At 37.1% G+C, this 72,089-nt stretch overlaps 3 protein-coding genes across 5 annotated transcripts; 1 reads left to right on the top strand and 2 right to left on the bottom strand.

Annotated features, from left to right (window-relative positions):
* Positions 1–16,343: 16,343 nt before the first annotated feature.
* LOC149409749 (uncharacterized) lies at positions 16,344–23,135 on the bottom strand. Of its 3 annotated transcripts, none has more exons than XR_016305091.1 (2): positions 17,286–17,420; positions 16,344–16,704 (listed from the first exon to the last, which is right to left on the bottom strand). XR_016305091.1 is itself a non-coding variant. In XM_089649182.1 (2 exons), exons 1-2 carry the CDS (start codon positions 22,297–22,299, stop codon positions 16,398–16,400), a joined length of 366 nt encoding a protein of 121 aa, XP_089505308.1. In that variant the 5' UTR covers positions 22,300–23,135; the 3' UTR covers positions 16,344–16,397. The 3 variants fall into 3 exon arrangements, 1 of the variants encoding a protein (XP_089505308.1); XM_089649182.1 differs by lacking the exon at positions 17,286–17,420 and adding an exon at positions 22,241–23,135; XR_016305090.1 differs by lacking the exons at positions 16,344–16,704; positions 17,286–17,420 and adding exons at positions 19,353–20,010; positions 22,241–23,135.
* An 8,979-nt stretch (positions 23,136–32,114) lies between these two features.
* Positions 32,115–68,126, top strand: LOC149409747 (insulin-degrading enzyme-like). The gene is made up of 22 exons (XM_089649396.1): positions 32,115–32,317; positions 33,190–33,366; positions 36,272–36,360; positions 42,519–42,604; positions 43,424–43,545; positions 44,400–44,569; positions 46,345–46,467; positions 47,077–47,279; positions 48,112–48,197; positions 49,053–49,167; positions 49,584–49,721; positions 49,951–50,157; positions 50,585–50,790; positions 60,383–60,527; positions 60,792–61,023; positions 61,255–61,381; positions 61,947–62,017; positions 62,330–62,487; positions 63,212–63,346; positions 64,668–64,877; positions 64,984–65,133; positions 67,315–68,126. The coding sequence occupies exons 1-22, from the start codon at positions 32,238–32,240 to the stop codon at positions 67,420–67,422; spliced, it is 3,138 nt and encodes a 1,045-aa protein (XP_089505522.1). The 5' UTR covers positions 32,115–32,237; the 3' UTR covers positions 67,423–68,126.
* On the bottom strand, positions 53,093–58,688 carry LOC149409748 (uncharacterized). Its single transcript, XM_089649266.1, has 2 exons — positions 56,508–58,688; positions 53,093–53,363 (listed from the first exon to the last, which is right to left on the bottom strand). The coding sequence occupies exons 1-2, from the start codon at positions 58,172–58,174 to the stop codon at positions 53,093–53,095; spliced, it is 1,938 nt and encodes a 645-aa protein (XP_089505392.1). The 5' UTR covers positions 58,175–58,688.
* Positions 68,127–72,089: the final 3,963 nt, after the last annotated feature.

Here is a 72,089-nt window from a genome sequence, read left to right as displayed (position 1 = left end):
CAAGTGTGGGGTTTAAGTCGCACATACTAGCAGCTAGTGCCTCTAAATAGGTTTGTAGGGATTAGTTTACAAGTATGGGATTTAAGTCGCACATGCCAGCAGCTAGTGCCACTAAATATGTTTTTTTTTTTTACATTAGATGCATTTAAAGGAGACATAACAGTAATAATATAGCATAATGAGAGCATTTATTTAAAATGAGTAGGTACAAGTCATTACAACAATACTATTTGACAGTGCAAACGTCAACAATTCCTCTCCAGTCTAAATAATAAAAATAACGTTCTTACAGTAAATCTGAACACTAAAACAACACATAATATTAATAATAAGTGCTAACTTTATTAAAATAAAGTGTTAAAACTGCAGTTTTTTTAGTGTCCCAGTGCCAAAAGTTCAAAAACGGAAATTAAATACGCCTGTACTAAATACATATCACTCTACCTTGCGTCAGTGTAGTTAAACCAGTGGTCCTGAAACGGAGTTCAATTATTTATATAATAAAAAATAATAATATACAATGGATGTCCAATCATATATCTCAAATGCAGAAAGGGCAGTCAACGCCATAAACAAAGTGCTTCTTGACCCTGGAAATAAGTTCAACAAGGACCAAATCGCTAAAATTACACCCATAGCATGCGAAATCTTAGCAGCAATTGGCAGCATGTCGGCAGCGGTAGCTGCCAAAACTGGTGCCTTGGAAGGAGAACTGCGGGCATACAAAGATATTCAAAAAATTATTCCATCTCAAAACAATATTAATATCTGTGAGGTAATCCACGAAATGAACGAAATTACGGAGAGGTCGAAAAATATAATTTTGTGCAATGTACCTGAAAGTGCAAAGGTAACAGCTACTGACAAAATCTTGGATGACCAAACTGCAGTAACGGAAATAATTTCCAATATAGATATACCTGCAAAAAATAAAATTATTAAAGTTTACCGATTTGGTAATAATAATAATAACAAGCCAAGACCAATTAAAATCCAGTTTGAAGACTCCCAGACAGCTAGAATACTACAAGGAAAAAAACATCTCTTAAAGAATAATGTACGCATTTACTCTGACTCGACCCCAGCACAGCAAAAGCACCTAATGGACTTACGGACAGAACTTGAAAAACGTAAAGCCAATGGAGAAACGGACATAACTATAAAGTATATAAATTCGTCACCTAAAATAGTCAACATCCATCCAAAAAACCGAGTATAACTAAACTGAAAATATACTACCAAAACATCCGTGGACTACGAACAAAACTAGACGATCTACACGCAGCTCTTCCGTCCCATCATCATGACGTATATGCACTTACGGAAACCTGGCTTGACTCTGCAATAAAATCATCTGAACTTGGACTTGCTAACTACAAAATTTTTCGTTGTGACAGAAATGCCAGATCAAGTTCAAAGTCAAGAGGTGGAGGTGTTTTAATAGCAATTAAACGAAAGTACTCATCTAGGAAGTTACCGACGAAAAACAACAACATTGAACATTTATTTGTGCAAATCTCTACTGGAATGGAAAAAATTATTATTGGAACCACCTACCTACCACCACTCTCCGATATTCAAACATACAGAAACCATTGTGAAGACGTTGAACATCTGTTGTCAAAATATCCAAACTCAAAACTTGTTATTCTTGGAGACTACAACCTTCCAAATCTAAAATGGGAATCCAACGACAGCGGCTACATCACAAACGAAAGCGAAAATGACAGGGCACGAGAAATCTTGGACACAGCAAATTTTTTAAACCTGTACCAGCACAATTTCATCTATAATAATAACGATCGCTTACTAGACTTGGTACTATCAAACATCCCTAAAATATCTGTAGAACTGTCTAATGATCCGCTCCTACCTGCCGACAATCACCATCCTCCCCTATACACGAAATTAAACATACCCCGTGATAACGATGCCAAACCTGAACAAAAAACTCTGAACTTTAAACGAGCAGACTTTGACTCAATTAACTGCCATCTCTCAAATATAGACTGGTCTTTTTTGTGTGATGAAAATATTGATAAATCTTTAGACATACTTTATTTTACATTTTCTAACACTATTAAATCCTATGTACCTTTTTACACGCCGAAAAAGTATACTTACCCAGTTTGGTTCTCATCGGAGCTAACTGCCTCTCTTCAGCAAAAAAAAAGACAACACAAAAAATTCAAACAAAGCAAATCCATAGCTGATTATATAAACTTTAGGGAAACTAGGAAAAAATGTAAAGATCTTTCTAAACATTGCTACAAAATGTACATAACTACCATCGAGAATAATGTTTTTAAATCCAAAAATCTCTGGAAATTTCTAAAAAAAATAAACAATGAAAACACGGATTACCCACCAATAATGCAAATGAATGGAATCAGTGCAAACAATACACAAGACATTGTAAACCTTTTTTCAGATTTCTTCAAAAACGTATACGATGACGAAACCCCCGATGATAAAATACCCGAATACAAATTTAGTAATACTACACACTTAACAAATTGCCATATCACACAAAAATCTTGCGAACAGAAATTACTTTCCTTAGACACTGAAAAATCTGCTGGCCCAGACAACATTCCACCAATATTCCTTAAAAAATGCTCCAATGCATTATCTAAACCGCTTACAGTACTATTCAACCGCCTCTTGTTCCTTGGATATTTTCCAAGCCGCTGGAAATCGAGCTTCATTACACCTATCCTCAAAAAAGGAGACGACACTGACATAACCAATTATCGCCCCATTTGTATACAGTCAGTACTTTCTAAGCTTTTTGAATCAATGGTCCTTGATGAAATCTATCCCAAATTAATAAAACTAATCGACCAAAAACAACACGGTTTTATCAAAGGTAGATCAACCGCAACTAACGTAACAATATTTCAAAACTTTATATTAGAATCTTTTGCAAAAAATAAACAAGTCGACTGCATATATACAGACTTTTCAAAAGCATTCGACAAAGTATCCCATAAACTACTAACCCGAAAACTATTTGCCCTAGGAGTAAGAGACAACATGCTAAAATGGTTCACTAGCTATTTAACTAATCGTAAACTATTTGTTAAAATAAAATCTTTGCTATCGAAAGCTTTCTGTGCGACCAGTGGCCTACCGCAAGGTAGTCACCTTGGTCCCGTTTTGTTTATCATTTTCATTAACGATATAACAAATTGCTTCGACGATGTCGAGGTATTGCTCTTTGCTGATGACATCAAGCTATACAAAAAAATAACTGATGTAAATCATTGCCAAATACTACAATCAAATATTGATAAGTTTAAAGATTGGTGCGTACAAAATAATCTGTTTTTAAATGTAGACAAATGCAAAACCCTGACTTTCTGCAGAAATAAAAATCCTGTTTTATTTGAATATTCCATTAACAATACAGCTTTAGAAAGAGTCACGGAAATGAGAGATCTCGGAATTATTTTGGATGAAAAACTAAGTTTCGCCAATCATATCCACCAAATTGTAAACAAAGGCATGAAAACACTAGGCTTCGTATTAAGAACAACTAAAAACTTTAACTCCATACAAGCCATTAAACTGTTATACATATCTCTAGTTAGAAGCATAATTGAATACAACTCAGTAGTTTGGTCTCCCTCTTACAAAATTCAAATTAATAACATTGAGCGAATACAAAAAAAATTTCTGCGTTTTATAAATTTTAAATTAAATATCCCACTAGAAGACTTACAATATCATTTCTTATTAAACACTCTAAAAATACACACACTGGAAGACAGGCGTAAAATAAACGATTTAACTTTTTTATTCAAGATTCTAAACTCTAAATTCGACTGTTGCGAACTTCTGCAACTTATAAACTTACGAATACCTACAATAACAACACGACAAAATACACTATTCTACTGCAACACACATAAGCGAAATTACATTGCGAACTCCCCAATACAACGGTTTCACACTATGGGAAACCAATACTTAGGTGATGTCGATATATTTAACATTAACTTTGCGAATTTTGTGGATTATGTAAAAGACCTATTTCAATACTATTCCTAAATGGAAGTTATATTTTTGTAAACCAGTCAAATCGCTGTATTTTTTAATTTATGTTCTTGATATTTTTAATTTTGTTTCTCGCATATACTTATGTAATTTTATTTTTATTATTTCTTTCTTTTCTTTCTTATGTTTCAATACTGTCATTAAATTTGTACCACCCACATGTAAAAGCCCTCTGGGCGTTAAATAAATAAATAAATAAAATAATAAATAAATAAAAGTGTTATTACGTTTTGTTGTAAGGTTTAGTTTACGTTTTTAGTTAAGTATAGTGTTTAAGTGGCACATGCTAGCAGCTAGTGCCAATAAATATGTTTGTAAGGTTTAGATAACAAGTAATGCTAGCAGCTAGTGCCACAAAATATGTTTGGAGGGTTTAGTTTGGGTTATTTTAATATTTTATGCGTATTTCCCAACCTACAAACTTAACTTTGATTGAGAAAAATTGAAATCTAATGCATCTTTTACCATCTCCCACCACATTAATAGAGTTATTTCTTGTAGTAATTAAGTTGAAACCGAGTGCTATTTATATATTTTTACGTATTAAGTGTGCAGCGGAATTCGACAAGTTTTTCCAAAGTTGTAAAATAATTTGAGACATCAATTCTTTCACAGTTGTTTCGCACGACATGCGACAGTTGTGATGTGCACGACATGCGACAGTTGTGATGTGCACGACATGCGACAGTTGTGATGTGCACGACATGCGACAGTTGTGATGTGCACGACATGCGACAGTTGTGATGTGCACGACATGCGACAGTTGTGATGTGCACGACATGCGACAGTTGTGATGTGCACGACATGCGACAGTTGTGATGTGCACGACATGCGACAGTTGTGATGTGCACGACATGCGACAGTTGTGATGTGCACGACATGCGACAGTTGTGATGTGCACGACATGCGACAGTTGTGATGTGCACGACATGCGACAGTTGTGATGTGCACGACATGCGACAGTTGTGATGTGCACGACATGCGACAGTTGTGATGTGCACGACATGCGACAGTTGTGATGTGCACGACATGCGACAGTTGTGATGTGCACGACATGCGACAGTTGTGATGTGCACGACATGCGACAGTTGTGATGTGCACGACATGCGACAGTTGTGATGTGCACGACATGCGACAGTTGTGATGTGCACGACATGCGACAGTTGTGATGTGCACGACATGCGACAGTTGTGATGTGCACGACATGCGACAGTTGTGATGTGCACGACATGCGACAGTTGTGATGTGCACGACATGCGACAGTTGTGATGTGCACGACATGCGACAGTTGTGATGTGCACGACATGCGACAGTTGTGATGTGCACGACATGCGACAGTTGTGATGTATTGTTGTATTGGTTGGACAAAAGCGTTCAGTTCGAGCCCCTCGTTTCTTATAAGCCTCCATGGTCGAGAGTTAAGGCTCTTGACTAGGAATCCGAAGGTCGCGGCTTCAAATCGCAAGTAATTTTAATTTGATGAATTCTGGTGCCACTGAGACTATGGAAATTTGTGTATTTTGCGAGTCTGAAGGCAGCGGGGAGGGGAAAGAGATGGGCAAGTAGAAGGTGGGAAAATACCAGGCTATTCAATCTGGTCACCAAACACGGCCAAAGCCATTTCAAACAACGTTTATATTCTGAATGGTGGTCTTGCGCCAGGGCGTTACTGAGAGTATTTTCCACTATGGAACGGGCCGCAAATACCCGTTTACTATATATTATATTGAGTTAACTGTGAAATAATACAAATTAATCAAATAAATTAACTTGCGCTCGCCAGGATTTGAACCCGCTTCCTCTGGCTTGCTAGTCGAACGCTGTACCCCTAGACCAATGTGAATTGGCTAAGAGTATTGGCGCCAACATGTACTAGGGCTATGAGTTATTTAGCAAAGTGATAACTACTCATAGCTCCATTATGTATTACTTATCCATTACATACTTTTCAATTTATTTGCAGGAGGTGATTAAATCCTGGCTCCGTTTATATCTGATATTTAAAAAAAATAATTTATTATCTGCTAAAGCACCAAAACTCTTTTGAGGTTTTACTGACTCTACCACAGACATAGGAATTAATAGACGAGAAGATAAAGGCGAGGGGTAAAATCAACTGTTGAAGAACGAAGGGAGTGAAGATGACTGTGATTCGTCAATAAATCAATCTGACAGTAAATAGGCATCTCGCATTATAATATCACCATTTACTTCTTAAAAGTAAAATCTGCTTTGAATGAATAGACATTTTTACATGGGAGCGCAAATTACTCGCCACGTTATGAACAAATTTGCGAAGTCCAAATTCGGCAAAGTAAGGCAGCTTCTATATTCAGAGTCGTAGTTAGTTTCAGAGTATTTAGTTAAGACACTTTTATAAATGTTCATAATTTACTTCCCAGCAACCAACCAGCTCTGTGTTTCGCGTCCAGACGTTTCTCGATGTGATAGTAACAACTGATTCATATTATACGATGTGAATATGCTTAAAATAAAATAAAATAATGCTTATATATGGAATGTAATACGACAATTGGGTTTATTCTCTTTTTTCGCATCTATTTTTACCAGTTTTCATAGTACAAGTAAACATTTTGCCGTGTTATTTCGTAAAATGAACCGATGATGCCTCGACCATAGTTCACACAAGAATGATGACGTCACGTTTTCAAATATCACTTGAGGCCGTACGCGAGCCCAGCCGGCTCAATGGAACCGGTATGGGGAGTGGGGATAATACGCTTTTAATCACTTAGGGCAGGTCTACTAATATTCATATGTCTATGGACTCTACACATCAGGCAGAGCAGTCTAAGTACCGTACCAGGATAACATGCACGAGGAGCAGGAGAGACTTGAGATATTGACTAGAAGTTTAAAGAAGACTCAGATGAAGACGTTCATGTAAACGAGTGAATTCATCTGCCCGACCAGTCGAACATGGTCCGGGAGAAGAATATGGGCCACGGAGTCCCTGGAAGCAGGCCAGGAGAGGCTGAACGCGGCTTGTCGCATGAGCCAGGCCCGCGCCATGCTAGGGGCTACCAGGCCATCTGCCCCACCAGAGGACATGGTCCGGGAAATGAGTTTGGGCCGCGGAGTCCCTGGAAGCAGGCCAGGAGAGGCTGAACGCGGCTTGTCGCATGAGCCAGGCCCGCGCCATGCTAGGGGCTACCAGGCCATCTGCCCCACCAGAGGACATGGTCCGGGAAATGAGTTTGGGCCGCGGAGTCCCTGGAAGCAGGCCAGGAGAGGCTGAACGCGGCTTGTCGCATGAGCCAGGCCCGCGCCATGCTAGGGGCTACCAGGCCATCTGCCCAACCAGAGGAACATGGTCCGGGAAATGAGTTTGGGCCGCGGAGTCCCTATTTTCATTTTCTAATTTTTTCACAAAATAAAACTCTCTTTCGCATTTAAAAATTTCAAATCAATTTTGCATATTTTAATACGACTGCTTCTTTTCACATAAAATTTTATTTTGAAATGTTACAGATTTCTTATTACCTAAATATTTATTTAAAAAAGTACATTTCAGTAAGTACTTACCCTAATTTTATTTTAATGTATAAAATCAAAAATCATTTCTGTTTTATGGATGTTATCTTTGACGATTTTTAATGAATTTCTACATTTTTGCTTTTATATTTTATATTTATTTTTCCAAAATATCTTATTTTTTAATAATTACTGTTCGTAAAAGAAGCTTATCTATTATCATTTGAAAATCAATTTTGTTTATGTCAAAACAACTTCTTCAAATCACAGTTTTGTCACTTTTCTACTTGTATTTCACCTTCTCCGTATATCAGGGTACCTTCTCTAATTATTCTACTTGCATTCCACCTTATCCACATATCTGGTATCTGCTCTATTTTTTCTACTTGTATTTTACGTTCTCTGTATATCAGGTACCTACTCTAATTTTAAAAGTATGATTTAATGTCTTATGAATTGTATTAACAATTCAATATATTCATTTTACACAATAAAATGTTTCTACTTATCTAAATCTTGAATTTTACTTCTTGTAACTTATAGCTCATAGGATAAAGCATGTGATTTTTAAGATTCCAAGGAAGTGAATGAATAACGTGGTAAGGTTCATTCCTACAATGTATTTAAGTAAAAAGTGACTTTGCAAGAAGTTCCTGGTTCGATTCCCGATCCGCAAAAAACTGAATGATAGTGAATTTGTCCTTTCAATAAAATATATTATTATTGTGGGCGTTTCTACAGAAGGGGCCTTACTAATAAATGTGATTTAAATTTTACACAACTGATGAACAACCATTAATGTATGATACATGATCGAGGGGTAAGACTCTCGACTAGCAATTCGACGGTCGCGGATTCAAATCCCAATTCTCAAGTAAATTTTGATTAGTGAATTAGTGTTATTTTACAATTTATTAATTAAAATTAATAATAATACTTACGGCATGTTCCAGAGTGGAAGATACTCTCAGTTTCGCCATAATGTAAGACCACTATTCAGAATTGAAACGGTGCTTGGAATGGCTTAGGTTGTATTTGGTGACCGGATCTGAATAGACAGGTACACCCTTACCTTCATCTTCCCCACCTTCTTTCCCTCCACACTACCTTCAGCCTCACAATACCCTAATAAAAAATCACGAAATCTTACTCTACTTGTCAAGATTAACCCTAATAAAAAATAACGAAATCTTACTGTACTTGTCAAGATTAACCCTAATAAAAAAAAGAAATCTTACTCTACTTGTCAAGATTAACCCTAATAAAAAATCACGAAATCTTACTCTACTTGTCAAGATTAACCCTAATAAAAAACAAAGAAATCTTACTCTACTTGTCAAGATTAACCCTAATAAAAAATAACGAAATCTTACTGTAGATACTTGTCAAGATTAACCCTAATAAAAAAAAGAAATCTTACTCTACTTGTCAAGATTAACCCTAATAAAAAATCACGAAATCTTACTCTACTTGTCAAGATTAACCCTAATAAAAAACAAAGAAATCTTACTCTACTTGTCAAGATTAACCCTAATAAAAAATAAAGAAATCTTACTCTACTTGTCAAGATTAACCCTAATAAAAATAACGAAATCTTACTCTACTTGTCAAGATTAACCTTAATAAAAAATCACGAAATCTTACTCTACCTACTTGTCAAGATTAAACCTAATAAAAAATGCACAATTCAAATATAGAATAGAAAATTAAAATAAGATTCTTGTAGAGTAGTCACCGAACCTCGGTAGTGTGCAGTCGTGTTTACTTCCAGTGCTCTGTGTTTGACGGCTTACTGACGGCGGCGCGGCGTACAGATAAGATTTATTTATTGTTACCTTTTCGTATTCATTATTTTTGTTTCTATTATTGGTTTGCGACGCAGTTGCGTGTATTATTTCTATCATTTATTATTTCTTAAATAGTATTTATTGTTTAATTTTTTTTTTAATTTGTTGAAATGGAGGAGGATGAAAATCGACCTCCTGACCCTGAGTCCATTTCTAATATTGCAGACGTCTACGATTCTGATGATTCCCAAGCTTCTGTAACCATTCCTTCCTGAAAACGACGACCTCCGCTTTGCCTTAATGTACCTCCTAAAATTAAATCACTTTCACAAACAAACGAATCCCCAATCTCTCATAGAAGTTATAATGATACCATTCCTACAGAAGCAAAAGCCATTGAGCTTATGTATTCTATTTCATCTTCAGCTCCATTTATTGTTAATGTCCAAAGGACTGAACAGGGGAAAATAATTCATCCCCTGGATTTCGGTAAATTTATTTTTAGCTCAAAACTCAATAACCTCGGTATTATAAATAGATCAATAAAACCGGAAGGTCGATACAAACTATCCATAAAATTTAAATCCGCCACATTAGCTTATGATTTTGTTAAAAAATAGGTTCTCTTTCAAATAATAAATTTAAATCTTTCATACCTACTTTCAATTTAACCAGAATGGGCAGAGTAAGAGGTATCCCAACCGATCTATCAGAAACAGAAATAGTAGACGCTCTTAATGACTCTCAATTAACTCCAAAAGTTTTAAAAGCACGTCGTTTGAATTTCAAGGATACTTCCACCGGCACCACTATATGGAAACCTTCCCAATCCGTTGTTATCACTTTTGAAGGTCAAACATTACCATCCCGTGTATTTATTTATTACAACGCTCTTCCCGTTGAAATATACAGATTCCCGACGATCCAATGTTTCAACTGTTGCCGTTTTGGCCATTCAAAACCTATTTGTCGTTCCCCTCCTCGTTGCTTCCATTGCGGAGAGGATCATCTCTTTGAACAGTGTCAAAATACAACGAATAACCCTATTTGTATTAATTGTAAGGGCAACCATACTGCTGTTAGTGTGGCCTGTCCAGAGTTATCTAGACAGAGAAATATCAAACAGTCAATGGCTGCAGACAACATTTCCTACTTTCAGGCTTCTAAATTATTCTCTCCTACGAAAAAATCTTTTGCAGAGATAACGTCTAACGATTCTATCTTTCATTTTTCTACCCCTAAATCCCCTCTATCATCTTCCCACAAAGAAACAATTTTCAAACCGATAAAATCTAACCTAAAATTTATTCCTTCTTTCGATAAAAAACTACATAATGATCTTTTACTTAACCCGAATGGGAATAATAAATCCCAGGCTCCCAATGGGACTGCCTTAAAAAACTGTTCCACTTCCGATATCTTACCTAAAGTCATGATTGAAAATTCTTCTTTTATTCAAACTTTAATTACCCTATTAATTACGATCCTTTCAAATAACAATAAAGTACCGTCCAACGCTGCCGATTATATGAAATCTTTACTCTCTAGCCTTCCCGATGTATCCGCAACTGAACAAAATACTTCAATGGAATAGTAGAAGTCTATTCGCCAACAAAATTGATCTTGTACAGTTACTTGATGAACATAATATTTCAGTTGCTGCCATCTACGAAACGTGGTTAAAACCCTCATACCAATTTAAGATTCCTGGATATCATTGTCTAAGACATGATAGACTGGATGGCAAAGGTGGCACTGCTCTTATTATACATAATTCTATCCCTTTTAAACAAATTATTTTCAACACTCTCCCCAATAATTTTCAGATAGTAGCAGCTGTTGTATCTGATTTTACATTACTATCAATATATATCCCTCCCTCTACAATTTTTGTTGAAAACGAATGGTCAACATTTATATCCCAGATTCGTCCCCCGTATATGATACTTGGGGACTTCAATGCTCATTCTCCTTCTTGGGGCAGTAAGTTAACAAACCGTTCTGGCCATAATCTATTAGAATTTATGGATACCTATAATTTATGTATTCTAAATGATGGATCTCCAACTCGTTTCACTGCCCCTCAACATCGGAAAAGTACAGTCGATTTATCTCTTTGCTCATCTTCGGTGATTCCCATATGTTCTTGGAACATTCTTAAAGATCCACTTTCCAGTGACCATTTTCCTATAATAATTACCTTCCACCATCTATCTTCCACGCATTCCTTTTCGATAAACAATAGTTTTAAATTTTAAACGAAAGACGCGAATTGGATAAATTTTTCTTCAGAATTAGACTCCATTGTTCAAGCATCTAAGTCTTCCCTTGTCAACACTAGTTTACTATTTAATAAATAATAATACTATTTAATAATTTAATAAATATTCATATTCCAACAAGATCAACACGGCAATCCCATTTGTTTCATTTACCTACATGTAGAACTAACTTTAGAAAAAATTCACCAATTCCACGTATATGTGCCCAATATAATACTAAATTTCAAAACATAGATATTTTTAGCAATACACTTCACAAATGTCGATTAGAAGTAACTCGTACGATCGAAAATTAATACTATAGTATGGAATGTATCCAGAGCATCTCCTATCCTCATCCTAAATTCCTATTCCTCCCCTCCTCACCTAAAATATATATATATATTTTTTTTTTATGCAATAAAACTCCATCTCCAATCAATATTAATATAGGAGACTTTTTTGGCTTGACTGTTTTTAACATGTATATATTTATATTTATATTTTATGTATAAGCTGTTTGTCTCTTACCTTTACCAATAAATAAATAAACAATGTGAATTATTTCCTAACATGATAATAAAAGCTGCAGAAAAAACACTTAAAAAACGTAATGTAAACATTAAGATAAAACATTCCACCCCATGGTGGGATGAAGAATGCACAAGTGTCGTTAAATCCAGAAGAGAAGCAATTTCCATTTTCCGTAAATGTATGTCTTTCGAAAATTACCTTTCTGTGAAACGCGCCCAGGCAGAAGCGAAACGCGTTTTGAAAAACAAAAAGCGGTCTGGATGGCGAAAATTCTGTGAACGCTTGTCTCCTGAATCTCCCCAGTCATCCGTATGGTCCAATTTAAAAAAATTCGGTTCGTCATATACTCCCCAGCGTTCCAAACATATTCCAGAAGAAATTATTATAGGATTTGCTGATAAGATAGCTCCTCCGTCAGTTGCCAGATGTGAGGAAATGCCTTCCTTTATTTCTTATCCATCTCACTCTAGCTGGCTGGACTCTCCTTTCTCAGTAAGTGAATTAAATCGAGTAATCAATTCCCTTCCAGACTCTTCTCCTGGCCCTGATGGAATCTTATATAGTTTTATTAAAGCATTCTCAGATATGTCGGTTGAATATTTTTTATCCCTAATTAACTACATGTTCGAAACAGGATTTATACCGGAAGTCTGGAAAGTTCAAAAAATCCTTCCGATTTTAAAACCAGGCAAAAATCCATCTGAAATCTCATCCTATCGTCATGTTTATTGAAAGTAGCAGAACACTTGATAAAGAACAGATTGGAATGGTTTGTTGAAAATCACAGAATTATCTCTCCTAATCAATATGGCTTCCGGAAAAAGAAATCAACCATAGATAATTTAAGTGTGTTAACAACAGACATCCGTATATCTCAGTCCCTTAATTATTGCACTCTGGCCACATTTCTTGATCTTTCGTCAGCTTACGACGATGTATTAATTAACATTTTGAAAGAAAAATTAATCAAAATAAAAATTCCCTTAAAACTAGTTCAATTTATTATTAATTTACTAACAGACAGATCCATTATTATCCACTTTTCCTCAAAAACGATAAATCGCAAACTATGGAAGGGGTTACCTCAGGGGTCCGTAATCAGTCCATTATTATTTAATATATATAAGTGATTTAGACAATGTAATTCCTTCATCTATCAAGCGACTTTATTTTGCTGATGATTTCCTTATATATTTATCACACAAAAATCTATCGCGCGCTGCGAAGGAATTGAATTTCGCTTTATATAATATTAAAGCTTTGGTTGTTGACTAATGGGATGAATTTAACTACGTCTAAAACCAAAGTAGTGGCTTGTAAAAGCCACTACTTTCCGCGTAAGCGCAAAATAAAAAAAAACCCTTTTCTGTCTGCTTTGATAATGTCCCTCATCAAATCGTTAAGCAAATTAAATTTCTTGGACTACTTTTGGATCATAAACTTTCCTGGCTCCCGCATATTCAGAACATTTCGGCTAAGTGTGAAAAGGGGCTAAATATTATGCGAGCTGTTTCCAGAGTGTGGTGGGGATCTCATCCTAGTACTCTTAAATTAATGTATGGTGCTCTAGTGCGAAGCCATTTGGATTATGGAACATTTCTTTTCGATCCTCTTCCTAAATATTTGGACAAAAAACTTGAAAGAATTCAGTCGAAAGCGCTCAGAATAATTATTGGAGCGATGAAATCTTCTCCAATTAATTCTCTCCAGGTAGAATGTGTTGATCCCCCCTTAATTTTGAGGAGACAATTCCTGGCTGATAAATATATTTTTAAATCTTTTTCTGTATCGCGTCACCCTTTAGAACAAAGCCTTGATTATTTGTTCAATAACTTAAATAACGAAAAAAGATCGACAGATAAAAATCGACTTCCTCTCCTTCTAAAAAGTTTTCTTTCATTCAAATCTCTGTCCTCTTCCCTCCAAAATCTACAAGAAGATCCTATCCTTCCTATTTTTACTATTCCATTTGATTCTATCAATTATATCCCCAACGTTATAACTTCAGACTTCCGAACTGATATTTTAACCTCATCTAATCAAAATGTTGAGGAAAAATTTAAAAACATTACTTCTTCTAAGTTTCCAGAATTTTCACTCATTTACACAGATGGTTCTAAGTCGGATAACAAAGATTGTGGAGCTGCGGTACACATTCCCGAATTCGATTTAGATTTGTCTTATAAATTGCCTAAAGAAATTTCTATATTTACTGCAGAATGCTTCGCAATTGAACAAGCTTTGAGTCAAATCCAGCTTTTCAATATTCAACGAGCCTTACTGTGCACTGACTCACTAAGCGCAGTGTTGAAAATTTCCTCAAATATCCATAAACCAGAAGACTATATTATTTATAATATCAGAAACACCCTTAAATCTTTAAATGAATTAAATTTCGAGACAATATTGGTTTGGGTCCCTGGCCATTTGGGAATTGAGGGTAACGAGAAAGCCGATTCTCTAGCTAAACTTGGAACAATTTCTGGCTCTAATCCTTTAGATTTTAGAATTCCTATCTCTGACGTCATCCCAATTCTTAAATCCAACATGATTCGCTCCTGGGAAGAAAATTGGACTAATACGAAAACCCGAACTGGTGCTTTTTATGCTGGAATACAAAATCATATTCCAAGTAAACCTTGGTTCCACGGCAAGAAAAAATCCAAAAGATTTATTTCCTGTATCTCGAGAATGAGAATTGGTCATTGCTCCATTGCATCCCATTTGTTTAAAATCCGGGTCCTAGATAGTCCACTCTGCCAGTGCGGCATGGAAAATGAGACTCTTGATCATGTTTTCTTTAACTGTAAAAATCATTCATCTTTCAAAGGCATTTATCGTTTACTTATAAAAATCACCCACCAATCTCCCCTTAGTATTCCTTATTTACTTTCTCTCAACAATTCTCGCATTTTCTCAGTTCTATACAAGTTCATAGACTTGAATGACTTCAATATTTGAGATTTCCTATTCCCGTATAGATTTCCCATAAAATTATAACCATCTCCCCCAACTTTAACGGCACATAGCACTCTTTTTAGGGTGAATTGCCTAATAGAAAAAAAAAAAGATTCTTGTAATTTTTTTTTTTTTTTTTTTTTTTTAATTCCTTTATTTTTCCCAATTTTTACATTAATTACATACAATATTATATAAATCAATAAGAATAATGGGAACCCACTAAGGCGCAGCCTGTGCGTGGGTAATATATTTAAGTTATTATTTTATTGTACCTAGAAATAAACAAATTGTGGGCATATAAAATAAAAACAAGATTACATTTTGTATAATCTTTTTGTATAAAAAGTGTTTATAATAGTGTATAGTGAAGTTATAAGTGTTTATTGTAATATATGTAATATATGGTGAATATTTTATGAGAAACATAAATTGATACAAATTAAATAAAAAAGTTTCAACTGCTGTGTCGAAAAGCCATAATTTTAATTCTTTTAAATATTGAGGAAGTTTAGTTATCACTTGAATATTTTTCGGTAAAAGATTGAAAGTACGAGGTCCAATGAAACTGCAGTGTGTTTGCATTTGTTTTGTGTTCGTTTGGGGAGTATAAAATACATTATTATTTCTAATGTTGGTTCTGTTTTCATTTATGTCGAATTTATTTTTGTTTTTAAAGATGTTGTTACAGTAATGGCCTCGTTAAATTAATGATACCAAGAAATATAATTGATAAGTTTTATTCTTTAGAAACACACATCACTGGTAACAAAAAACAACGACCCTCGAATTCCTTAATTATTTCATGGTTGTTATTGATCCGTTATTTAGAGAGAGAAGAGAAAGAAAATGGGCTTGCAAGCCTATTTATAACCTAATTCATTTTGAATGTATTGGTATATATAATCAGAATTATTGCCCTTAGGGGAGCATTTTCGTTTGGTTTGATTCTTGGCTAAAGTCTGAACATGCTGCCAGGGGACGGAAGAATTTATTTTTTTTACACATAAACAAAAAATAACTTTTTAAAAATAACCATAATATAAACAAAAAATAATTTGAAAAATAAACATAATATAAATATGGACAAATTAATTTGAAAAACAATCATGAGATGAATATGAACAAAAAGTTCTAAAATAAGAGAATCATAATATGAACAAGTTAATTCGATGTTCCTAGGTCATCCTTCGGGTAGGTTGCTAATTCTTCTCCTTTTTATGACTGCTAGCAAAAATTTGATGGTCCAAGGTCATCCTTCAGGTGGTTTGTTGATTTTTCTCTTGTTTATGACTGCAGGAACTTATTTATTCAGTCCGGGGGGTATATCGGGCGTCCCTGTAGCAATGCTTGAATCCCTTTCCATGGGTAATAAACATATTTTGCTGATAGGTCTCTTAAATGTTCCTTGTGCGGTTTTGAGGGTAACCACCCGCACTTTCCCGTCAGCTCCAGGGTGAGTAGCTAGGATCCTGGCTAGTTTCCACATATTAGGCGGCAGGTTGTCCTCCTTTAGTATGACCATGTCGTCCCTTTCAACAGTCCTGAGGCCCTTGTCTTCCTTCCATTTGGTACGTCTTTGTAATTCTGCAAGATATTCCAGTTTCCACCTGCACCAAAATGTTTGAATCAGTGCATTTAATTTTTGATATTGATTCAATCGATTATATTGTATCTCCCGAACATCCTTCTCAGAGATAGAAGCTATCCCTCCGCCAATCAGGAAATGATTTGGATTCAGGTCAGTCGGATCGTTGGACAGAGGAGTGAGCGGACGTGAATTTAAACAGCATTCTACCTGACACAATAAAGTATATAATTGTTCAAAGGTTAAACTTGAATTATCGGTTATTCTTTTTAAATGATATTTGGCGGATTTCACTGCTGCTTCCCAGAGTCCAGCGAAATTCGGTGACCGTGGTGGAATAAATCCCCACAATATTGACAAATCAGCTAAATATTTTTGAATCTTGTCATCAGATTTCTTTAACTTATCATACAATTCTCTCAGTTGATTATATGCTCCCTTAAAATTGGTCGCATTATCTGAATATATTTTAAAGGGTTTGCCCCTCCGCGCAATGAAACGTTTTAAACAATTTAAAAAGTTGTCAGTGGTGAAGTCTGTTACCAGTTCCAAATGCACAGCTTTCGTTGAGAAACAATCAAAAATGCATAAATAAGATTTCACCAATGGAGCCTTCCTGGTGATACCGCTTTTCATCATGATAGGACCTGCGTAATCAATCCCGGTAACCTCGAACGGCCTGCTAGGTGTTATTCTGTTTTCCGGCAAGTCACCCATGATAACTTGACTGGTTACTGGATTTTTTCTGAAACATACTATACATTTATGTAATATTTGCTTAACAGTGGTTTTTCCGGCAATCGGCCAGAACTGTAATCTCACTAGAGATAACAAAGTTTGTGTCCCTGCATGTAAATGTACATAATGAAGATGTCGAATAATTAATTCTGTTAACTTATTATTTTTTGGTAAAATTATTGGGTGTCGTTGCTGGTATGATAAATGTTTCGCCTTTGTTAGCCTGCCCCCGACACAAATTAATCCATTATTTATAAATGGATTAAGCGACAAAATAACGCTACGTTTATCCAGTGAACATTTATTACTCAAAGCCTTGAACTCATCCTTAAAATGGTAGCGTTGAATTATTGCTATTAGACGATGCAATGTATTGTCCAGCTCCGGCACGCTTAACCTCCCGGTTAATTTACAGTTTTTTGTGTTACAATTATTAAAGAAACGCAATATATATGCAGTTACTCTCTTTAGCTTGTTGAGAGAGGAAAATTTTGAAAAGATGTCCCACTCCGTGACATTAGTAGACACGCATACCGCCTTGGTTATCTCTGGAGGATTTATACAGGAATTTTCTGGCTTCGGCCAGTGATCGGCCTCTCTTATTAGCCAATCCGGACCCTTCCACCAAATATCTGCTTGTAATAGTTTGTTTGCTGTAACTCCTCTTGATAAAATATCAGCGGCGTTTTCCTGCGATGAAACATGTCGCCAATGGGCGGGATCGCCGGCCTCTTGTATCTCGGCAACCCTGTTGGCCACAAAGGTATTCCATCTAGCTGGCTGTCCTCTTATCCAGCATAGTGCGATGGTAGAGTCACACCAGTAGTATGTATCCACCTCAACCATGTTGAGCGCTTCTTTGATGTTTTTTAATAATTTCGTTAACAGCACCGCACCACAAAGTTCCAATTTTGGCAGGGATATGTTTTTTAATGGCGCTATCCTGGACCTGGAAGATATTAACTGAGAGTGCATCTTACCCTCGGCGTCCCTGGATACTAGATACGCACAGGCTCCGTAGGCCTTTTCTGATGCGTCGTAAAAACCATGGATTTGTAGGCTGTTTTGACCCCACAAGATTCTTCTCTTTATTTTCAACAGGTTTATTTGAGATAAATTTTTCATGTAATTTTCCCAATCTTTTAATATTCCCTCGGGTATTTCTTCGTCCCAGGAAGTCTTAGATTTCCATAATCTCTGCATAATTAGTTTTGCTACAACCGTTACTGGTCCTAGCAGTCCTAAAGGATCGAACGTTGAGGCGATACTTGACAATATCCGCCGTTTGCTTTGTACGGTACATACTGGTTTTTTCACTACATATGAAAAGTAATCAAACTCACTGTTCCAGATTAATCCTAGTATTTTTTCTTCTTGGGGTTCTTTAGATATCAATCCTTGCATATCTCGACCTGGTTCGGAAGATAATTCTGCACGTTCGATCTCCATTTTCTTAGATTCATCCCTGCAGATTTTAGTAAACTGATTACCTGTTGTTTTAGAAGGTGGCACGATTCAACGTCATTTCCTCCCGTTAATAGGTCGTCCATGTAAAAGTCATTTTCAATGACATTGCTTGCTATAGGAAATGAAAGTCTATTTTCAATACCTATTTGCTTCAGGCATCTTGTCGCCAGGAAAGATGACGGTCCTAATCCATAAGTCACTGTCCTTAGCTTTTAATGCTTCAAATCCTCATCCTGTGAAAAGCGCCAAACAATTTTCTGTAGATTGCGGTCGCTTTCCTGCACGTTTATCTGACGGTACATTTTCTCTATGTCCGCAGTTATGACTACAGGATGTTTTCTGAAATGTAAAATTTGCATATTTAAATCCTTTTGTATGTTAGGTCCGACCATCAGAGCATCATAAAGGGAAATACCAGAAGATGTTTTTGCCGATCCATCGAACACCACGCGAACTTTAGTAGTGGTGCTTGACTCCTTCATCACCGCATGATGTGGTAAAAAATATGATCTCGCATCGCATTCGGATTTTCGGCACTCTTCCATATGACCCAATTGTAAATATTCTCTCATAAACATGCTATATTGACATTTCAATTCTTTATTGGTGGAAAATTTTCTTTCCAATGTATGAAACCTTTTTTCAGCCATTGACAAAGAACTCCCTAGTTGGTCTATACAAGGGCGGGTTGGCAAGGCTACCGTAAATCTGCCCTCCGTGTCTCTACTATGACACTCTGTAAAGTTGACTTCGCAAGCCTTTTCTTCAAAATTCTGAGGTTTCATGGCATCCACCTCTTCTAGTTTCCAGAATCTTTCCATCTGGTTACCTATTTTATTAATGGCTAGATTACAATTAATTGATACTGGCCTTGTTTTAGTGATGATGTCGATCGCTCCGGAAACAATCCAACCGAGTTCAGTCCTTTGAATAGTTGGCCCGCCCTCCGTTAAGCGTATTCGATCATTATTCATTATTTCCCAAAAAACTTCCGCACCCAACAGGATGTCAATTGGAGACGTGACATTGAAATCCTTATCCGCTAGTTGCAAGCCAGATGGGATCTTCAACTCTTGTTTCCTGAAGGTCATTTGGGGTAGGTCGGTTGTTATAGCCTGCAATACTAAACAAGAAATTTTCTTATTATAATCACTATTCACTGCTAACATGTCAATTGTAACTCTTTGATTGATATGTGTGATGCGATTTTGTATTCCAGACACCGGCATATTTATTTTTTCTGTTTTTAATTTTAATTTTTTTGCAAAACTCTCTCTTATGAAATTCGATTGGGCGCCTGAATCCAATAATACCCTCGCTTTGTGTAAACGGTTGTCGCTACCTACGATATTCACGATCGCTGTAGATAATAAAATTATCTTTTCATTTTTATTTAACACCGTATGATTTGCCACTGATGTCGAGCTGTGTGCCTCTTCATTTGTGTTTTCACTATTTAATTCATTAACATGTATCAAAGTATTATGTTGATCACTTGCACAGGTTTTACATTTGAATTTATTTTTGCAATCTTGTGTAAAATGTCCTACCCTCAAACATTTGAAACAGGCTCGGGCCTTTCTTAAAAATTCTAATCTTCCCTGGATATTTAATTTGAGAAATTTTTTACAATAATACACTGGATGATTTTTTTTACATAGGATGCATCCGTGTTTGGTTGCTATCAATGAGACAGACAAATCTTTCTTGCGATCATCACATGTTGTAACATTCTTGTAGGTAGGCCTTTTTTCTTGCAAATTTGTGAACTCCAGTACCTCAACACGTTTGGTTAGACATGTAATAAATTCTTTCAACGTTGGGAGTGCACCATCTATTGGCTGCTCTTCCCAAAATCTACGAGTTGATCCATCCAATTTATTAGATATTAAATATATCATAATCGCGTCCCAGGAATCAACATGTAATCCTAGATTTTTTAACGCTTCTAAATTTATATTAGCCTGATCAATAATATGCCTTAACGCGACTGGACATTCTTGTTTCATATCTTTTAACTGAAATAAAGATGCAACATGCCTATGAACTATTATTTTTTTATTCGCGTAACGTTCCTGCAGTATCTGCCACGCAGATTCGTAATTGTCGTGCGATATGGTCAAGGAGGCAATCAATTTAGCTGCGTCTTTTTTAAGGCACGATTGTAAATAAAAGAATTTTTGAGAATTGATTAATTTTCTCCTATTCCGCTTCACTCTTAATACGCAATATTTCACTTTCAAATAAATGGATTTAGCTTTATTAATTCAAAACATGATTTATTATGTCGGGGGAGACGGTAATGTACGCACTTTTAATTTTAATTTCGTTTATTAAGTCACTTACGCGATATGTCAATTAGTATGCGGCGCCGCCGAAAGCGACTATGTTCATATCAAGAGTTGGATTATATTCATAATATCGTAATTCATACCTACAAAATATTTCATAGATATTGCTGCCAACCAAAAAAATTAGTATTGCCATATTAAATAAATAATATCATCGTGCATAATTAATCCATATTAATATGTAAGTCAATGTATTATTTATAACAAATAATCAACAGATAATTAAATAAAATAACCCGAATAACAAACAAATAGAATAAAATGTGATTAAACGTATTCCGTTTAGGTTAGGTTAGGTTAGAACATGGAAAATAGGTATTAGAATTAAATCACAAACCAGTCTATACAAACCTAGCGTAGCCCACATACTATTTTTAAACTGGGATGTAACTCTAAAGGGGACGCGAGCAGGCGTTATTAAAGGGGCATTTTTTGCTATAGAAAATCACAGTTAGATTAGGTTAGGTTATATATATATATTAATTTAATATTTTCAAGATTTTATTTTCTTTAACTGAATTAGTTAGTAGGTAGGTACTGTACCTAACCCGCGCACTGGCTAGGTAAATAACTAGTTGTGGTATTTCCGGCAAATGTCACATTATTTTGTTTCTTTGAAATCTCGTGTGACATATCGCGTAAGTGACTTAATAAACGAAATTAAAATTAAAAGTGCTTATTTTTCCGTCTCCCCCGACATAATAAATCATGTTTTGAATTAATAAAGCTAAATCCATTTATTTGAAAGTGAAATATTGCGTATTAAGAGTGAAGCGGAATTCGTAACCTTTACCGAGAATTGTTTAACATATTATTTTGATGAACCAATGCTTTAAAGGTCTCAGCGAATTTAGCATACTCAGTAATTTCACCATGAAATTCAATAAGTTTCAAAGTTGGTAATTTAATTTCACATTTTTCATGATTTACTGAATTCAATAAACCTTTTGCTAATGCAAGTACAGAGAAATATTGATTTTCAAAGGATTCACGTTGACTTACGTGTTCTGCCTCGTCATCCGAAAGTTCTTCGATTTGAGATTGAATTTTTTCAAAGTCATCTAACAATTTTTCGACCTTTTGATAACGTAATTCTAGTTCCGTTTTATCGAGTGTCTTTAAAATATCATTAAACCTTGTCAATTTCGCTTTCAAAATTCCACGCTTGTTGATTAACGGCTTTAACTTTTCCATCTTTAATGGTAAATAATAAACAATTTAACTTTTAACCTCAAACAACTGACAGTTTACGAATGAAAACACGGCGGTGTTAGCAAAAATGCTTGTTAGTGCCAGGGCTGACAACCTTTTAAATCAGAACAACCACTGAACCACTCACCACTGACAACTTTTTAAATCAGAAATTCGCTGAAATTATTTTGTAGCGAGATTTTACCCGGTAATTTTGAATATTCGCGTGAATTATTTTTAATTAAATAAATCCAATGACAAAACTCTTACAATTGAGATGCTCATTTAACAATAATCGTATCAATTTGCAATGTAGGTAGCTATTAAAATTTTATGCAACTGAAAAATCAGAAACAACAATAATTTTTTTTAATCTTTGTTGCATATTTAAATATTTCATTTGGGATAATTTGAAATAGGAAGGATTCGGGATTCGGTCACAGTTTTGATAGGATGGCGTTGGGATACTTATCTGATGATGATCTGCATCTTCTTGGTTTTTTGCTGGTTCATATTTCGGCTTTCTGGTGCACGATGCGGCTCGATTGGACCATATGTTACAGTAATGGCCTCGTTAAATTAATGATACCAAGAAATATAATTGATAAGTTTTATTCTTTAGAAACACACATCACTGGTAACAAAAAACAACGACCCTCGAATTCCTTAATTATTTCATGGTTGTTATTGATCCGTTATTTAGAGAGAGAAGAGAAAGAAAATGGGCTTGCAAGCCTATTTATAACCTAATTCATTTTGAATGTATTGGTATATATAATCAGAATTATTGCCCTTAGGGGAGACATCTGTCGGATATTTCAATTACTCAATACAGATACAGGTGGCATTTTCGTTTGGTTTGATTCTTGGCTAAAGTCTGAACAGATGTATTTCATAGTTTGCAAAATAAATAGTTTACGGAGACAGAATAGTTTAGATTCTTTGTATAACTCATCCGTTGAAAATGTTCTTTTCCGACTATACATAACTTTGATGATATAATTTTGAATTATTTGTAAAGGTTTGATATGTGCATTAAGCGCACCGCCCCATCCTATTATTCCGTATATGAGTGAATAATTGCACCAAAGAAAAATAAATAATTTTCAGTTTTTCAACATTGAGCACTTCTTTTAGTCTGTAAAATGTGTATGTAAGATATCTTAATTTACAGACGGTATTATTAATTTGTGACTGCCAATTTAATTTTGTATCAATAACAATACCTAAATATTTAATCTTTTCAACTTTTCCGAGTTCAAAGCAAGATGAGCATATTTCTTGATTACAGTTAACGTTATGTATTCGAATTTTAAGGTTATTAGGGGGTTTATTTTTACTATTTTTAGAAAAGGTTAGGTAAAATGTTTTATTATAGTTTAAGAAGAGTCTATTACTTTCTAGCCATGATGAGACATATGTAATACATTTTGTTGCCTTCAAAAAAGTTTCAGGCCAGGATTTTCCATTCACTATTATTACTGTATCATCTGCGTAAGATACAATTTATAAATTAATATTTTACAGGTCGGTTACGTGTGTGAATTCTTCACATAATCATTTTCAATTTTGTGTACATTGAACCAAATTACACACAGGACTAACACATTGACAAGTGGAATTATTAAGTTTGGTAACAGATCATAGATTACATGTTTTCATTAACAGAATACAAAATAAATATGTTATTATTGGGCTTTGGCAAAAATAAGTAAAATAAGATTACTGATGGCAAAAGGGCATTCCTCATTTTTTCCTACTTTATGTCCAGATTAAATATTCCCCACAGGAAAAACTAAACCCTTCCACACACTTTTCCACAAATGATCATCTATTCAATCCACATTATGCAAGTGCATTATTTAAGCATAATAAATACAAAATAATACAAAAACAATACGTCAAATCACCAGAGATCAAACGGGAAAATAATTCACCGACTCCAGATATTTTCATTTCAGAGGGATCGGCTCGGTAGAACTTCTAATTGGACTTATAAATCCTACTGATCATTTTGGTTATCAGTTCATATATTATTATTTCTAATGAATAATACAATATATTGTGTTATTGCTTGAGCGTAGTAAAGTCCTGTTTTAACTCGACCATTTGGAATTTCATGAATTGCACTTGTCAGTCAATTTGTTCGTTAACATTCCGATCCAATTTATTTAAGGTGGTAGCCGTGTTGGATACTTCATTTTGGCTTATGTTTAACTGCTTACCAAATGGAGTAAGGTCCATCAAAAAACAAATAAACATCCTATTTTATAACAAATAATTATAAGCAATAATTAGTCTCTTGAAATACCAATACAAATTTAAAATATCTCCCGAGTAAAAATAAATGCCGCCAACCGGAATTGAACCCGTGCCTTCTGATGTCCGGTCAGGTGCGCTGAAACCACTGAGCTATGTCGGCTAATTCCCAACCCGCCAAATGATTTAATATGTACTAGTACCTCAATCAACAATTACTCCTTATTATATTTTTTCCACCTGTAAACAACCAACTTTCTGTTTCAGGAGACTAATTATTGCTTATAATTATTTGTTATCCTTTGTGCTATGCATAAAACCTTGTCTTATAAGCATTAGTTTATCATTAAAAAACAATAATATTTGACAAGTCAAAAATATTTCACCAATAAATGAAGATAACATATGTCTCGACGCCATCTAGTGAAAAATTTAGCACTAACAATGCCTTTCCTACAAAAATAAAGTTGGTTGTTTATAGGTGTTGGTATTTCGGGAGACTAATTATTGCTTATAATTATTTGTTATCCTTTATGCTATGCATAAAACCTTGTTTTGAATACATTAGTTTATCATTTAAAAATAATCCCATTTTATACTAAAGCGTACACTTGAAATTGTATATTTTGACATACAGTCAAAGTTGGTTATAACGAGCACGAGGGGACGGACTAAATTTTTTACAGCCGTTAATCGTTTTATCCAAAACGGTTTTTTAAAAGTAAATATGTACTTATTGTACTCTACTATCAATATATTCGCAAATGTGCAGTATATTTTCAAAATACGAGTAGGTATTACCTATTAACAAAATAAATTTGAAAAATACACTTATATAACTCAAATTTACTAATGATTTTTTTAAAGATTTTGCTTTCATGCTTCTCAATTTCCCCTTCAAAACAATCAACGCATTATAACTAACAACACCTGGTTCAAGGCTTCCAAGAAAAATATCACTAAATTGTGTCTTTTTATCACCAGCTTGTGCGTACTATATCTACTACCTATCGCTTGTAAAATCGCACTTGTCATAAATGTCGAAAAAAATTGTCAAAATTGTCGAAAATTTTGGTTTTCGGCTGTAAAAAAATATTTTTCAGAAACCTGTGATGCACAACCCGCGGCCCCATTCTTGCGGCCCGCATCTCAACTTCATACGGCCCACTTGGCCATAGCGAAAAATTGAAATGTTTGTGGTAATTCTTGAAAACCCTGGCTGAGAACATTTTTTTAATGAGTTTTGGTTAATTTAAATTGCATTCCCTAAATAGAGTCAAATTTGAAGAACCGGTTCAAATAACACAAAATTCAACCGAAACCTTAACTCTTGAATTTCGCTGTCAACCCTCTCCCCCTCAAAAAAAAAACAAATTAAATGCTTACAACAATGCTTTTGATTTATATTTTTCGGAAAATCAGAAACCCAGCAATACGTAGATGCAAACTTTATAGTACAGGGCTTCCCTAACTGTGAGTCGCGACGCCCCGGGGCGCCGCGGGATCATCCCAGGGGCGTCGTGAGCAGAGGCGGATTTGCAGTCTTGGCCGCCCTAGGCCCCAGATCATGTAGCCGCCCCTTTCTCAGTACCCATCATATTGACCACGAGTATCCAAACTATTCAGTAAGTTCCTAGGGTCAAAACCGTTTTAATTTTCCTGCCATTATCATTCACGGTTCATGGGGTGAGATTTGTCCAGGTCTTGGCGGCGGATACGTCTGCCCAACTGCTGCGTGGCGGGCCGGATCGAGAGAGACTGGGTGAGGGAGACCGTTTGACCTTTCCAGCCGGACTATCTTGACCCATCGCCTTGCACCGCAGTTGGAGGGATGTATTCATACGTATGTCACTCCTGGACACACTAATCCCCAGATTCCTACCCACCCCTCATACATTTTCCTTTTCAGAACTTACTATCCTTCCCTTCCTTAAAAAGACCCTCCACACAGCATCACCTAAGATGACATAGGTCGTGAAGGAAAATATTTTTCTCAAAGCCTCCTGTGTGGAATTAATGTAAAAAAATACGCTTGCTAAATTCGCTAGTTCAATTACTGTATAATTGTCGATTGTCGCAGGCCGGATTGATGACATTGGCGGGCCGTTGTTTGGAGACCCCTGATATAGACTATAGACTACATAATGAATTTACTTTATTGACAACTTTTATTGAAATCGATTCAAAAATTTAGTTAACTATAATAGCTGCTAGTTTGTAATACTTTCTAAGGTTTCAAGAATTTGAATAAAACATTTAAAACAGTTTGTACTGTACGCATACTGACCACTGCCGGTACTGACTGCTGTCGCTTGTCGCGAGCGGGTGCGTATTTCCAATCCCTACGCGGGTTTGTTCCTCTGGAACGATTTCGGTCGAAAAATGGACAACGGACCACTTTTATTTTTCTGCGATTGATTTCGGTCCAAAAATGGACCACATTTCCTACCATTCGTAAAACATTTATTGTAATTATTTAAAACATTTTCTTGGCCAGCCGTTTATTTTAACACGGAGCAATTGCAAATTGCAATGCTTTATCTATTTTGACCATAGATGTCACAAATCCGAACTCCGTAGGCTACTTTAGAACAATGCTAAAAAGAAATAAAAATCTTTTGCCTCTTAATCCTATTCCTACGTTCCTCCACCCCCCCCCCCTTTTTCATAGATTTTAACTAAATATATATATATATTTATTTTTTAAAGAAAATACCTTTATAATGTCACACTTTATTTTTCACTGTCATCAGTGGAAAGTTCATAATTGGCATAAATAACATCTTATTGTTGTATTATTTTATAATCTCTGATTTATTTATTTATTATAGCTTTTGTAAGGTGATTAAGAGCGTGTTCACACAGAGCTATAATATGCGTGGGATGGCGTATTTCGGCATATCGCTCGCCGTACATTCCAAATTGGAAAGTATGGCGAGCGATATGCTGAAATACGCCATCCCACGCATATTATAGCTCTGTGTGTGAACACGCTATTATGCATAACAATACCTAACGCGGTTCAGTCACTAGCGCAACTGAATGGATTGGAAATACGCGAGCGACGGAGCATGATAGGTGTGGCGAGGGCGGCTGCGGGGCGTGGGGGCGCGCTGTGTGCTGTGTGTGAACACGCTCTTGCATATCGCTATTTCGTACGTAAATATTTAGGTACTTAGGAAGTAATTTCTTGTTATCATCTGTGACTTTTATGTCACGATTGGCCGCCCCTAATATCTGGCCGCCCTAGGCCCGGGCCTACATAGGCCTAAGGGCAAATCCGCCTCTGGTCGTGAGGCAATCTTTATAGCGTCTTCCACACGCACACTTCGGAGTGACTGAGTCCCGCGCCAGTCCTGAGTTCATCAGCATTACCGTTTGCGACATCATACTTGTGTGAGACAGGTTTCTCTGCAGTTGCAGTAATTAAGAAAAAAGTGGGTGTGTCAAGCCTACGCAAGACAGAAGTGAAACTTCTTTTGTTAAACCGTATGAACCACAATCAATTACGTATTTCACTCGTATTACACTCACGACGCAGTATACTAACCAAGCAGCTGATGCTTGGCGTGGCGCAGTTCGCTGGTGTCTGAGAGAGAGGAAAGAAGAGAAGAGAGAGAACGTTCGTGAGCGGCTCCCCCACCTCAACAAGCGCATATGGTGAGAGAGGGACAGTGAACGGTGAGCGGTGGTGGGGGTACCCGCATTTTCGTGTCGATCCTGACTCGGTTTTACTCCGTCCATCGAAAATCCATTACGCGCCTAAAGAAGTTTCACTTCAATAAGTACAGATCAAAAAATAAATTTAGAGGCAGAGACGAGAGTGGCGATTTCGAAACTTCAACCTCGTTTTGAGAAACTATGCTCAGAAAAGCAAGCACATCCTTCTCATTAATATCAAAGAAAAAAATTGCTTTTTTATCTTCTTTGTTTTCTTCCATTTTTGTTTTTATGTTGCTCCCCCCCCCCTGAACGTGACCCGTTCAGACAAATGAGCGGCGGGGGCTTAGTAGCCAAGTGGACAAATTAGGATTAGAAAATAATAATATATTATTACAAATTTGGTTAGGATAACCACTCAGGCGTCGCGAGTTTAATCCAATACTAACTAGTCCTCCATCATTGCACACACAACGTTTTACAATCATTATGTATAATATTTAGTCCTGTGTCCTCAATGTATATCACTTTGTTATCCAGCCAGGGCCCCCACCGAGGTTAGGGCCCTATAGAAGAAATGATGTAATATTAAGTCATGTGACTCTCGGTGGCTGTCTATAGGCATGAGCATAAATAAAGCACTCTCGGAATGAGTTCCGGGCTCTCGCGTGCCCATAGGGTAGAGTAAAGACCGAATAATAATACTGGACTAGAATTCCATTAGGTATTGTGTTCTGAATGATCGTTATGAAAATCGTACGATGGAAAATTTTAAGTTGAGTTTTCCTGTCACCAAATTATCCAATTATTATTACTATCAAGTCTAGCAATGGAATACGTAAGGTAAAATAGTATTATTTATCTAGTTCATTAAAAATACACCTTTCCGCCTATAAAATTAATTTATGTACGTTCACTATGATTTGAGTAAGCGAGTCCGTTGTGACTCGCATAGCAGACATACAGGAGGAGTGATGATTCTCTTAAGTAATAAAGTTCCATATGAAGTGATATCAAATCACCAACATGAAAAACAATGTTGGATTTTAGCCATCAGCATTAAATCAGGAATCAAGAAAGGTGTATATACTGTTTGTTATAGATCACCAAACACAAGTAAATGCGACTTCTTAACATATTTTCAAAGATGGAGCATGGAAAATTTGCAAGATAAAAATATTAACATTATTGTTGGAGATTTCAATATAAATGTTAAAGCAAATGCAGACATATACACAAAAAAACTGAAATCTATTATTCAAACTGCAGGGATGAAACAATTAGTTAAAGATTTCACACGAATTACTAATACCTCTAAAACATTGATTGATCTGGTTATCTCAAATAAATTTAACCTATGTGTTAATGTATTAGATAAACCTAAAATTACCGACCATAATATGATTCAAATTCTAATAAATGACAGAGAAAACTACAACTCCAGTAAAGAAACACAAGTAATAACATTTAAAAATTACAAAAGATACAATAAAGAACTCTTCATTCATACCTTAGAGACTATTGATTGGAATGAAATAAATCAAATGGAATATAACAAAAAAGCTGACCAGATGATATTAAACATTAAAAAATCCATTGATGAAGTAGTTCCAGAACAGAAGATACGTAAAGGAAACAATAATAAATGGTTCACAAAAGAACTACGCACAATGCAGCACGATAGAGATACATTTTACAAGAGAGCACTCCTTACTAATAGTACTATAGATTGGAATAACTACAAAAAAATGAGAAATAAATACTCTAAAGACATAAAAAGAACGCATAATGAGTACATAAAAAATAAAATAAACTCGGAAGAAGGGGATCCCAAAAAAATTTGGAAAAGCATTAAAGAATTAGTACATGGCGATAACAAAAACGACATAAAAATAGTAAACTTCCCAAAAGATATAAACGAAGAAAACATGGCTAATAGCTTTAATAAATATTTTATAGAAAGCATCGCTCAAATTAACAAATTAACATTGTTTTCAACCCCACAAATGATAATAACAACTCAAACAAAGAATTATTGGTCTTCAGAAAAATAACTGCAGAATATTTATTTAACATGTTAAACAAAATTAAATCAAAAAATAGTTCAGATGGATTAACTAATAGTCTGATAAAAGATGCTTTTCCAGTAATTGGATCTACTCTATTAAATATTATTAATCAGACAATTGAAGAGGGAACATTTCCACAGTCATGGAAACTATCTACCATTATACCGGTCCCAAAAGTTAAAAATACCAGAAAATGTGAAGAATTTCGACCAATAAACACCTTACCGAAATATGAACAGATACTTGAAGTGATAATAAAAGAACAAATATTGCAATACTTAGATGAACACAATATTTTATACCAAGAACAATCGGGATTCAGATGTAATAATTCTTGTGAAACAGCGTTAAATGTAATCGTTGAAGAATGGAAAGAAGGAATGAATAGTAATAAATTTATCTTAGCAATATTCTTGGATTTTCAAAGGGCATTCGAAACCATAGATCGAGAAATATTGATAAGAAAGCTTAAAGAAATTGGTTTCTCAACTCTAGCCATTAAATTAATAAAAGAGTATTTGAAAGACCGAATACAGGTAACAAAAATTAATAATCAATTTTCAAAACCAATGGAAAATAAATTAGGAGTACCACAGGGATCAGTCCTTGGACCTCTATTGTTCATACTCTATATTAATGACATGGTGAAAATGTTTTCAAAATGCAAAGTACGACTATTTGCCGATGATACACTTATATATATAATTGGAGAAAACTATGAAGAACTAATACATATTTTAAATAATGAACTAGATAATGTATCAAGATGGCTAAAAATAAATAAGCTTAAATTAAATAGAAAAAAAAAACAAAATGTATGGTAATTGGTTATAAGAAGACATCCAGTGAAAGCAAAATCAAAATTGATGGTGAAATTATTGAAAATGTTACCGATATAAAATACTTAGGAGTTATAATAGATTCCAAACTCAACTTTAACAAACATGCTGAATATACCCAAAAGAAAATTGGAAAAAAGATATCTTTTTTGGGAAGAATTCGCCAAAAACTGTCCGAAAAAACTGCAATCACCATTTATAACTCCATTATTGCTCCACATTTTAATTACTGCTCAACTATCCTTTTCCTGTGTAACGACCGAGAGCAAAATAAATTTCAAATTCTCCAAAATAGGGCAATGAGAACAATACTCAGACGAAATAGATATTCAAAAGTAAATAAAATGTTAAACGAACTAAATTGGCTAACGGTGAAACAGATGTTGACCTTGAACACGATGATATTTTTGCACAAAATAGTAAACAACCTGTTACCCAAATATTTTTCGAATAAAATTGTATACAACAAAGACATTCACAAACATAAAACTAGGAAGTGCAATGAAATCAGGCTACCAAAGAAGGACAAAGCGAATACCCAGAATAGTATATTATATAAAGCGATGAAATACTATAACGCGCTGCCGGAAAATCTTAAGTCTGCCCCAATTGAAAAGTTCAAGATGTTGTGTAGGAGCCACATCAAGCAAGAAAAAAAATAAAACATAGTATATTTATATGTAACAATTAATTAGTCATTTGTAAACTTAAATGTACAAATTACTAAAATAAAATCAATAAATAAAAAAAAAATAAAGTAAGTAGGCTCCTATTTGCGAGCTTCCAGAGAGAAAAAAATATTTTTTATAAAAGTTGTCTATGACCAAAATGTCAAACTGCGGCTGCGCTTCTGGAAAACGCTGGAAAAAATCTCAAAAGTCGAAACGTCGGAAAGTCGTATTTCGATAAATTCAGCGGTGTTGCACAAAATTTTGACTAGCTTTGTCTAGCCAGGTACATAGATATTATTTGTGCAGTTGAATGCATTGTTTACGTTCCCGATCTCTGATTGTGTTTGGAGCATTTGGATTTACACCCGGTTTTCGCAGAGTCACTTTCCCGTGAGTACACTTTAAGGTTATATTGATCTCAAAGTATAATATTATTTCATATCACTCAACGTTACATGTAATAATTTAACGACCATTTCTAAGTTATGTTTAACGGAGCGATGAAATAACATCGATAAACCATCCGTTACAGGCGTATAATTTTCCAGACGTTGTCATAATTATTTCGCGGCTGCCAAATCTTATTGTGTTTCTCCTTTGTAAAGATTTTCACGCACTAGAATAGTGGTTTCGCTTGCCGGAGTAGTTACCGAACTCGGTAACTTACTATTATTTGTTTTTGAAATTCTATAATACTGAAATTGATATTGTTACGTCAGAGTTACCGGTTACTGTAACTCTCAGTAACGCCCTGGTGAAAGACCACCGTTCAAAAGTTGCTTGAAGTGGCTTTGGAATATATTTTACATCATTTAGTAAATATTTCACTAACCACTGCACTTTTAATTGGCACATATTATGGAAAATATACTTCCTTTCAACTGAATTACTACAAGAAACATATGTCGGGATAGATAGATATTCAATTAAAGTTCAAAATTCACCCTAAAACGATCCATTTGCCATTCTTTTGTATGGAATGACGCTTGCGGTATTTTCGTGGCAATCTAAATATGCTTAAATTTTAACCCAAACTAAGAATTTAATAACCTATTTTGTGCAAGTAAATAGTTGTTTCTTGTAGTAATTTCCATAATCTGTGCTTAAATGTGCGGCGGTTGGGAAAATAATTACCCAATATTTATGCATATGCCTACCATGCAACCCCTCTTCTATCTCAGGTCATGATATTGAGCTAGGTTTGACTCACAGGCAGACTTTATTGCAAATATTATGTTAATTGCTGTATTTTATTTGTGCAGAAACAAAATAACCTCCGTATCCCTGTCGCGGTACATCCACAGCAAGATGGTTGCAGCTCCCCCTGCTACGGTCGCCCCCGCGGCCCCCAAGGCGCCCCCTGCGGCAGCCCTGGAGGGACAGGTGGCACGTCGTTGGGACGGCATTGCCAAAAGTCAGGAAGATAAGCGGGACTATCGGTGAGCGAATCCTAATCATTATTTCCTTTATTTGTATTTAATCAGAGTGAATTTTTAAAACTTGTAACTAATTGATGTGTTGGAATTATCCAAGAATTTTTATCAAGATAAATGATTAAGTAGAAACCTACCAACACCGAGGGTGTTAAATGTTTCATAAAAAAAATTTTACTGGAATTCTTTACTGTGGTGGAGAGTCATATTATATATATATATTTTTTTAATATAGGAGACGGTTTACATATAGTTTCCGTGAGCACTTAGGCCATAGCCCATTGTGCTATCTCCCATTTTACCTCAATCCTTTAACTACAACCCAGTCCCTTTTATAAAGTTCAGCAGGGTTGTCATTGGATATGTGGCTATGTCTTATGGTTCCACAATGTGTCTCGTGAGCGGGACATTGGCACCAAAGGTGAATCGGAGTCTCTTCATCCTCTTCACATTTCCTGCATCTGTTGGTGTTGGTTTCCACTCCCAACAACTGCATCTGCCTCCTGAGATGGCAGTGTCTCGTTAGTAGTCCTACCAGTTCCCTCAGTGAGTTTCTGTCCATATCGAGTAGTTGTCTGGTTCGCCTTGGGGCTGGTCCGTTTACGAGTACTTTGGATTGCCTCATGCCCTTTCCCATTCCTCCCAGTGCCGGGATTTGTCCCACCTTTCAATATATATTTTAGTGTGGCAAGCTGCTACTCGTACGGCCGGCTTGGATCCCGCAAGTGGTGCTTTCGCCCCCTTTCCTTGCTAGTCCTGGTACCCATATCAGAGTTATTTTATTGATGGTAGCAAGTTCTTCAAGAATGGTTTTGCATTCCATCACCAGTCTGGAGTCACATTGGTTACTTTGCAGTGCCATTGGCTGCCTGGCTATCAGAGCATATGCCATGTTCTTATTCCTGTACCCGATACGTATGTTATCCCTTGCACAACCTAAGATGGCCTCCATCTCAGCTTGAAATACAGTGTTCCTAGAGGTATACTAAGTTCCCTCTTGGAACCCTGCAAACAGACCCCGGCTCCTGTTCCCTCTTCCATCTTGGACCCATCTGTGAACCAGATTAGGTCCTGTTTGTTGGTAGGACCTGGACCATGTCCCATTCCTCCCTTGTGTGGTACGTTACTCTAAACTGCTGTCTGAAGAAGTATTCAGCTTGTTTCCCGTTCTGCCTCATTCCAGCTGTTGGACTGATCGCCCTCATATTATATTTATCTATTTATTTAAATGCCATAAAATGGCTTTTACAATAGAGTGATTACAGAACAAGTAATGTGTACACAAAAATACTATTGCAAGTGATACAGTTGTTAATAGAATAGTGTAGTAATAGTTGAATGAATACTAGGTTTGTATAAGACCTGACAAAACTCGAGGTATGAGGTGTTTATGATAATGAATAGTAATTAATATAAAGTAAATTCTATTAAGGCCTAGAATGTTATAATAACAGAGAATGTTTTATTTGAAAAAAGTGACTTTTTAACATGTATAATCTAGCAAAATATGTATTATAATAGAGTAATTAGTAGTGAGTTTATTGTTGCCTTCAAAATTAATTCTACTTGGAATAGCTGGGCAAGTATCGAAATTTGGCTTTAGTAAAACAGGGCTGTCAACGATTTTATGATACTTTTGGATAAGAAATAATTTTTTTAATAAAATTGTTTTGTTTCCCAACTATGCACCGGTGCCGAAGGGATTAATGACGCTAATTTCTTACCAGTAGAACAAGTATGGCTTTTCCACATGACGCCTGTAATCTCAAATGTAGTCTTCCAAAGGACCACCCATTTCTGCACAGCATTGTGGGCACATCTCGGGCCCCAGATCATAGGTGACTACTAATGCAAGTGACTTGCGATTAGTACAGGGTCAGCAGTTGTACACTACATATTACAGTTGTGTATTATCATGTATTTCATATATATATATATATAAGTGTGATTCGTTTTTTAGATTTTTTTTGATTGGCGTGTCATTGTAATAAGTTTATAAATGGTATGTAGAAGTCACCCCTCTCCGAAAGGTGATTTTGACCACTATTTTTTTGATCCCCCAACAAATTGTGTACATCTATATCTCAATGGTTTAAACATGTGCAATAAAATCTTCAAAAACAAATGAATTTAGAAAAAAAAGTTATTTAGTTTGAAAGTGTTAAATTCGGATATGCAGTCGATCGAAGTCGAACGAAATCGAATTGATTTTTTAAATTTTTATTTATATTACACTCCCATAGTGGCTTTTACAAACACAGAGTATAATTATAATAATTTAGCACTAATATAACAAAAGCTAACATTAATATTTATTTATGAGGTATGTTATTATAGCCTTGTAACTTCATTCCATGAAATTGAACACATCTACTACTTCTGAGAAAACATTGCCAACTGCATGCAATTTAGGTACAAGCGAGTATCTAAATGACTCAGTCCTGATATTTTTGTTGCAATAAAAAATAATTTTAGATCGACTAGCTCTTGTAGGTATATGAAAGGTAATTAGACTCAATAAATCAGGGCTGTCTATAATACCATTAACAATTTTATAAATAAAAATACAGTCTGAAACAAGTCTTCTATCGAGAGTTTTATAAGTTTAGTTCTTTCATCAAGTGATTGTAGTTTTTTGTTTCAATTGGTAGACCGAGTTTATAGGTAATGAATCTTAGGAATTTATGCTGAATTTTTTCAATGGAGTCAGAGTGGATTTTGAAGTGAGGGGACCAGATAGAAGAATTGTATTTTATTATATATTGATAGGGCCTTTTCATCTGTTGGCGAGGCCTCTGTTGTTCGAGGCCTCTATTGGGCCTGAAACCGTCACCGTAGATCAGTGGCCGTTTCATGTCAGGACTATACCACTCTGCCAAGACAAACTTAGCCAAGACTAACTTCTTTACAGTGGCCTGGAGTTGAAGAACCGCATGAAGATCTTACTGGTCAGCGATCCCACTACAGATAAATCAGCCGCTGCCATGGACGTCAACATTGGTAACTAAATAATCATATTAATTTATTTATTTGACGGTATAAATATACCATAAACTCTAGAAAGATGTTCGCAGTGCACCAAATCAAAAACATGATGCATTGTATCTATTTACAATCACTCGCTTTTGATAAGTGGATATTAAAAAAAAAAAAAAAAATACTTTGACTTAGTTAACTAGAATTATAATTCTATTACATTGTGCTACAGTACGATGTTATTCACTTTCAATGTGTGTTATCGTAAATGTCTAATTTTTGAATGTGTGTTATCTGTGTAACTTGTGTAAAATTGTACTTTTGAATGTACGTTATCGTATTGTCATTCAAAGTGTTAGTGTACTTGGGACGCTTTAGTGAGTTCTATGATTGTATGTAAGAGTCTGTTATTTATTTCATCTAACGGGAGACTTATACTGTATTATAATTGTATATTGAGATAGAACCTGCAGACAAGCAGCCATGTGGCAGCTTCGTGGGACTATCTATATATTGTCTAAAAAAAAAAAAAAAAATGTAAAAATTTTCAGTCAATAAAGAATTATTAAAAAAAAAAAAAAAAAAATTATATCAAAAATAGCGATAACGGAATAATTTTATAATTTAATAACACATAATAAACATTTTACTTTTAGATTTTCAAATTAGAAACGCACACAAAAGATCACAATTCACTGTAAAAATAGCTAATTATAACAATGTCAAAATAGGTTTGCTAAATATAAAATGTGTATGATAATATGGCATGCCATGAGATGTTTGCATCTCGTTCAAACCCTTAGTAAGAAATACTTGGCTCGTGCCCTTTCTCCGGAATGGTTTTAATGATTCCCACGATGTTGGTATGTCCAATGGTGTCGCACTGTGGCCTCCATTTGTCGCGCGATTCGCTCTAACGCGCGCAAAACAGATTGTAAAATAAAAATGTTCCCTTAACACATTGTAGTCGGGCGCTTCAAACAATAGACTCTAGCCCAAGGCTGCCCAACCCCAGGCCCGCGGGCCACAATGTGGCCCGCGAACGAATTATAAGTGGCCCGCGTGAAACATTTTCAAAAAACCCGCCAATCCGCCAATTTGAAAAAGTGTCGCGGGCCCGCGGTAAAACAAACAATGCAGCTTGCGCGCGGTCACCAGTGTTGCCAACGACGGCGATTTATCGCTATTTAGGCTACTCAGAACTAGAATCAGCGACGAAAAAAATCTAACCTGTTGAACTTACTTTTGAAACAAAAATACACCGGTTTTCGACATAATATTTTTTGCGTCGAAATGGAATCCTGTAGCCACCCCCCCCCCCATGGAATTCGAAAAATTGCTGTGGGGTATCACATATGACGTTCGGGTGTGCGGAATTTTTTTCTCAGCGAAGTTCCGTAACAACCCCCCCCCCATGGATTTCAAATATATTTTGTGCGGAGCACTTATTTAGTTTTTTTTTTTGTGGGGAATTACGTTTTATAGAAATTCTCTAACAACCCCCCCCCCCCATGGAAATAGGAACCGTCAGGTATTCAGTGGCCCGCCAGTGATTCAAAATCGTCAATTTCGCCCAACTGCTAAAAAGGTTGGGCAGCCTTGCTCTAGCCTATAGCGGGTGTTTTTCGCGATTAGCGCAAAAATATATCCTCATCCCTTTCGTTAGTATCTGAAGACATTTTTGAAGGGTAAAAGAAAATATCAAATAAATTCCACTAAAAACACGTCTGTTTTGTAACTCTGTATATCATAACTAGGATCCGGAATCGCGGTGGCTTTACCAGTGCTGTACTCAAGGGAAAATAATTACCTACTTATGAAACACTTATTTATAGACCGCTTTTCAGTTTTAGTATGCCAGGAGTCAAGTATGTTGTCGACATTGAAAAGTTTTCTCGGAGAAGCCTATTAGAAATAACTTTCACACCTCTTAATAATATCTTTATTTAATGCTTACCTGTTGTGAATTCGAACAAAATGTACATTGTACATGATGCAGGATCAATTCATTTTGACGTCAACATTATTTTTATAATACAGTATAAGAATCCGTTCCATATTTTCTGGTGATAAATTATACCTATTTTCAAAAATCCACTTATATATAGAAAATGATCGTTCAACATCGACAGATGTCAGCGGAGCAAATTTATAGAGTTGTGTTGAATCGATGGTAACATTTAAATTTTCACTAATGCTCCGTAATTAATCGTAGCCAGGGTTTCTATTTAATATGGCATCGAATCTTTTTTCTTCCCACTCTTCATTGCTCCACGATAAAAGAGTCCTTATTTCATCTATAATTTCGAACGATTCGACGATAGTAAGCTTAGGATCCTCGAGTTTTTTAATAGCATTTGGAATTGTTCCGAAATATTCCATTATAAAAATTAGGTCACCCTTAATACTCGCATCTTCAAACAATAATTTAGCTTTCGCTATTGCCACAGCGTCCTTTTCATTTAAAATTGAAACGACACTTTTTATTTTTTCGAAATGTTGACCATAGTAAACAGCAGCTTTGAGCCAAGTTCCCCAACGCGTTAATATCGGCTCTGGTGGTAGTGCAATATCTGGAATCATGGTTTTAAATATGTCTACTCTTGTTGGTGCTTTCAAAAATATTTTTTTAACACAGGAAATAAGATCATCCACTTTCTTATATTTATCCCGCACAGTTGAAGCGACTAGATTTAGTGAATGAGCCAAACAGGTAAAGTGTATCATATTGGGAAACACATCTTTAAGTTCGCGTCCGGCTTTTAGCATATAAGGGGCAGAGTCTGTTGTTAAAATTAAAAGTTTTTCGAAGTTATTAACTGCAGATTCCTGCCACAAAAAAATTAAACTGTTTTTTACAAAATCCTTTATGGTTTCGGCATTGGTTTTTGGTAAAACCTTGCTAGCAATCAAATATGACCGAGTTACAATGTCTCCTAGTGGTTTTACGACCAGATTAGCTATATTGCGTCCAAACTTATCGGTCGTTTCATCAACTGTCGCCCATATATATGAATGTCCTAATTTTTTTCTGATATCGTTAATTTCACTACAAAACACTTTATTTAAATACACTTTTCGGAGAGTAGATTCACTCGGAAGATCCATAGTCGAACATTTACAACACAAATATTTCGAAAAAAAAAGACGGAAATTAAAATTGTCTAGTTTTGTCCATGGAATATTAGAACATATTAAAAACATAGCTAAATCAAAATAGAAATCTGTTTTACACTTATCATTTGTCTTCATTATCAAATGATTTCTGCTTGAAACGTGCTTAGTTATTGTATATTTTTTTAATTGTTTTAAAGAAATATCACACACGTCACAATAAATCACCCCACGATCAAATTTTAGCTCAGGATGAGGTTTTATCCACTTATTTATTAGATTAATTGAAGGTACTATAAACGCGGCCATGGTGATGATTGATGAATACTAATTCGTAACTAACTTCTAAAAAATGAAATATTTCCTATCGGCTTGTCGTTTAAAAATATTTGTTTTACAGTAAAACATACCGATTTACCATTACCTATTGTCTCTTTTCTTTCTCATATTTTGTTCATTGAATAGAAAAAGACGAAATTATTATTATCGATTGCCAACGTGGTACGATAAACAAAAGTATCGGATTTCATATTTCCTGTATGAAATCCGATACTTTTGTTTATCGTACCACGTTGGCAATCGATAATAATAATTTCGTCTTTTTCTATTCAATGAACAAAATATGAGAAAGAAAAGAGACAATAGGTAATGGTAAATCGGTATGTTTTACTGTAAAACAAATATTTTTAAACGACAAGCCGATAGGAAATATTTCATTTTTTAGAAGTTAGTTACGAATTAGTTGATGGATTGCCAACGTGGTACGATAAACACCATAAACAAAAGTATCGGATTTCATATTTCCTGGGCCGAGCTTCAGTTAACAAGTCAAGTAAAGTCATTTTTACCACAAAAAGGACAAAGAGCAGTACGTCACATAATATTATTTTAGTGTGATTGATATAAACCTTTCCACATAAATTCAAATTTTGTATACCGTAGTTGAATCACAGTACTGGCTTACATAGTGATACCAACAAAGAAACTGTATTGTCTTTTATTAATATTGTTTAAATTTAATTTTAACCTTGATTTCATATTTTCAATATATATAAAAATCAATGTATGTTTGGATGTCTGAACTTTGGCAATTTGTTGTTCACACACCTGGAAAGGTTTCTATGTACCTAAAAGTGAGTTCTGGCAACACAAAATTTGTGCATAAAATCCATTGTTTCCTATCCGATTGCAAAGAAACTTTGGTGAGTTATTGTGTGGATGCAAGAGAAGGTTTCTATATATAATTTTCTTTTATTATATAAAATTGTTCACTCAAGGTTAGACTGCCCTGACACTATAAACTTGCTATCTTTACATATACCTCCAAAATATACTAGACGGAATATTTTATTCTACAACAATAACTTTGCTACGAATTCTGTGTTAGAAAGAATACATAGGTTGGGCAATGAACTAAGTGATGTCGCTGACATATTTAATTTAAACTTCAATACATTTAAAGCCAAATTAGTCCACCACATTTTAAATGTAAATAATGTATGAGAAATCATTATATTTTATTTCGATTTTGTATTGTTTGTTTTATACTGTTGCTAAAAATGAATAATGGTGAGCTCTGGTGTTTTGAAATTTGTATAAAATTCCCTTATTTCGTATACTATTCATCTGATTGCGATAAAACTTTGGCGAGTTGTTGTGCAAGTTGTTGTGCACACGCCTGGGAAGGTTTCTATACATAAAAGTGAGCTCTGGCGTTATTAAGTGTGTATAATTTTTTTTCCTATACCATTCTTCCTATATCAATGAAACGTTGGCCAGTTGTGTGGATGCTAGGAAAGGTTTCTGTAAATAATGGTGAGCTCTGCGTTATGAAATTTTGATCAAAATTCTCTCTTTTCTATATCATTCATCCTATTGTGATGAAACTTTGTTAAATTTTAGTGTTGCGCGCGATTAGTGTCGAAACAAGCAGGGCCGGAAGGGAAGGGAAAGGGAATAAGAATAATAACATGACATTTATATAGCGCACTTCTGTGTTATTTCACTTCAAGTGGAATGTTTCAGTTTCTTCACCGCCTAGGATTCTTGCTGCAGAGTCTGCATCGTCTATTTTCGTGTCACCTGTTCCTATACTTCATTTTACTTAACTTAACTTCACTCTATTTTTGTAATATTTATATTTTCTGTAATACCTGCATCAACTGTAAAGCGCCCCTCTCACAAAAGCGGCGCTATACAAATTATCCAATAAATAATAATATTCCCCGTATGAAAATTAATTTCTTTAAAAAAATAATGTAAAATTGAGAATTTGTTCAGACCAAGCCTCTAGTATGTATACTACATGCAGCTGCAAAAGGACAGTATGTTTAAAACGAATTTAACCCGTTGAATAACGATAATTTAATTGTTTTGCCTTTAATAATGAGCGTCCCTGGAATTCTTCAAAAAGCCACCGCGATTCCGGATCCTAATCATAACTAAAGCATGTGTATATTAGCACCACTCTATCTTCACAAGTAACGAGTGCCGGGAATACATCCAATTGCTAAACTATTTTTGTGTTATCTCTCATTCAGGAAATGATTATTGTAATAACATCATCAGGATTATCTCATAAAAGTAAAGGTCCAATGAATTTATAACACGTCATAAAAATATAATAGGTACTCATATTCCCAGTACAACTAACAAACAATCTTTGAAATTTAACACGATAAAATTGCCTAATTATTGCAAGAGTATGTGTGTACATAAAAGAAACAACGGCTTATCTTTTTTTGTTATATGTGTGTGTAGTTTGTAATGTCTTCAAGCGTTTAGATTAAATAGTCACGGGAAACAATAATAATAATTTTCCTTCCTCGCCTTTGAAGTGGAGCCGGTGTAAAGGGTATTTTTACCCGTCCCGCCGATAAGCACCAGTCGGCCGCGCGGGTAAAAATACCATTCCCGCTCATAGTGTGTTAACAGTGCCCTCCTTGGCACCGAATCAAGTAAATTTAAGTATTAAGTATTGTGGCTCCCAAATTAAATTGTTGAGATTCGTACAGGGTTAACAACTGGTCACTGAAGAATCTGCCCTAATGAAGTATTATTTTGTGCAGGTGTAATGAGTGACCCCGACGAACTCCCCGGCTTGGCGCACTTCTGCGAGCACATGCTCTTCCTGGGGACCGACAAGTATCCGGAGGTGAGAGTTCATTGTCTAGTTCAACCACTAACCACTGAGTTCACCACCCAAGCAGACACTTACCACGGACCGCTAAACATCACACACTCCTTGCCTCATTTTGTACTCTTCAATACTCTGTCTCATACATAATCTTCTGTTATATTCCGACTCTTGACATGGCCCGACTCAAGTATTTGCTTCTGTTGATTGTGCTATGTCTTTCTCGGACGTCCCCGACTTTACAATTCGCATTCGCTTCATATATTCACCTCACACTCCTAAAGTGCTCCTTTCTTCCTCCTTTCTTCCTTCATTCGCTCTACAACTTTCTTGATCTTAATCATTACGCTTACATCGGCCTTGCATTCTTTGTGAATCACCGCATTTGTCACACAATCACATATGGTTTTACCACAGACACGCCTCAGGGTTCTCATTTCCACAGCGTGATAAATCTTGAATTTTTCCTGTTATTATTTTTTATAATATTTTGTTAACCTATGATTTTATTATTTGATCATGAATTTCCTCACCAAACTCAATAGCTTTTAGCACAGCTAAACACGCCTCTTCCGCTGTGTAAGCAATGTTTTACTGTATGCCTGTTAAATTTCACTTTAGTCTATGTAACGTTTATTAGTAAGGTTTTTACTTGAAGGCTTGTTTATCAGGGTGTAAAATTTAAAACAATGGACGTGCGTGCATGCATAACCGGAGCTTAAAGCCCTTGAGGTGATTTCTCACGAAAACGGCGCTATATAAATTAGCCAAATATTATTAAACTGCTCCATAAAATATATTTATATTATAGTAAAAAAAACGTGTTTGTTGTTGCAGGAAAACCAGTATTCGAAGTTCTTGGCTGAAAACAGTGGGAATAGTAATGCCTCCACCTCCATGGACCACACTTGCTACTACTTCGACGTTGTTCCCGACAAGTTCTCTGAAGCTTTGGACATGTGAGTCTAGGCTCCATACATGCTTTGGATACTCCCCATCCCTTGTGTTCTAGATTCTAGCGTCAAAAGCTTTGACTTATATGGTTCTAGTCGTAAACAGCAATACAACAATTTACTAACAACCTACCGTATGACGCACGGAGCAACCTGAAATACACGCATTCTCAATGCTCAAACGCACACGGCCACGGTGCGTGTCGTATTATATAAATACATTCTCAATAACACGCACAGCGCATTAACACACAAATACCAGCAACAGCATCTTCGGAAACATACAACGACTCGACACGGCCACGGTGCGTGTCGTATTATATAAATACATTCTCAATACACGCACAGCGCATTAACACACAAATACCAGCAACAGCGTCTTTGGAAAAACACAACGACTCGACACGGCCACGGTGCGTGTCGAATTACATAAATACATTCTCAATAACACGCACAGCGCATTAACACACAAATACCAGCAACAGCATCTTCGGAAAAACACAACGACTCGACACAGCCACGGTGCGTGTCGTATTATATAAATACATTTTCAATAACACGCACAGCGCATTAACACACAAATACCAGCAACAGTGTCCTCGGAAACACACAACGACTCGACACGGCCACGGTGCGTGTCGTATTATATAAATACATTCTCAATGCTCAAACGCAAAACACACAAACATACAAATACCAGCTACAGCGTCCTCGGAGACCTGCCGTGTTCAACACACAATTGTTAAACGCAGATTTTATTACAAAGCAGAAATAGACACAAATTCTCCGACCTTCTGATATTCCTGAGGGGTTGACAGGCACATTGGACAGTGAATAAACAGTGTTTCTTTGCTCTGCAGTTTTGCCCAGTTCTTCATCTCGCCCAAGTTCACGAGCACCGCCACGGATCGCGAGCTGAATGCCGTCAACTCGGAGCATGATAAGAACATCTGCAACGACTACTGGAGACTGGACCAGCTCAACCGGTCTACTTCCGATCCCACCCATCCTTTCAGCAGATTCGGTTCTGGTAAGTCTCCCAGAAGGTTTCCCTAACTACTTGTGAGCCAGCCTACCAGACTAAATCAACTCGTATTACATTTGATTAGCAATCAAATTATAAATATAGTCTTTGAAGACAATATTAGCGATTTTCAAACTAAAATATCAAACAGAAAAAGTTACTAGTAGGAATTGAACCCAGGAACTTAGCCTTGCCGGGACGCTGCTCTACCACTTAGTCTGGGTTCAATTCCTAGGCCTCTAGATGCCACTGCATCTTTTTCTTTCAAATTCAAATTTTAGTTTGAGAATCGCTAATATTGTCTTCAATGAATAAATATTACAATTCGAGGTTTTACTCATAAAGTTATAACAAAAAGAAAATTTAAAAAAATAATAAATCAGATAAGAGCAGCCATTTTAAAATAATAACATAGTTACTCATTCGCACGTCATTCTCCATTCTTCAATTGTTTGCCTAACGTTCAGCAGGTTCCTGTTGTTTGTTGTGTGTTTTCTTTATATTTTATTGTGAAGTACCCTTATTTAGATTTATGGAAAATATATTAAACTTTTTTTAACATGAGAGAGAAAAAATCTTTTGTTAATTTTTATAAATATATAAACACATTATCTGGTAAGACTAATAATATGATTATCATGATGGATTTTTGGATTATATTTATGAAGACTGTATGATCTCTAAAAAATAAAATAGAGTTGCTATCCGCTTTTGTGAGCTTAGTTCTTCTAAACTATGCAACGGATTTTGATAATGTTTTCACTATCATTTAGAGAATTTCTTCCGGAAGGTTTATATATATGTTAACGGAAATGTATGTAATCCGTCATTGTATTCAATTCCTAGGAAATGTATGTAGTTCCTAAAATCGCCCGGAAACGTGTGAAATAAATTATTATTACACATTTCCCAAATGGCAATCGGAAATGTAAAACATTTAAGATATCAATGGGTACGCGGGGATAGCGGCGCAAGGAAGGTTATTGCATCGTCTGATCAGGCGATCGCGCTAGTGCCGCGCAAACAGTCAGTACGCACGTACAACCTTACCTAAACTAACCCAACCTATCCTAACCTAACCTAACCTAACCCAACCTATCCTAACCTAACCTATCCTAACCTAACCCAACCTAACCTAACCCAACCTAACCTAACCTAACCTAACCTAACCCAACCCAACCCAAAAGACTTTTACTTTAATATTGTGACATTTATAATTACTTAAATAACAAACTGATAACTGACCAAATGAAAGTTTAACTTTATAAGAATATAACAAATAAAACAACGTGTTGTATTACAGAAAGCATTCTTTTTATACATTTCATAATACCAAATTGGAATTATATACATTTCCTAGGAAATGTATAGATTTCCCAGGATATGTATGTATTAAATAATTTAAAATTTTTTTTTTATACATTTCCTAAATAGCTTCAGAATTGAATACATTCCCTAGGAGTTGTACACAATTCCTAGATATCATACATCTCCGGTAACAATACATGCATATTATATTTGTAGAAAGTAGAGAAAAGTCGATGTTTCGTAATTAAGTCGTAAAAATATATATTTTCGAGCGCTACATTGCTAACGCTGGCTAAATCTTATGAGATACATCAAAATAATGTACTACGGAATTGTATATCTTATAAAGGTCTACAGAAAAGTCCTCGATGGTATATGTCTATCTGCTAAGGATAACCTCCAGCAACGCTGGTTACACGTCAGCTAGTATATTATAAGCTGCATTCAATTAATCTCAGAAATGTGATTTTCAGGTAACAAAGAGACATTGGAGACGATTCCCAAGCAGAAGGGAATTGATGTCCGCGAGGAGCTCCTGAAGTTCCACAAGAAGTGGTACTCTTCCAACATCATGACGCTGTGTGTCCTGGGGAAAGGTACGTGACATGCACCCATCGCAGCTACTAAAGTAGAATCCCGTTAATTCCAAAATTTGTGCCAAATTATATATCGCATTATTTTGCAAATTTGAATCTGACTGCTGGCCGGCTGTAGAGGTAAAATGCTGAAAATTTCCATTTTCGCAGTTAAAGATTGTGTTTGATAAATATTTCGATTTACACATAAATATTTTTTCAAATTTACTTTGAATACTAATCTGAATTTGAAGGACAGTCCACGAAATTTTGATTTACACTGAAATATGTTGTATTTTTTACGAATTTATTTAGAATATCTAAATTTGAAGGGCGGCCACGGAAATCGTACTTTAGTAAAAAAAAAACTTAAAATCTGGGTATTTGGAATTAATGGGATTCTATTGTGTCAATTTCCCATATGATCCAATAGTCTTAATCTCTGGTTTGCCCAAAATGCCTATCGGGTATGCACTATTTGTACCCGTCTGGTGCAGGCTCCCAGGCTGAATCAATCAGAAGAGAAGTCATGCATTGGTTGAAGTTGGGCTCCAGTCAGGTGATAAATTATAAACATTCTGCTCAAATGTGTTCTGTATTCACACTGTTCATGTTCACTTATCTGTGCAGAACCTCTGGACGAACTGGAGCGCATAGTGGTGGAAATGTTCTCGCAAGTGGAGGATCGCAATGCGGAAGCCCCCAACTGGGAGGTGCACCCCTTCACTCTGGACAGGCTGGGCACAAAGGCCACGGTGGTGCCCATCAAGGACATCCGCAACCTGAACATCAGCTTCCCGCATCCCGACACCAAGCATCATTACAAGAGTGCCGTAAGATAAACCAATCTTTAATCCTAGTATGTGCATGTTTTCCCAAGTGTATTTGTAGTGTTATTGTGAACACAACTATAAAACTGGCAGGGTCAGGGTTCTCTCTCCCCCTTGCAGAGGCGGAAATACTGTTTTTGAAAGCAGCTGATTCAGTATTACAATTCAGCATTGTCAAGTTAGTCCAGCTGTCGGTGACAACCATTGGAAACATTGAAATGAATGCTTTCCATGATAGCCGTCGGCTGGCTGAATAACCCAAGCATCCCTCTTTAATCACCACCATTCCAAGAAGAATATATATTTTGTACAGCTTCTCTTTTAATCTTTAACCCAGGGACTGTTTTTCGAGCACATGTGCGCGTCAACATGTCGGCACTCATGCACTTGTGCGAGCTCTAATATCATCCACGCTGTAATTTTAACCTTTATGCTTTGAAAACTGTGTAGAGGACAAAATCAAAATGTTTTTGTGGATTCTACTGTTTATTTCATTAATGTAGCCTCTATGACAGCTTAAAATATATTTTGTCTATGAATGTCAAAATTCATTTATGTAAAACGGCATTGCAAAACTGAAAATATTTGAATTTTCAAAATAGTATAAAAGTCGACAGACTACCGTTTGGGCTAATAATAGTAAAAAGGCAGTTAGTCCGATAATGCCTCTTTTCCACGCAATGCTTTAATTGCAAAACACGTAAATCCCACAAATTCTCGCCTGACAGTTGGGGGTATTTTGTCTTTTTCCTACTTTGACTTTCAACAGGGTTAAAATACAAATAAGATGGAAATGAGAGTATTAATAATGTATGTATCTTTTGATGGTGTGCAGCCCGGCCACTACTTGGCGCACCTCCTCGGCCACGAGGGACCGGGCAGTCTGCTGTCGGCGCTCAAGAAGAGAGGCTGGTGCAATAGGTGAGTCCTCCTCCTTCTCCGCACAGCGTCTTCACCAATGTTTTATCTAACTACCACTTGTTACATTTATCATTTTGTTTCAGTCGCCATTGCCAGCTATTTGATGGTACTTCACCTATTCAAATTTATCAACAATTTGACCACGGTGTCTAGCGTCTAGCACGATCAAATCAATAGGCTTAACAGACAACGTTTTTATATCGATTTTCCAAGCATGGACATAGGCGTGTCGATAGCCAAGCCAATATCGAAATAAGAAATCGCCTTATGATGGCAACACTAGCGGTTGTTGTCTATGGATCGTCATTCCTAAATGGCTACATCGAAATACGAATAAATTGGCAATATCGAATTGAAATACTTACTCACTTTTGACAAACATTGGCAGTTGGCATTTACTTTTGACTCTATAAATTGGTCGATGAGGTCTGTGGCCGTAACTCGTGATATTCTGAACAACTTTCTGAATTCCGTTTCCCAAGCACAAACGAATTCATTGATCGATTATATGACCTCTTTCATTTCTACAGGTTTCGTTAGGCTTTTTCCGTTCATTAATAAGCCAGTAATTTTGCATAACGAACGACATTATTCAAAAAGTTATCTATATTGACAGTTAACTGAAGCTCGGTGTAAGCCAAGTTGCCGCGCTTAATTAGGCGACTTTTGACTATCGGCTCTCGGAAATTAATTACTGAGCGCACTCACAAATACCACCTAATGAGAGATTCAGTCTAGATCCTATTGTTATAGTTTTATCAATGGGTGGTACTAGATACCCAGTTGTTTAGACACAAGGGTGCAGCCACCTCTGCCTGCGATACTAAGTTAAGTTAATATTTAGTTTGTTTCCAGTTTGGTGGGAGGAACTCAAGGCGGGGCCCGTGGCTTTTCCTTCTTCAACGTGCAGGTGGACCTAACGGAGGAGGGAATCTTGCACGTGGATGACATCATCAAGTTGACCTTCCAGGTGAGATTACCTCTACAGGACTCCGAAATGGTCACTAGAATGGTGATCTTTCACCGGTTTAACTGAATGTAACTACAGCTATGAAACGCGCCGCAATCTTCCAAGTATAAACACACGGTCACAGAGGTTGTTGGTATTACTAGCCCCTTGCCGGAGTGCCTACCACAGTGTCCCTGACTTCTACATATAACATCCGCATTGCATATTCATATCACTCCCTTTCTTAAACTTATTCATGACACTTACATCAGCCTAGCATTCCAGATCTCTATATTTTTAACACGGTCATTGATGTTTTAAGCACACTCACGCCTCGGGGATCTCATTTCTACAGCATTCACTGTCTTCTTCTTTCATTGTTTCTCTGTCAGTTCCGCGCCCCCGTGAGAATATGTAATGATTTAAGATATTTTCAGTATATTAACCTACTGAAGAAGGATGGTCCTCAGCAATCCATTTTCGACGAGTCCCGAGACATCCTGGCCATGATCTTCCGCTTCAAGGACAAGGAGGAACCCAGGAACTTCGTCGCCGACTATGTTCACGGCTTACAGGTAATTTAGTCCATTTTACAAATTTCAAGTACTTCAACACGATGACATTTTGAAACAATGAGAGTAGTTTGGTTTTACAAAGAAAAAGAAACTCGTTCCTCTATTAAAATCATAGACAAAATGTGTAATATTAACTACTAAAGACTAGAGGATCTTTAATAATCAAAGTAAAGTATGTAGTAAGTTTTACACACCATAACTACATTAATAATTGTTTGTTTGTTATCAGGAGTACCCCATGGAGGACATACTGACAGCGCACCACATCCTGACGGAGTGGCGACCCGACTTGATCACCCACCTGCTGGACATGCTGGAGCCGGAGCGCGTGCGGGTGGCCGTGGTGGGGAAGAAGTTCGAGCCCATGTGCGACCAGACAGAGCCCTGGTACGGAACCAAGTACCACCTCGAGAAGATTCCTCAGGACACCATCGAGGTACCTTTATTATTCTAATTGTATAGCACCTAGCCTCTACAAACCCCAAACCAGTCTTAAATTTGAGAATGTACATAATGTGGAGTGGCAATATTGTATGGAATCTGTTTGTTGTTTTATTGTGGACTGTAATCAATATTTGACTCAACTATTGGGGTAGCTGTGGTTGACAGTTAGAATTGGGAAAGGATTCTGACTAACCATATTATTCTTTTTAACTTTGAAATCGGATTCCGTGGATTTACCAATATAATTCCTCTCCAACTTCAAACAACTCTGGCCGTCGGCTGTCCGACACTATACCATTGTGGATAACTTTCTAAGAGGATAGGTCCCTCAGTTTTGGAATTCATTAGACTCAGTGTATCGGATTTAGTTAATTGAACCCTTCATTTAATTAATGCATTATTTTGTGATATTTGTACAGGAGTGGAAGGCGGCAGGATTGTGCGAGGAACTGGCCCTGCCCAAACCCAACGAATTCATCCCCGACTCCTTCACCCTCTCCCCCCAGGACCCCTCCGCCCCCGACTTCCCCACCATCATCCGAGACACCCCCTACATCAGGGTCTGGCACAAGCAGGATGATGAATTCTTCCTGCCCAAGCTGTACACCGCCATCGAGATTGGCAGGTACATATTATTGCTGTTATTTTCTCATTCATGTATTAAACAGGTTCAGATTGCAAAAATAATCTCTTTCTATATATTCCTTCTACCGCCATATTATATGGACACTTAGGCCATTTGTACACGGAGATAATTAAAGGAACTCGAGTTTTGTGCATCTAGTGTAAGCCCCGCTCATTGGTATCTGGCATACTATTTTGCTAGTTTTGATACGCGACGCATCGACTATGGGTTTGACGTCAACGTGATTTGAATGTTAAATTTGTTCTGTAATAACTATAATTTATCAGAATACGTTAGGATGTTGGAAAGAAAAGCCAATTTGACATTATTCTCATGTAGTTCCTTGGCGGCGACGAGTGCCGCCAAGGAACTACAGTGTATGGTTGAACCCAAAATCTTCTGTTAGATTGTTTTTACGCTTGTAAATAAATATAGAGAAGAAAATATTATTGTCTTCGTCGCTAGTCATTTATAATTGTATTAATTTAAAAATACAATTTCTTATTAAATACTCTAAAAATACATACATTAGAAGATAGACGTAAAATAAACGATTTAACGTTCTTATTCAGAATACTTAACTCTAAATTCGACTGTTGTGAACTCCTGCAACTTATAAACATACATACACCCATAGTAACAACACGACAAAATACAATATTCTACAGCAGCACACATAAGCGTAACTACATTGCCCACTCTCCGATCAATGACTTCACACCATGGGAAATCATTACTTGGGTGATGTTGACATATTCAATACCAACTTGGCAAGTTTTGTGGATCATTTAAAACATTTATTTCAACAATACTCCTAAACACATCATGTAAACCTACAAATAGCTGTAATTTTCTGTTTTTGTTTCTTGCGTTTGTATGACTTGTTGCATAGCTTTTATCAAATGTAATTTTATTCTTATTTTTTATGTTTCAAAGTATCTGTCAAATTAAAATTATACTACCAACCATGTAAAAGCCCTTTAGGCGTTAAATAAATAAATAAAATAAACTTTAACGACAATTCCATGGCTGCACTTGAAAAATGATTCATGATTCATTTAAAATTATGAGTTCAGTATAATTCCGGTATGAGCCATCTACGGAAACAAGATTTAACAGGTTCGCTGCCGGTGACTCCGGTCGGAGCCATTCGGCGTCTGGCACTGGGTGCCGGCGGCCATGAGTAGTATGTCTGCACAAACATCATTTTCCTGCCGGCACTCGCGGCGAATGGTTGTTTCTGTAGCTGGCATTGTTGTTGACAATTGTACCAACATTTTACAGCAATTGGTTTTCAAGAAAAAATTAGGTTATTGTTGTAAAGGGCCATTTAAAAAAGTAAACGATAAGTTTGTGTTTTTCAATTTTTTTGTGTCAAAATCTTCTTATTGTCATAATGAGTGATGATGCTGGACCATCTCGTCCAAAAAAGTCTCTGCAAGTTGAAGACATTGAGAGGGAGTTAGAAAATGAACTTGAGTGCGTCAATGAGTACCACCAAATTTTATAAATACTTTTTCTTCATGAGATGTGTATTACTTTCGTTATCTTATTTGATTTGCTACTTGTATTGTTCAGGATCTTGACTTCACTCTCCTGACAGAGCAATCCGGCGTGGTGAGTCACCAGATTCCAAGGAAGTATGACTGGAGTAACTCTTCAATAATAACTCCAGCTCTCGAATAATGGTCTTTATTTTAACAATAAAAAAGACCCGTAGGGCAGCTCATGTAAGGTGAGCCCAATATTGCTATCTCTCTCCGCGGTTTTATTAACCACATGTAAGTGAAAACCTGGCAGCTCCGCCGTTTTGCCAAAACGACCGCCCAAGACGGATGGTAACAAGAGAAGAAAAATTAAATCCGTGGCAATACGAAATTGCCCCGGCAATCGCTAACACAAAATAAATGTTGCCACATCATTAGGGTGACAAGCACCAATATTAATATTTCAGTACCTGAAATCTTAACATATTCCCGCCCCAAAACGAGTATTAAGGAATAGTCGTTTTTCATAAAATAATGTAGGAAGAGATTGCAACATTGGTACTCAGAATTTACCCAACAGGTTCACATACAAAAATAAACAATATTCAATACATGGATATCAAAATAATAACAAAAAACTTAACAACGTATATAACCCTATGTCAGACTTGACATTAAAAAATAAAAGTCTAATAACGTAGAAACTTCTGGTGCGCTGCACCCACTTATGAGAAAATATCTTATCACTTGGCACTGTTGAGCCTGACGGCATTTTGATTCACACATAACATCACTTTTAGTGTTGTAATTTGTTCTTAATCCAGGTTGGAGGAAGGATCCTCCATGGGAAGTAGACAGAGCTGTGTCACGGCTCTTTTGGTGACACCTCTGGCCGTCCTCAAGGAGACGACGCGGACGCGTCCGTCTTGACCAGGGTGGATCTCCGTCACTCGCGCCATCCTCCAGTACTGCGGAGGTAGTTGGTTGTCTTTGATGATGACCATGTCACCAGGCTGTAAACTGCGTTGACGTCCTTCTTGCCATTTGACTCGGTTCTGCAATTCTGCTAGGTATTCCCGGCTCCATCTGTGCCAAAAAGATTGAACAACGGTAGACATCTTTTGGTAAATATTAAGCCTGTTTGTAGGCAGATGATGGATATCAAGCTCAGGCAATGCTAACAGGTTGTCGCCAATAAGGAAGTGTGAAGGAGTGAGTGCGTTTAAATCATTTGGATCTGATGATAATGGAGTCAGAGGACGGGAATTTAAACAAGCCTCAATCTGTATTAGTATGGTATTCATGCCTTCGTATGTCAAAACAGTTGACCGCATTGCCTTTTTTAAACGTAACTTAGTCATTTTAACTGCACTTTCCCAAAGTCCACCGTGATGCGGTGAGCGGGGAGGCAAGAAACTCCAGCTAATATTCTGCTGGGCTAAAAAATTATGGATTTCCTTATCAGATGCCTTCAAAAAATCAAATAGTTCAGTAAGTTCCCTATAACTACCTGTAAAGTTAGTTCCATTATCACTAAAGAGTCGTGAGGGTTTACCCCTCCTAGCTATAAATCTTTTCAATGCATTCATAAATGCCATTGAAGTTAAATTAGTCACTAATTCTAGGTGAATTGCCTTCGTTGAAAAACAAATAAATAAACATATGTAAGATTTTACACTCTTGGCATTTCTGGTTAAACCAGACTTAATTAAAATTGGACCTGCATAATCTATGCCGGTTACATAAAATGGTCTTTGGATTCGGAATCGGTCAGCAGGAAGGTCACCCATGAGCTGGCGACACTCGCGCGGACGGACTCGGAAACATACAATACATTTATGCAGTGCTCGCTTTACTGCGTTTTTACCAAATATTGGCCAAAACCGTAAACGCAGTAATGCGAGCAGAGCATTACATCCTAAATGCAAATTCTCATAATGCAGATGGGTTACTATTAAGTCAGTCAACTTATGATTTTGTGGTAACAAAATTGGATGTTTTTGAGAGACCGAGGTAATATCAGATTGTGATAGTCGACCTCCAACACACAATAACCCATCCTGCATAAAAGGATTTAGTGCCTTTACCTTGCTCCGCCTAGATACAAATCTTCCATTACTTAAAGAAGCTATTTCATCACGAAATGCGAATCGCTGAGCGTTCAAAATCATTACATGCATGGCATGTTCCAGTTCGATTACAGAAAGCTCGTCGACCCGCATCGGTTTTCGTTTAGAACAGTTATGTATGAAACGTAACATATAAGCAACTACGCGCCTCAGTCGTCTTAATGAAGAATAATTATTAAATATTTCCCAATCGACAGGACTACTAGTAACCAAAACTATCCTCGCCGTTTCTGGCAACTCCGTGGGAGTATCAAATGTAGAACGTGGCCACTTATCCTCGTCGGACGTGAGCCATGGTGGTCCTGACCACCATAATGAAGATGATTTCAACTGCTGAGATGTTATTCCTCTGGAAATTATGTCAGCTGGGTTTTCAGTTGAACAAATGTGACGCCATATAGCGCCATCACCTTCACGTTGTATTTCTGATACGCGGTTAGCAACAAAAGTAGTCCAACGATACGGTTCTCCTGCAATCCAAGCCAATGTTATTGACGAATCACACCACAAAGTGGTGTCAACTGTTACTTGGAGAGCTGCCGTCACCCGCTTCATTAATTTAACTAATAATTGTGCTCCACATAACTCAAGACGTGGTAACGATAAATTTTTTAGTGGGGCTACACGAGATTTAGCGCATATTAACTGTGATTGGTGAATGCCGTGTTCATCGGTAGATCTTAAATACAGACAAGCGCCATATGCTACTTGAGATGCATCGCAAAAACCGTGTAAGCTAAAAGATTTTTTATTGAAGCAGAAAATTTTCCTCGGTACCCGAATATGATTTGCTTTACTGAGACTCAGCGTGTAAGTCTGCCAGGCCAATAAAAGGTCATTGGGTAGCTCGTCATCCCAGGATGTTTTTAGCTTCCACAATCTTTGCATAATTATCTTACCGACAATGATTAATGGGCCTACCAGTCCTAAAGGGTCAAAAACTTTTGAAATTAATGATAAAACTTGACGTTTTGTTACTTCTAACTTTGAGTCTATGTTTTCTACCTGATAAGTAAACTCATCAAGTTTGGTGTCCCATATTAATCCTAGAATCTTAGCTTCATTGGATTCATTTGGCAATAATTCCAAATTATCTTTAGAATCATTAATTGAGGGTGCATTAGACCTCCATTTTCTAATCTCCATGCCTGCTGTAGCAAGCGCATTAATGATTTGGGATTTAAGCACGTGACAAGTATCAATGGAATCACTACCAGAAAGAAAATCATCTACATAAAAATTTTCCTTAAGGGATTTACTAGCTAATGGATGAGTAAATGAAACGTCATTACCTAGCTGGAGCAGACAACGTATTGCTAAATAAGGCGAAGGAGCCAAACCATATGTCACCGTGTTTAGCGTATAATGTTTCAAACAATCCTCCGCATCCTTTTTCCATAATATACGTTGGTAATTTCTGTGTTCCGGGTTGATATTAATTTGGCGGTACATCTTTGCAATATCTGCGGTGACTGCATATTGATGTTTTCTGAAAAATACCAAGTGACAAAATATATCATTTTGAATGGTGGGCCCAATCATTAGAGCGCGATTCAAAGAAATCCCTCGAGCGGGTTTAGCCGACCCGTCAAAAACAACACGAATTTTAGTAGTTGTGCTTGCTTCTTTAAATACAGCGTGATGTGGTAAATAATAAGTAATTTCATCGCGTTTTGGAGGTTCACATTCAGTCATGTGACCTAACGCAAGATACTCATCAATAAATTCCGAGTATTGTTCCTTTAAACTAGGTTGTCTTAAGAATTTCCTTCCCATTGACGCTAATCTACCTTTAGCAATACTAAATGAATCTCCTAATTGAGATAGGTTAGATTTAAACGGTAAGTTGACTACAAATCTACCGTTTGCATCGCGTTTATGCGTGCCTTCGAAAATCCTTTCACATTCACTATCTTCCAGAGAGTGATGCTTACTATTTTCGGTTTCTTCAACCTTCCAAAACCTTTCTATTTGGTTCTGCAAAGAATTTAATGAAATATGACAAACTTTAACTGGCCTCGTATTATGACGACTCTGTACAGCTCCTGATATTATCCAGCCTAGCTCCGTTCGATGCAATGTAGGTTTACCCTTTCCTAACTGTATCAGATCCGTACGAAGCACCTGCCAGAAAACCTCTGCTCCGATCAGCATATCAATAGAAGCTGGCTGGTAAAACTGCGGATCAGCTAACCGGACACCGTCTGGAATGTTCAACATTTTTGGGTTAATCACGGTCTGTGGAAGATTGCAAGAAATCTCATCTAATACCAAACAAGATATTTCATCCGCGTATTGAGAACATAATGATTTAAATTTAATGTCAACTGTTTCCTTTACATGAATTAAATTATTATGCAAACCTGAAACAGGTATGTTCAATTTTGTACAATGCAAATTTAATCTCTTACAAGTATCCTTTGTAATAAAATTAGACATTGAACCTGAATCCAAAAGTGCGCGTATTTTGTGTGTTCCACCGTACGCGTCTTCTATTTTTACTATTACGGTAGATAGTAAAATTTCTCGCCCGTTCATGTCGCTATGACACGCTAAATTCACTGGTGCCTCCGACTGACCCTTGCCAGTTGAAGTACCCGCTTGTACATTATCAGTATTGATATGTAACAGAGTGTGATGTTTTCGATCACAAACACTGCATTTTTCCTTCCACCTGCACACCTTTGAAGGGTGCCCCGGCTTTAGGCAGTTATAACATAAATTGCTCTCTGAAACGAACTTTCTTCGTGCCGCTGGTGCTTTGTTAACAAATATTTTACAAGAATAAATGAAATGGCTGTCATTACACAGCATACAATTGACGTTGCTTGACGCTAACGTAACCTTGTTCGTAGAATTCCTTTCCTTAAAATTAAAAAACTTTGGTTTTGTTGCAACTGGTTCCGCTTTCTGTTGCATTCCATCATTATCACCTTGGATAGTTTCCAGGATCTGCGACCTTTGTGAAATAAAATTGCTAAACTGCTCGAACGTAGGATAAATTTTATCGCACTCCATGGATTCCCACAGGCTACGTGTGTGATTATCTAACTTTGAGGTTAGAATATGTATAATTAATGTGTCCCAATGTTCTGTTGGAAGCTTTAAATTATGTAAAGCTCTCAAATGAATGTTTGCTTGATCAATTAAATTTCGCAATTCATGATGATTCTGTCGTTTTAACGGTGTAACATTAAATAAGAAATTCAGATGTCTATTTGCAATAAGTCTGACATTTTCGTATCTTGAAATAAGCATCGTCCAGGCTGCAGTATAATTATCCCCGGTTATTTCTAGAGAACTAATCAAATCAAGTGCGTCTCCGGACACATAACTAATAAGGTAATGAAATTTCTGAACATGATTTAATTTACTGTTATCATGAATTAGGGCAATGAACGAGTTTTTAAAAGTCAACCATTTATGACTATAACCTGAAAAAATTGGTATTGATATTGGTGGTAAATTCACAGATGTATTCGGGACATTTTCAATCTTCTTAAATTTTGATAATATTTCCTGTCCTAATGCAATTAAATTAAAATATGTACCTTCAAAATTATCCCTCGCGTCATGATCTTCTGATTTATTCAATAAATCAATCTCCAGCTGAATTTTGGAGAATTCCATCAGAGAAGGTTTGATGGCATCTAATCTCGACGACAATACGCTGGGCCTAATATCATTTTCGTTGCTTAAATAGGTTTCAAATCTCGTTAATGAACCTTTCAACACCCCGCGCTGTTTAACCAACTTGTCGAGTTCCATTTTTTAGAAACGAATAACACAATAACCTGATTTAAAAACTTAATACACAACTCGAAACGGCAGTTTGACGTTTTGACGTGAATAAAATAATACTATGGATTATAAAGAAACCAATCAAAATACTATGGCATGCAAGGACGAACGACTTGCAAACGCGTGGCTAGATATGTACGTAAGCAGAAGCAAAGTTATTCGGCAGAATACAACAATAAAAATTATTATCACCAACAATTTTATGCTATTTTGAAAGCATCTGATTATGAACACCCGAATATAATTCGATATAATCAATACGAAATAATGTGGCATCTACACAGATTTTTAGCTTTTTTAAATGGAATTTGAAAGGACAATGAAAGGAAGGCTACAACCTGATTTGCTGTGCATGCGAGCGTCGTGATGAGGCTCGCTTGATCAATCCAATGATGGTGATGAGGACGCCGACTGGACCACTCCCGATGATGATGAGGACGCCGACTGGACCACTCCTGATGATGATGAGGCCCGACTGGACCACTCCCGATGATGATGAGGCCCGACTGGACCACTCCAAATAATGATCTTCCGTCTCAAATGGATCAATCCAAATAATAATCATCCGGCTCTTGAATGACCAATGTTCAGGATCTTGACTTCACTCTCCTGACAGAGCAATCCGGTGTGGTGAGTCACCAGATTCCAAGGAAGTATGACTGGAGTAACTCTTCAATAATAACTCCAGCTCTCGAATAATGGTCTTTATTTTAACAATAAAAAAGACCCGTAGGGCAGCTCATGTAAGGTGAGCCCAATATTGCTATCTCTCTCCGCGGTTTTATTAACCACATGTAAGTGAAAACCTGGCAGCTCCGCCGTTTTGCCAAAACGACCGCCCAAGACGGATGGTAACAAGAGAAGAAAAATTAAATCCGTGGCAATACGAAATTGCCCCGGCAATCGCTAACACAAAATAAATGTTGCCACATCATTAGGGTGACAAGCACCAATATTAATATTTCAGTACCTGAAATCTTAACAGTTATTATTTGTACAAAAGACAAAAAAAAATTGTCTATTTTTGTTTTATCAACATAATAAGAAGAGAGTAAAAAGAGTAAACAATAAAGACTAAACCGACGAAACCGCCGGCACCTGCTAAGTGATTTTCAACCGTGGCGCCACTTGGCACCTAGGATCAGTTATATTGTGCATAGGCGGCAGCGAACCTGTTAAAGAGTAGCAGAATGGTTGGCTACTTGTGGTTGCATCACAGTGATGTAGCTGGTAAGTAGCTCGGTGTATGAAGGGACAGATATTAGAGACAGCCAAAGGAAGCAAATAGACACACTTAAAGTGTGGGTAGGATTGCATGGACAGCCAGGCGTACTAATATGCTCACTCTGCAAGAGCTGCCACGAGGCATCTGCATCGGCTCGTGGTCACCGGCAAAGTGTTTAGAGAAAGGGACTGATTTAATATCACTGCTGCATCTACATGCAGAGGAGTGTTTACTGGAGCCTTGTTCACCAGAGCGAGTGGAGTAGGGGTCACCATACTCGGCAACGAGCCAATTACTAAAAGTCGAGGGTCAATTTATCCATTTTCTATTTGTTTGCGGTAGGGTACATACAGCTTGACATGGTTAACTTTTGTAAACTGTAAAATCATTAATAAAGCAAAAACAAAGCACCGTAGATGAAAATTTTATTTTATCTCCATGGCCAATTTGGTTGATTTTTATCATTTCGAAAGTGTAAAATATTGATCAATGAAATTAATCATTGTTTGTTAATAAATAAGAACTATTAAAACTCTGCTCTTATTTATATGTTTTCAGAAACATAATTTGGAAGCGTACCTTTGTAAAACGGAAGCCATAGAAAATATCAATAAATGCTGTTGATTTTTATCATTTGGAAAGTATAACAAATTAGGTCAAGAAAACTTTTGGTATTTTATAAAACGGAAACCTTTAAAATGCATCCAACATAAAATCATGACAGAAAAACGCTGTGCTGCCAAAATGAATAATTTTCTACAATTAAGATGGAACCAAGATATTCTGTCTTGTAAGTTGATATAAAATAACTTCCGCGTCGCTCATTGCTCTTGTCCTTCTACCCATTTCAACGCACACTGTCGATTGTCAGTGGGCGTTGTGTTTCCACATACCGTTGTAATTATTATAGACATTGGATAACTACAACCGCAACTGTTGTTTCTTTGTAGTCCCCTTGTGTACGCCAACCCCGTGAGCTGCAACCTGACGTCGCTGTTTGCACTGTTGTTCCGCGACGCACTCAATGAGTATGCGTACGCCGCCGAGCTGGCGGGAACCAGCTGGCAAATCAGCAACTCCAAGAGCGGCATATCTGTGAGTCTTTCTACAAACAATCAATTACATTACGACCTTCTAGATAAAACTACATTTCTATATCTAATAGTTTCCATTATCAGTGTCCGTGTCTATTAGCGGTGTGTGGGTTCAGCCGGAATGAGTTCTTGAACCCGAGTCGTTTGCGGGAAGCGAATCCAACTCCTATTTCTTTTTCAAATCAACCACACTTCTCAGAGAGAATTGGATACATCGTCATCATAAAAGGTGTGTAGTGTATTGAAGTTGACTTGTTGTTCCCAGCTGCGGTTAGAAGGCTACGACTCGAAGCAGCACGTGCTTCTCGACAAGATAATGGAGCGGCTGGTCTCCTTCAAGGTGGACCCTGCGCGCTTCGAGGTAATGAAGGAGATCAACGCACGCAGCTACCGCAACTTCAAGGCGGAACAGCCGTACCAGCACGCCGTCTACCACCTGGCGCTGCTGCTCACGGAGAATGCATGGACCAAAGCCGAGCTGCAGGAGGCGGCAGAAGGTAACTAAAATACCTGTATTTTCACCGTTTGTGCATTTCGGCAAAGTGTTTTTGTAGATGCGGTGAGATGAAGCAATTCAGTTATGTACAATAAATAATGTATATTTCATAATATTTATATGTATAAGCCCCGAAAACGGGCGTTAATTAATAAATATTTCTGACCGGTACCTATATATAATTGTATCCTCTCTGCTGCCCACCTGATTAACTGTTAGATTTTTGTTTCAGCAATGACCGTGGAGAAGCTGGAGGACTTCATTCCCCGCCTGCTAACCAGTATCCATGTGGAGTGCTTCATTCACGGAAACGCCACAAAGGAGAGGGCGTTGGAACTAACCGCACTTATTGAAGACAAGTAGGCAATACTGATACAATGCATTACACATTGCTACTGAAATCACGAGACCCGCATGTCAAATGTCAACTTGGAGAGTTGGTTTCACTGTTTTGTTCATAGCATTGCTCTAAAGCACACGCATAAGCTAGCACGATAATGAGACGAGTTTATAAAATGTCAGCAACTTGTGCCTTCATACAAATGTAGTCGGCAAGATGCTTGAATCCTCGAGTATCCAATACTTGTGTATCCCTGTAGAAGAATACCCTTTTAGCTTAGGCACATTCCTAGCAACACTCCTTCGTCCTACAAGTTTATTATAGGAAAGCCTCTTTGGTGATGGACCATTCTTCTTCCCTTCTCTCTCAGAATTATCTTCTTCCCCTCGTTCTGTTGGGTTTGGGGGCCCATCGCCTCCAGTCCTTCGTCTATAGCAGGTCCAGTCTCTCCTCGCTCAGCCTCTGAAGTTATTTCTCCTAATTTTACCCACTAGATGTCTTTCCTTATAAAATATTAGTGCAACTAAATATACAATGTTCTGATATTCACGTTTCAATAAAAATGTATTTGATGTTTATTTTAGAATTCCGAAGAATGCAGTTCCGCTTTTACCTCAGCAGCTGTTGCCAGAGAGAGATGTTCAACTAGAAACAGGTTAGGCTTATTTAATTTATTTTGCATTTACAATACAGTTGAAACCGTTAATTCCAAATCCACAGGACCTCAAAAACCATATTTAATAAATTTAAAGGATTTATAAACTCAGATTCAGATTAACGGAATTATGTATGTGATTTATTTTCAAACAAATTTTAATGCGTGGACCCAAATAAATTAACTGGGTTCTTCTATACTGTGTTACCCATCGACCTTTGGTTACCATCGATCTCTGATAACACGTTGACCTCTGATTGCATTTATTCATTCCAAGTTAAGTCTATTTCATGATGTTGTTACGTTGTGTAGGAAGCCACTACAGATATGAAGTGGACCACACCGTCCACAAGAGTTCCTGCGTCGTGCTGTACTACCAGTGCGGCATGCAGTCCACGGAGTCTAACGTCCTGCTTGAGCTCACCAACCAGATCCTGTCGGAGCCGTGCTTCAACATCCTCAGGACTCAGGTAACAAACTATCGGTGACCGAATAACTCATCAAAATGACAAGTTTAACACACCTTTAAGAAATCATATCAACAGTCCTGAATAACCATGTCGGATGTGCAAATTTGTAGTTTTGCAGTAGAGATGTTTGAAATTTTGTTTCTGCATGTTTTTGAGATCAAGATCAAGTGTTGTAAACATCATGGAAACTGATGGGCGATGTGGTCTGCCGCGACCAGCCGGGCGAGGTCATTGTCACTCACGTCATCGAGACTTTAAACATGGCGTCACTTGTGTAGGTGTATGCATTTTGTAACAATAGATTAACGCTAGATATAAAACAGGATGTAAAAATGACAGCTACAGCAACTGTTTGGTTGTGAGATTTTTGAAACTTAAAATATTTGTCTCAGGATCATGGCTTATTAAAAAAATATATAATTTACCTTTCGAATGCACGCCGTTAGTAAACTTTAAAAATCATTGGTATTTAGATCTCTCAAAATATGAACAAAAGAAATATCCTTTCAAATATAAAATAATGTCGACACCTACTTTATCGCTTGGTTCCCACAATCAGTTGAATCACTGAACATGAATAATTTTACACATTACATTACGCAGGATTATTTCACATCTTCACAGACAATGGAAATTAGTATGTTTTATTGTATTATGTAATAATATCTGATTCATGCACTTAATTATTGATTGCTTGGTAAATTAATGTAATTATGACTTGCAGGAACAATTAGGTTACATCGTCTTCAGCGGGATCCGGCGGAGCAACGGAGTCCAGGGCCTGAGGGTGCTGGTGCAGTCAGATAAGCACCCCAGCTACGTGGAGACCAGAGTGGAAGCTTTCCTCGAACACATGAAGGTAACCAACCCAATGTTAATAGGAGAACAACTAGCAGTGGAGTCTAGGGCCCGAGGGTGCTGGTGCAGTCAGTGATTACACAATGCAAAAAGATATATTTCCACAGCTGTAACAAATAAAATGATGAATAAATAAATAGAAGAGTGACTCAGGATGGTTTTTACACACCATCGCAAGACGCGAGACCGGTGTGGACTATGCTGTTATATGGGTGGTCCGGGGAAGGGAGCAAAAAATCATTTCTCTGAATAAAAGTAGCTATTCTGGGAAACCATTAATGCTAGATTATATACTGCGAATACTCTTTAACCATTAATGCTAGATTATAGACCTAAAACTGAGAATACTCCTCATCAAGACCTATGTATGGAGTATCTTGATGTACGGCTGCGAAACATGGTGCCTATCCGAAAGAGATAAACGGAGACTAGAGGCTTTTGAGATGTGGTCCTATAGAAGACTGTTAGGAATTTCCTGGAGAGACCATGTTACAAATGAGGAGGTTCTCCAAAGAATCGAAGGAGGAAGGCAACTGCTCAGGACCTTGTCCAAAAGGCGTGCAAGATGGATCGGCCATGTTATACGACAAGAAGGCCTCTTGCATGTCATAATAGTGGGTATGACCGAGGGGACCAACTCTAGGGGACGCCCACGCCGAGAGTACCTGGAGGACCTGCTGGTGGACGTGCGCTGCTCATCATATGCAGAAGTCAAAAGAGCCGCACAAGACAGGGAAGAATGGAAGAGGAGATTAGATGAAATTGCTGCAAACCAATCCCAGGATTGAAACCAGAGAGAGAGAGATATACTGCGGTGATCTTCTCGCGTATGGCAGAAACGGGCAGTACGTTTGATAGATTCCCCTATCTTAACCGGCAGATTGCAATCTTTAGAGCACAGGTGTAGGTAGGTATGCTGTCCTTGTTCTACCTGTATTACAACGGAAGATGCTCCGAGGAACTAGCGTCATTGATCCCTTCGACACCGGTGCATAATCGCGAAACATGCGCTCAACATTTGTCACATGAGAACGGGTTGCTTCTACGACTCCTTGAGTTTTACAGCTCGGCTGTGGAACGATTTGCCGACCTCTGTGTTTCCTCTCTCCTACAACATGGGACTCTTCAAGACCCATGTTCACTCCTTCCTCTCCTCAAAAAAACCCCCACGCATCATCCCCAGAGGTGACATAGGCCTAAAGGGAAATTATTTTCCTCATGGCCTCCTGTGTGGAGTTAATGTAAGTTATGTAGTATTTTCATAAATATGTGAAAATGTTATCTGGTCATTAAATAGTAATAATAATGAATGCTTCTTACAGGCAAATATCCGCGACATGTCCAACGAGGAGTTTGAACGCCATCGGGCGTCCCTGGTGGCTCTGCGGCTAAAGCGGCCCAAGCACCTCGGCGGGCGCACCGGCTTGCTCTGGTCCGAGATCGCCTGCCAGCAATACCACTTTGGCAGGATGGCCGTGGAAGTCAACGCCCTGAGGCAGGTCACCAGGGAGAAACTGATGGAATTCTACGAGGTATTATTGATTTGTAATAATATTTAAATATCTTGCTGGTCTTCGTTACGCCTCGATCATCAGCCCTGTGTATCAACCATGTATTATGGTGTTGTTCCGTTTGCAGAATATGATAATGACCAACTCCGCAAGCCGCCACAAGCTGGGCGTTCACGTGATATCCAGCGCAGAGGGTGGTGCTGGACATGCAGATGCGCTCAAGGCGGATGAACCTAGCAATGAGACAGTACTGCCGGCTCCTCAAGATACTTCAGAGGTATGTTCTTTAACCAGTTGAACATTTGTCGTTTACCGGTGAGCGTCCTCTATTATAACCGAACTCGGCAAACAGTTGAGCGCTCTCATATAATCTGTGCTAGAATTTAATGCGTTGCAATCTTTATGCTTCGAAAACTGTGTAGAGGACAAAATTTAATTGCTTGCTCTAATAACACTGATTCTACTTTTTTATTTCATGAATGTAGGCCTCTCTGACTGTTTAAAGAAAAAAATTATCTGTGTATGTCATTTTCATTCATCTAAATTTGAAAGCTTATCACGGTCGTAATTTCTTTGAAATAACACTTATGATTATTTATTTATTCAGAAATATTAAATCCACACTATACAGTAGAACCCCGTTAATTCGAACCCCGATAATTCGAAAAAACGCATAATTCGAAATTTTTGCCAAAAAAATTTCCGCAGAAAAATTTTTTCATACAAAATTTTTTTTAATTCGAAATTTGCTAATTCGTAATTCGAAATTTATTTTTGTCCGTGCACGAAAATTTGTTCGTGTAATTCGAAAAAATTTGATTTTTGTGAAAATATAATTAAATCTTAAAGTCAGCCGTGGCGGTAAAACGCCGAAAAATGTATTTTTACGTGGTTATACATCGTCCTAATTAGTATTATTATTTGGTAAATCTGAATTGATTTACACTTTTTCAAATTTATTTCAAATATCTGAGTTTGAAGGGCCGAGAAAATAAGTTTTACGCGGATATATGTCGTAGTTTTACGAGTTTACACCAAATATCTGAATTTAAAGGGTCGGCCGCGACGAAACTCGGCCGCGAAATTTCGATTTACGCGTAAATGTATCGTATATTTACGAATTTATTTCGAATATTTGAATTTAAATGGCCCGCTGCGACGGAAATCGGTCGCGAAATTTCGATTTACGCGTAAATATATCGTATTTTTACGAATTTATTTCGAATATCTGAATTTTAAATGGCCCGCCGCGACGGAAATCGGACGCGAAATTTCTATTTACGCGGAAATATATCGTATTTTTATTAACTTTACTTCGAATATCCGAGTTAAAAAATACGGCTCGACGGAAATCGGTTGAAAAATTTCGATTCACGCCGAAATATGACATATTTTTACGAATTTACTTCAAATATCTGATCTTAAAAGACGAAAAACTGCCGATAAAACTCGATTTACGCGGAAATATATCATAGTTTTACGAATTTACATCAAATATCTAAATTTTAAGGGTCGGCCGCGACGGAAATCGGCCGCGCATTCTCGATTTACACAGAAATATATTGTATTTTTGCGAATTTATTTCGAATATCTGAATTTAAAATGCCGGCCGCGACGGAATACGGCCGCGAATTCTCGTTTTGCGCGGAAATATATCGTATCCTTACGAATTTAAATTCAGATATTTGAAATAAAGGGCCGGCCGCGACGGAAAATTACCGCGAAATCTCGATTTACGCGGAAATTTATCGTATTTTTACGAATATCTCAATTTAAAGGGTAGGCCGCGACCGAAATCGGCAGCGAAACCTCGATTTACGCGTAAATATATAGCATTTTTACTAATTTATTGCGAATAACTGAATTTAAAGGGGCCGCCGCTACGGTAATCGGCCGCGAAAATAAATAAATAATTGGTATTAATACGAATTTACAACTAAAATATCACGCGGATTTGAAGAGGCGGCCCAGAAAATCGATTTTCGGCGTATTTTTTTTTCATAAAATTTCGAATTACGTGGGAATTCGTTAATTCGAAATTTGATTTTTGATGTCCCGTGGATTTCGAATTAACGAGGTTCTACTGTATTATTATATTGTTTTAACTCTAATTATGTATATTATTTCAAATATGGAATGTATTGCATTGCACTACCCCTGCATACATTCAGGAATAAATTCTTATTATTATTATTAATATGTTGCCGCCCGTTACGTCGAAGATTCTAGTGGTCGCCCAGTGTCCGTCCCGTCCGACTTAACCTCTAGGCAACGGCTGAAGTGTCCAGTAGGATCTACGACGGCCTAGGTACCTTAGCACTTGGTTCTCTGTACTAAGTAGTACCCGACACCGTCCGACTCGAGTAGTGGCGTACCACTACAGTTTGAGACAGTAGCGGACAGTCATTCAAGTGGTTAAAGCCATTAGTCCACGCACTTAAAGTAATTTAATTTGCAGGTTGTGAAGATAGAAGACATCCTGACCTTCAAGAGCGGCAGATCTCTGTTCCCGCACCTGGCCCCCTACAGCAGTGTCCCCCGCAAGGGAGCGCCCAGCAAACTGTGAACATCCAACCAACCAAGTAACATTCCCACAGTACTACAGTACAATGCATCCTATTGCTGCATCCCATCTGCTGTACCTGCCTCCATTGTTTTCTGTATTATTTACACATTATGTATATTTAAGTTAGATAGCCATAAGTAGACTGATGGGCTGTTGTTCAAATAGTGTTGCCAGGCACTCTGTCTTACTTCTGTTTACTCACTCATTACAAACCTTCACGCTGAACACATGTTACAGCTAGTGGGTATAATCGTGCTGTATATGCTCGCTCCCTATTATTATTGGGACTGAAATAATTGTTTCTCATTGTGATCAAACTGATTCAAAGTGTTTTCAAAATAATGTGTGTGTTCAATTAAGTATGTCTCGTGTATCTGTATATTTTCCCCGGTCTCGTAAATTGCACGGATTTTAACCGCGCTGTAAACTCCCAGCGTCTGCGGTGCTCGGGTGCACGCCATTTCTCTGGTTTCATACCCAGGATGCTGATTTCTTAAAGCGTTTCTATAGTTTTAACATAGCAGCTCTTTGAAGTCTGGATTATATTTTTCCCGTTTACCAGTATTTTGTTCTTTTTGTGAACATCCTGGAACAGTTCTGTCGGGAATCCTCTTGGCTTCCAGGATGTCATTGGGAAGAAGTTCCATTCCTACAGCCGCTGCTAACTTCTTTACATTCTCCGAGGGTTGTTCGACTTCTAACGAATTCTCCTTTAAAGTCTATTAAAGGCTAGCCAGACAAATTTATAATTTTTTTTTTCATTTATAAGTTATTTTCTGTAGCTTACTTAGATTTTTCAATACCATTAATTGTATTGACTACTAATAAAATCTCCTTGTTTTCGTTGTCAATGTCTACTAGGAGCAGGCTTATCGCTGGCGCGTTAATTTTTATAGCCATCGAGCCACGCAACATCTATCTGATTTTGTCTCGCAGCTCTCTAGAATGAATGATTATCATAATTCCACAACATTAGTTCAATGTTTTAATTTACCAAACAAACCGCTCCCGCCGTGATCTTCGGATCCTTAAAGAATCGGAAAGGCCACTCCTCCACCCGAATGCCATCAATCAAGCTTGCGTCATCCATCTTTCATTTGGCCCAATTCTATCTTACCCATTTAACTTGGGTCAGAATACCGAAATGCCACGTGATTATCACAATTTCTCTGCAAAAAAGCTCCCCAGTAATATCATTCGACCATTATTTCGGCACCTGGGATTCTATAACTGATATAATTCTATAACCACCATATAAATCTAACGCCACTGTGGATTTCAAATCACTTTCTCAAAATGCTTTATTAACCTCAAATTTACATCCCCCGCCATCTTATCGATTCTCCTCCTTCCGGCAAAATCATCGTGTTTCGTGGTGCAAAAATGGAATTGATGAATACTCTAGTAGGTACTAGGTATCCGGGTGAATTAGAAAGTAACATACACTACAATATTTTGATTTGTCAAATCTTTATGAACTGCTGGAAGCAAATGAGGTGAAGCAGGATAATCCTTTTGTTTAACCGGAACGCTATCACCACACGTATCGACAATTTGCTGTTCTAATTGACTACCGGAGAGAGATAGATGAGAAACTCTTCAACTAATCCTAGAAGGACCTACATTTAGTCTGTTTTCTATACCTCCGATTTGGGCCACTGATTGAAGGTGGCTGAGGAGTCAAGACTTTTACAAATAGTTATGGCGGGTGATGCGTGTGTGCCAGAGATTGTGTAGAGAAGAGACCGCAAACCAAGAATAGAGAACCTAGAACCGGGTCAGTGTGGCCACCCGCATCATATTTAGAATCTTCCATTCGCCAATCTATGTAGCGTGTCTGGGGTCGGTTGTTGCGTTTACACTCGACCATCCTCACTCTCCATTGTATCTCATAAAGTAAAGCATTAATTCAAATAAGCGACCAACTCTCGGTCGTCTGCACAGTATCATTAGAGTTACTTTTCAATTCATCACACAGATAATCTCTACCGGACATATCTGATACCTCTATGATGTATCATCAACACACAAATAGCTTCTACCGAGCATATTCGGTCACATGGATAGTTTTTACTGAACACTACACTACCTCATTACACCCAGCTACCTGATGTTCTACACCGACATCCTCCTGCGTGTCAGCAAGAACACTGTTCTTGTGACCAAACATCAACTGAAATGGGCTAAACCCAGTACTGACATTGACGGTATTATTAACACCCCAGATGATCTCAGGTAATCCTGCATCCCACAAGTTAGGATCTGCATCCATAGCACGCATCGCCTTCAGCAATGTCCTGTTAGTCCTCTCAACCTGCCCATTTGCTCTCGGGGTAGCAACTGCAGTTAAGATGTGTTTGAACTGCTTTTCTACAGAAAATTGATTAAATCTTCTGCTATTAAAAGTCAAACCTCTATCCGAGATAACTTTAGTAGGTTCCAAATGTACTGAACATTTCATTCAACTTTCTAACCCTCTCCATCGAATTTAATGGTCTCGATTGAAAAGCAAACACAAACTTGGAGAACGCATCTGTAGCCACAAGTAAATAGCTATTACCTAACTTGCTTTTAGAAAATGGTCCAATGTGATCTATATGCAGGGTGTCCATCGATCTGTCGGGCTTCGGTATAGCGTTAAGCATACCTTCCCTTTTTCCCAGTGGCAGTTCGTGGTCTTTTTAACAGGGGGTTCAGAAATTCAAGAGAAGATAAACATATCTAATTAAAATTTACTTACTGTTGTCCTTCGTCAAATAGTCGAATACGGCAGCAGTCACACAACTTAAATAAAGTTAGTGGGAGGGGTACCTACATATTATTGTTTTTAAATCACTTTACACTAGACACAATTATTAGATAATGAGAAAAGTTTTATAGGAATTAAATTGTTTAATGTTTTTATAGCACTCAATGTATAAATGTTTGTCGAATAATAGTTTGTACCCCTCCCACTTTTCCACTCATTACGGCAGCGCCATCATAACTTTGTCCAACCAATTTATTGGCACTTATTTTTAAAATGTTTAGTTCGCTTAATATTTCGGCAGCGATGGCTTTTGCAGTGTGATCTTTTGGTGTTACTAGCTTCCAGAAACGTTCATAAATCTTACTGTTGTGGATGTACCTTAAAATAATCACCAACTGCTGAATTGTCGAACAGTCAGTGGATTCATCTGCTTGGATGGCAACGTAATCGGCTTCGGTCACCTGCTTCATTATGTGTTCCCGGCACACTTGCAGTGGATTCATCTGCTTGGATGGCAACGTAATCGGCTTCGGTCACCTGCTTCATTATGTGTTCCCGGCACACTTGCAGTGGATTCATCTGCTTGGATGGCAACGTAATCGGCTTCGGTCACCTGCTTCATTATGTGTTCCCGGCACACTTGCAGTGGATTCATCTGCTTGGATGGCAACGTAATCGGCTTCGGTCACCTGCTTCATTATGTGTTCCCGGCACACTTGCAGTGGATTCATCTGCTTGGATGGCAACGTAATCGGCTTCGGTCACCTGCTTCATTATGTGTTCCCGGCACACTTGCAGTGGATTCATCTGCTTGGATGGCAACGTAATCGGCTTCGGTCACCTGCTTCATTATGTGTTCCCGGCACACTTGCAGGATGGCATCCAAAATGTCATTTTGCACACCCTTGGATGTTCCTTTGAAAACACTGGTTCCCGACAAGTGTTCTTTCATAGAATGATCGATTTCGGCTATGAAATCCACCAGAGCCCGGAAGATCCCCGGATTTACCGATTCCGAAGACTCATCGTGTCCTCGGAGTGCAATTTGAAAAGCCCCACAAAATTTAACACAATCGATTAGTCGCGATAGAATGTGCCTGTTTTTATCAACTTGTATGTTAAATTCTCTTATCGATCTTCGATAAGCAGAATCCAATTTCTGGCGCATATCGAGCCTGCCAATGGATGCCAATTGCACTTCATTCAGCAAATGGATTTGGGACGCCGACGAGTGTTTTTTAATTTTTGATGTTACATGCGAAAGATCGTTTACTCCAATTTTACACCACGATGGGTCGCCTCCAAAAACTAAACAGGGGAAGCAAAATAACCGATTGGTTTCCTCGCAACCACATAACCAAGTACACCTCGCGTACCACTCACGTTTAAAAACTCTTAATGAGAGGTCAGGACGCGGAGGCCCTTTATTTTTAATTTCCAACCTTTTTTCATAAGTATTGGCATTATTTTTTATATAGACAACACTGTATTCCGCCATTGTATAAAAAAATTATGACAAAATATTCGCGACAATCAATAAACGCAAACGCATAAATAAACATATACGCAAACGCTTTCAATTTGAAATCCGAAAGAATACTGGAGATGGAGAACTGGAGAAGACAAAACACAAAATTGCATAACTAGCGACGACAATGGGGCGTTTGCCGAAACTTTCGCAAATATAATTAACCTGTTAACCGGGCGGGACGTATATATACGTCAAACGTAAACAGTATCAGGTACGGGTAGGACGTATAAATACGTCCTTGAAATATATGTTGCGCCCTGGAACAAGCGGGACGTATATTTCCGAACATATCACACGGAAATTGAGTTTTTAATTTTTACATATTTTAATTTTTTAAACTTAATGTTTCTCTTTTATCTGTGTGCTTTTATTTATTGTTCTGTAATT

Source organism: Hesperophylax consimilis, chromosome 29, assembly GCF_061612785.1.
Source record: "Hesperophylax consimilis isolate HC1 chromosome 29, BYU_Hcon_1.0, whole genome shotgun sequence".
NCBI lineage: Eukaryota > Metazoa > Arthropoda > Insecta > Trichoptera > Limnephilidae > Hesperophylax > Hesperophylax consimilis.
This window is presented reverse-complemented; position numbering and strand designations above follow the sequence as displayed.

Bases quoted from the DNA above. Each gene is read 5' to 3' on its own strand.
- LOC149409749 (XM_089649182.1), bottom strand. From the start codon at position 22,299: ATGACTTTGAAAAAATTCAATCTCAAATCGAAGAACTTTCGGATGACG. The intron at 16,705-22,240 runs GTAAGTCAACGT...ATTTTGGTGCAG, and splicing joins CGGATGACGAGGCAGAACAC to GTGGAAACTGGAATATCTTG.
- LOC149409747 (XM_089649396.1), top strand. From the start codon at position 32,238: ATGCATTGTTTACGTTCCCGATCTCTGATTGTGTTTGGAGCATTTGGA. The intron at 33,367-36,271 runs GTGAGCGAATCC...ACTTCTTTACAG, and splicing joins GAAGATAAGCGGGACTATCG to TGGCCTGGAGTTGAAGAACC. The intron at 46,468-47,076 runs GTACGTGACATG...TTATCTGTGCAG, and splicing joins GCTGTGTGTCCTGGGGAAAG to AACCTCTGGACGAACTGGAG.
- LOC149409748 (XM_089649266.1), bottom strand. From the start codon at position 58,174: ATGGAACTCGACAAGTTGGTTAAACAGCGCGGGGTGTTGAAAGGTTCA. The intron at 53,364-56,507 runs GTTAGGAAAGGG...TTTTTGGCACAG, and splicing joins CTTCGTACGGATCTGATACA to ATGGAGCCGGGAATACCTAG.